Here is a 72,089-nt window from a genome sequence, read left to right on the forward strand (position 1 = left end):
GTTTTTATAGGTTTATAACCTGAAATAGCTGCCTTATAAACCGATCTGGGATCTTGACTTCTGGAACCTCTTGAGGGCGCAGTTATAATCCGATTTGGCTGAAATTTTGTACAACGACTTTTCTCATGACCTTTAACATACGTGTCAATTATGGTCTGTATCGGTCTATAGCCTGAAACAGCGCAGCAGCGCGTCGTTTTTCTATCGATCAGCTAAAAATGATTGCAATCTTAACGTTAAGGTTTGCAACTCCTCCTATCACGCCGAACGTCATAATTTTGGGGGTATGGCGGCCTAAATTTATTTGTGTCCCCACACATTAATTAAATCACACAGTGTTCATTATGATTGATCTACTGTTTTGGGTGAGGTGGTCCGCTAAATAAATGAGCAGAATAAAGATATCAGATTCGCAGTCCACAAACTTAAACCTTTAATTTAACCCCATATTGCCATGATTGGTGTATACACCCGTTTGGTGGAGGGCGTCTTTATGAGGGTGTTCGCCACACCCCATCTGCCACTTGAGCACAAATTTGAATGACGCACTCTACTCAAAAATATCTATCACTTGGTCCTCAATTGATTTAATCGGACAAATTACCTATTAGATTTTAGGACATAAAGTTTATTGTTATGTTCGTAATCTGCTCTCAATGAGCTATAATTTGAGTGTCATCTAGCTATGGTCGAATAATATTCCCATTATGGGGGGGCTTTTTGTGGGTGGGGCGACCCCTAATTACTTGGACCTCATTTTTTATGTCATATCCCTAGTCTACTCCCGAATATCTTTTATTTGAGTTCCCTGTTGATTTGAACGTCCAATACGTCTGTATGGGAGAATTATTGGGGTTGGGCGACCGCTTGGATACTTGATCCTAATTTTATAATAGCATATTCGTATTCTACTCTCCCGAACCTTTCATTTGATACCCATTTTGTCTCCATCGGTCCCTTTTTGATTTTAAGTGGTGTTTTTGGAGTATCTTCCAATATCAACAATTTATAAAGCCTATCTCTCTTTCCTAACCATATTCGTAATCTACTCTCGAATACCTTTTATTTGAGTCCCATATTGTCATAATCGTCCAAAAAGCATATTTTAGGGTGTTTTGGGGTTGGGGCGACCTCCAGTCACTTGGACCCAATTTTTATACCCTCCACCATTGGATGGGGGTATACTTATTTCGTCATTCTGTTTGCAACACCTCGAAATATGCGTCTAAGACCCCATAAAGTATATATATTCTTGATCGTCATGTAATTTGAAGTCGATCTAGCCATGTCCGTCCGTCCGTCTTTCTGTCGAAAGCACGCTAACTTTCGAAGGAGTAAACCTACTCGCTAGAATTTTGCACAAATACTTTTTATTAGTGTAGGTCGGTTGGTATTGTAAATGGGCCAAATCGGTCCATGTTTTGTTATAGCTGCCATATAAACCGATCTTGGGTCTTGACTTCTTGAGCCTCTAGAAGGCGCAATTCTTATCCGATTTTATTGAAATTTTGCAATAACCAATAACCAATTTTCCAATAACCACGCTTAGTATGGTTTACATCGGTTCATGTTTTGATATAGCTGCCATATAAACAGATCTTGGGTCTTGACTTCTTGAGCCTATAGAGGGCGCAATTCTCTTAGGATTTTATTGAACGTAGTGTTTAGGTAGCACGTCCAGCAACTACGCTATGTATGGTTTAAATCGGTCTATGTTTTGATATAGCTGCCATATAAACCGATCTTGGATCTTGACATCTTGAGCCAATAGAGCGCGCAATTCTAATCCGATTTGACTGAAATTTTGCATGAGGTGTTTTGTTATGACTTCCAATAACTGTGCTTAGTATGGCGTAAATCGGTATAGAACCTGATGTAGCTGCCATATAAACCGATCTGGAATCTTGACTTCTTGAACCTCTAGAGGGCGCAATTCTCATCCGATTTCGCTGAAATTTTGTACAACGGCTTCTCTCATGACCTTCAACATACGTGTCTAATATAGTCTGAATCGGTCAATAGCTTGATACAGCTCCCATATAAACGTATCTCCCGATTTTGCTTCCTGAGCCCCTACAAGGCGCAACTCTTATCCGAATGAACTGAAAAGTTACAAACAAACACAAATTCATGTTTATACCCGCCACCGAAGGATGGCTGTATATTCATTTTGTCATTCTGTTTGCAACAAATCGAAATATTCATTTCCCACCCTATGAAGTATATACATTCTTGATCAGCGTAAAAATCTAATAAGGTCTAGCCATGTCCGTCCGTCTGTTGAAATCACGCTACAGTCTTTTAAAATAGGGATACTGAGCTGAAACTTTGGACAGATTCTTTTTTTGTGCATAAGCAGGTTAAGTCCGAAGATTGGCTATATCAGACTGTATCTTGATATAGCCCCCATATAGACCGATATGCTGATTTTAGGTCTTAGGCCCATAAAACCCACATTTATTAACTGATTTTACTGAAATTTGTCTCAGATCGGTCCAGATTTGGATATAGCTGCCATATAGACCGAGCTCTCGATTTAAAGTTTTGGGCCCATAAAAGGCGCATTTATTGTCGACTGTCGCCGAAATTTGGAAAAGTGAGTTATGTTAAGCACCTTGACATACTTCTGCAATATGGCACAGATGGGTCCAAATTTGGATATAGCTGCCATATAGACCGATCTTTCGATTTAAGGTTTTGGACCCATAAAAGGCGCGTTTATTGTCCGATGTCGCCGAAATTTGGGACAGTGAGTTGTGTTGAGCTCCTCGACATTTTTCGGCAACTTGGCCCAAGTCGGTCCAGATTTGGATATAGCTGCCATATGGACCGATATCACTGTTTAAAGTCTTGGCCCCATACAAGACGAATTTACAATCCAATTTCACTGAAATTTGACATCCGTGAACATCCGAGTCGTTTATGGTTCAGATCGGTTTATTTTTAGATATAGCTACTAAAAAGATCAATATTTTGTTATACACAATTGAACAATGACTTGTACTTACTAGTATTTGGTCCAAATCGGACATATTTCGATGTAGCTGCTTTGGGAAATAAGGTATGCATGTTTCACCGGATTTCGACGAAAGGTGCTTTACATATATACCTGAGGTGGTGGGTATCCAAAGTTCGGCCCGGCCGAACTTAACGCCTTTTTACTTGTTGTATATATAGATTCAAAACTTCATGTTAATAAACTTATTAATTATGTTATTTTACAAGATGATAATGAATACAGCGTAAAATGTTTTTACCATGCACTTTGTAAGTGAGAAAAATATTTTGATTCCTTGAAGACACACTCACAATACTAAAATAGTACTATTTATTGCTATTAGTTTGGCTCAGCCGATGTTTTTTCCTGAGATCGATGGCTGAATTTAAACTCAATTATAAACAGCTGATTAAATGTGCGTTACGTTTGTACAAAAACGCAAATGCTACGCAAGATACTAATTAAATTGATTAAATTTAACAGGTATTTAGCATTCAAAATATAATTAAGAAATTCACAAATTTTACCAATTTTATATATTAAAGTTTCCCTTATGGCTTCAACTGCCACAACAAATACGAATCAAACAATAACTACAAAATACATAGCGGTCTAAAGAAGAGGCATAAGCAATTGGTTGACCTCCGTGCACATCAGCAACCAGGAAAAAAACCAAATATATATATGTCCTTTATATACAATTGGGGTATGTTAAATATGTTACAATAAAATATGAACAGTAGAAATTGCAATCTCTCAATTACCAAACTCTCAGAATTTTACCGCGCCCACGCACTCTCCCGCTCACTTTTGCTGGCAAATAAAGTACGCGAACGACTTGCAGTACATATATATATATATATATATATATACAGGGTGGCTGATGAATATTGCTACAATGATGAATATTGCTACATTTTTTTTTCGGTGTATGGAATACATTTTTCTTTTATTCATGTTAAATTAAATTATTAAATTAATTATTAAATTATTATTAATTAAATTAATTAATTAATTAATTAAATTAATTATTAAATTATTATTATTAAATAGAAAAAAAGTTATTACATTTTTTTTTGGTAGCGGCTTTCATCAGCCACCCTGTATATATATATATATATATATATATATATATATATATATATATATATATATATATATATATATATATATATAGCGATATATATATATAAAGGGTGATTTTTTTGAGGTTAGGATTTTCATGCATTAGTATTTGACAGATCACGTGGGATTTCAGACATGGTGTCAAAGAGAAAGATGCTCAGTATGCTTTGACATTTCATCATGAATAGACTTACTAACGAGCAACGCTTGCAAATCATTGAATTTTATTACCAAAATCAGTGTTCGGTTCGAAATGTGTTCATTCACCGGTCCAATGATTCCACCAGCGTACAAACCACACCAAACAGTGCATTTTTCGGGATGCATGGGCAGTTCTTGAACGGCTTCTGGTTGCTCTTCACTCCAAATGCGGCAATTTTGCTTATTTACGTAGCCATTCAACCAGAAATGAGCCTCATCGCTGAACAAAATTTGTCAAAATTTGAACACATTTCGAACCGAACACTGATTTTGGTAATAAAATTCAATGATTTGCAAGCGTTGCTCGTTAGTAAGTCTATTCATGATGAAATGTCAAAGCATACTGAGCATCTTTCTCTTTGACACCATGTCTGAAATCCCACGTGATCTGTCAAATACTAATGCATGAAAATCCTAACTTCCAAAAAATCGCCCTTTATAAATATATATATATATATATATATATATATATATATATATATATATATATATATATATATATATATATATATATATATATATATATATATATATATATATATATATATATATATATATATATATAGCGACAACAGTAGACCAAAGTAAATCGTTTTAAACAAGATGCGAGTTTTTTCTAGAACTCAAATTTTATCCTAGGGTTTCTTCTATAAATTTCTTAAATAACATTTACATACCATGCTTATATAAAAGCAATATTTCATTGATTTCTTGAATGTAATCAGCAAACTGAAATACTTCGCCCGAATAACGAAAGACATCAACATGAAAGTGCCAAACTGCTTTTGAAAACTTTTTAATAAATTCGATTCCCTTGGTGAATAGGATACCATGCATAAAACCCAATTTCATTAAATGCAACTAAATACCATAAAGAATCTTAAAGAACTTTTAAAGAAAAACTTAAATAAACTTCAATACTTCGTTACAGATATGGTAAGCATGTCAGCGTGTGTTTTTGCGCAACGCAATCACATACAATCGTACTAAATCCAGGCAGATATACAAAACGTGAGATCCGTTACGAATATCCTTGTCCCATTAGGGGTCTGCGGGAGAAAGTGGGAAGTCATGTGGGAGGGTGAGGTTGTGTATTTGTATAAATGAATGTTAAGGACATTTCATTACGCACTTAAGTTGTTACAAAACAGTCATGTGCGCACACCCACACTCACGTTTTCGTATTATTTTTCTACCCAGGAGAAAAGATGTCAAGTTTTTCCATCAAATATCAACTTGCATTGCATGCAAAGTCTTTAAAAAGAAAGTTGCAGCTTTGAAAAAGGGAAGACAAGAGCAACCAATGGGCTTTGGCTATGCGCGGAGCTGCAGCATAAACTTTCTTTCGAATACAATTTGTGACCAAACACATATTACAACTTTTCTCAACAACTTTTAGAAAACTTTAACGAAAACTTAAAAGTTTACTAAAGGTATAGTTCTCAATCCGTCTTTTGATTGCTAGAAGTAGAACTGCACAGTGGTTTATAGGAAGGTAATAGAAAGTTTTGTTTATTGTATATTGAAGCAAATAAAAACGCTTCATAGCCTCACGTTTTTATCATATAAATTTAATTTATGGATATATTTCGCCTGTTTGACTTCTGGATCCACTACAAGTACATTTATTCACCAATCTTCCCACAATTTTGCACAACGCTGTTCTCGAATACTATCTCGCTATCTAAAGAGTTTGGTTGAAATCAGTTTAGATTTAGATATAGCCCCCATATGCATGTTCATCCGACTTTGAATAATTTGCAATAATATGGTCATTTGTCAACCGATTGATACGAAAAGTTACATGTAATTCTTTGGGATGGGTAGCGGGTATATGCAAAGAATACGAAATCATCAAAAATTATTTGAAAAATATTTTTATGACCAAGACATTGGCTAAATTATAAATACCCTAAATAATACCCAAAAAAATTTATTTATTGGGTATTTACCCAATAAATGCCCAAGCGTTGGGTATTTACTCGGTAGAAACCCATCTCTACTCATTCGAAAACCTCCACAACATTCTATAAATTCAGTTCAGAATAAGATATATTTCTCAATTTCCACTAGAGTAGGTGACGGTTATTATACAGTCAGCACTGCCCGACTTTTGACTTTCCTTACTTGTCTTCATATATATAGATTGGTAATTTTCTCCCGATTACTTTTTATTTAACTCCCTTATTGTTGTGATCGTCCAATATGTCTACTTGTGGTGTTTTGGTTTCGGGACGGACCCATGGGTAACTGGACCCAGCTTTTAACACCAAATTCGCACTCTTCTCCCGAATACCTTTCATTTAAATCCTACATCGTACCGATCGGTCCACATTTTTTTTTATACCCTCCACCATAGGATGGGGGTATACTAATTTCGTCATTCTGTTTGTAACTACTCGAAATATTCGTCTGAGACCCCATTATGTATATATATTCTTTGTCGTCACGACATTTTATGTCGATCTAGCCATGTCCGTCCGTCCGTCTGTCTGTCGAAAGCACGCAAACTTCCGAAGGAGTAAAGCTAGCCGCTTGAAATTTTGCACAAATACTTCTTATTAGTGTAGGTCGGTTGGTATTGTAAATGGGCCATATCGGTCCATGTTTTGATATAGCTGAGATATAAACCGCTCTTGGGTCTTGACTTCTTGAGCCTCGAGAGGGCGCAATTCTTATCTGATTTGAATGAATTTTTGAACGAAGTATTTTGTTATGATATCCAACAACTGTGCCAAGTATGGTTCAAATCGATCCATAACCTTATATAGGTGTCATATAAACCGATCTTGGGTCTTGATTTCTTGAGCCTCTAGAGTACGCAATTCTTATCCGATTTAAATGAAATTTTGCACGAGGTATTTTATTATGATATCCACTAAATGTGCCAAGTATGGTTCAAATAGGTTCATAACCTGATATAACTGTCATTTAAACAGATCTGGGGACTTGACTTCTTAGGCTTCTAGAGCGCGCAATTTTAATCCGATTTGGCCGAAATTTTTCATGACGTATTTTATTTTTACTTTCAACCACTGTGTCAAATAAGGTCAAATCGGTTCATAACTTGATATAGCTGCCATATAAACCGATCTGGGATCTTGACTTCTTGAGCCTCTAGAGTGCGCAATTCTTATCCGATTGGAATGAATTTTGGCACGACAAGTTTTGTTATGATATCCAACAACTGTGCCAAGTATGGTTCAAATCGGTCCGTAACCTGACATAGCTGTCATATAAACCGATCTTGGGTGTTGACTTCTTGAGCCTCTAGAGGGCGCAATTCTTATCCGATTGGAATGAATTTTGGCACGACGAGTTTTGTTATGATATCCAACAACTGTGCCAAGTATGGTTCCTATGGTGGAGGGTATAAAAATCAGAAATAAGAAGAGATTTTCACGTTATTGTAGTTGTAAACTTTTTTCTTTCTTTGCTCACTAATTTTTTCTCGCTATATGAAATAAGTAAATAATTGAAGGCAAATGACCTCGCGACATCCGTAAGTGTAATATAAAACTTGTTCTCATAGATAAAAGTCTGCTGACTAATATTATTTTAACACATTTTCTTTATTAAGGTGGCTAATAAGTTTTTTTTTTTTCATTGTAAAAAGATTTTATTTTGAAGAAAACCCATAATCCAAAAAGTAAATTTTAAAATCAAAAGAAAAAAAATTTTCATTGTGTCCAACGCTTCGGTCAAAGCCTACAGAACTAATAAATTTCTACTAAAATTATCGCTACTTTCTATTGACTGATAGATTTTGATCCTAATACACTGTGAGCTCATTTGCTTTGAATACTGTATTATGAATTATGAAATTGCAAGAAAAAAATGAAATGGTATTATTTGAAATAATTATTTGAGAATGTAAATTATTCTGGATGATTCGGTCTTTAAAGAAAATGTAAATATTTAATGGGTTAAAATACGAATGGGTAGAACAAGAATGGAGCTAGGAGAGAGGTATGCTAATGAAATTTAGAAGTGGACGACTAAAAACAAATTTTCCCGTGATTTAGGTCATGTTTTGGGAGAAATTGACTTGTCGAAAGTCGTAAATTTTTTGATTCCAAAAGTATGCAACAAAAATTTTCCCTAAAATTTCAAAGAAGTGAAATTCCCGGAAACAAATTCAGTGTCTTGCTGCATTTGATGGTTTCTATATTAAAACAAGTTATAGTCTGTTTCGGAACCATAAATAAATTGAATGCTGAACATTGTAGAAGTCATTGTGTAAAATATCAGTTCATTCAAATAAGAATTGTGCCTTGTAGGGGCTCAAGAAGCATAATCGGAAGACCGGTTTATATGTGAGCTGTATCAACTTATAGATCGATTCAGACAATATTGGATACGAATGTTGAAAGTCATGGGAGAAGCCGTTGAACAAAATGGCTGCCAAAACAGATGAGAATTGCGCTCTCTAGAGGCTCAAGAAGTCAAGATCCCAGATCGGTTTATATGGCAGCTATATCAGGTTATATACCGATTTGCGCCATACTTGGCATAGATATTGGAAGTCATAACAAATCACCTTATGCAAAATTTCAGCCAAATTGGAAGAGAATTGCGCCCTCCAGCGGCTCAAGAAATCAAGATCCAAGATCGGTTTATATGGCAGCTATACCAGGTTATGATCCAATTTGAATGGTACTAAGCGCAATTGTTGGAAGTGATACCAAAACATCACGTGCAAAATTACAGGCAAATCGGATAATAATTGCGCCCTCTAAAAGTTGAAGAAATCAAGATCCCAGATCGGTTTATATGGCAGCTATATCAGGTTATGAACCGATTTGAACCATACATGGCACAGTTGTTAGAAGTGATACCAAAACACCACGCGCAAAATTTCAGTCAAATCCGAATCGCGCCTTCTTGTGGCTCAAGAAGTCAAGACCCAAGATCGGCTTTATGTAAACATGGACCGATTAGGCCCATTTACAATCCAAACCGACGCTAATGCTTTCGACAGGCAGACGGACGGATGGAGAAACGGACGGTTATGGCTAGATCGACTTGACGATCAAGAATCTATATACTTTATGGGTCTTAGACGCTTATATCGTTCGCAACACCAAAATGACGAAATACGTATACCCCCATCCTATGGTGGAGGGTATAAAAATAAATTTATGGCGATAAGCCAGCAGGTGCTATTTAAGTCAATGTAATTAACTCCACCATAAAAAATGGGGTTTTTATTGTAAATATATTAAGGCTTAGGAAATAAAAAGACATTTTTTTCCAAAAATGATTAAATTTTTTTCTTAATTTGTTATTAAAATTTTTGTTAAAAAAAAAATTAAAAACAATTAGTTCGTTAATATTAATGCTCTAAATTATGAATATATGAAATTTCATCCAAATTGGACAATTGAATCAAGAGTAATGGGACTGTAGAAATTTTTTTGGAAAATGTTTTCGGTTTTAAAGATGGTATTAAAATTAACCGAAATATTTCTTTTAGAAAAAATATTTTCGAGGATGCCCGGGCCTGAGCAACATTTTGCCTTAAGACAATATTCCAATGAAATTTTGACTTAAAAAAAAGTCTTTCATGTTATATCTTTATATAGCAAAAAATTCATTGTGTATATAATTTTGTGATTTTTATACCCACCACCATAAGACGGGGGCATACAAATTTCGTCATTCTGTTTGTAACTACTCGAAATATTCGTCTGAGACCCCATAAAGTATATATATTCTTTATCGTCGCGACATTTTATGTCGATCTAGCCATGTCCGTCCCTCTGTCCGTCCGTCTGTCTGTCAAAAGCACGCTAACTTCCGAAGGAGTAAAGCTAGCGGCTTGAAATTTTGCACAAAAAAATCTTATTAGTGTAGGTCGGTTGGTATTGTAAATGGGCCATATCGGTCCATGTTTTGATATAGCTGCCATATAAACCGATCTTGGGTCTTGACTTCTTGAGCCTCTAGAGTGTGCAATTCTTATCCGATAGAGATGAATTTTTGAACGAAGTATTTTGTTATGATATCCAACAACTGTACCAAGTAACCTGATATAGCGGTCCATAACCTGATATAGCTGCCATATAAACCGATCTTGGGTCTTGACTTCTTGAGCCTCTAGAGTGCGCAAATCTTATCCGATTGGAATGAAATTTTGCACGACGTGTTTTTTATAATATCCAACAACTGTGCTGAGTATGGTTCAAATTGGTCCATAACCTGATATAGCTGTCATATAAACCGATCTTGGGTCTTGACTTCTTGAGCCTCTAGAGGGCGCAATTCTTATCCGATTTGAATGAATTTTTGCATGACGTATTTTATTTTTACTTTCAACAACTGTGTCAAATAAGGTTCAAATCGGTTCATAACCTGATATAGCTGCCATATAAACCGATCTGGGATCTTGACTTCTTGAGCCTCTAGAGGTCGAAATTATTTTCCGATTTGCCTGAAATTTTGTAAGACGGATCCTCTCATGATCTTCAACATACGTGTTTAATATGGTCTGAATCGGTCTATAGCCCGATACAGCTCCCATAAGGCGCAATTCTTATTCGAATTGGCTGACATTTTACACAGGTCTCCAGCTTATAATTTAATTGTGGTCCAAACAGGACGATATCTTGATATCGCTCTAATAGCAGAGAAAATCTTTTCTTAAATCCTTTTTTGCCTAAGAAGAGATGCCGGGAAAAGAACTCGAGAAATGCGATCCATGGTGGAGGGTATTTAAGATTCGGCTCGGCCGAACTTAGCACCCTTTTGTTCATTTTGTTTTTGTTTCTATTTGAGACAGAAAAGCAGTATAAAAAACTTTTAGCATGTTGAGGCAAAATATTGTATCGCCAAATGCATTGAGCAATTACAAACATTTTTTTTTTGTAATTTTGGCTTTATTTATAAGGTGGTCCTGGTCTGATCAAAACGTTGTCTCTGTCGAATGTTATAAATATGAAATAATGTCATTTTAAAAAGTTTTACTGAAATGACCCTAATCCACAGCCAAATTCATGCCTCGTATTGTGGCAACTTTAGCATAGTTCGTCACCATTTGGTGTTGTAGTTACGCCGTTCCCAGTCCATCACACTTCCTGTAAAGCGGTAATATCTGCCTTACACTTCTCTAATATATTAGCCAGCGCGTATACTGCACCTTCTCTATAAAGAGTGCGGATGTTCCAGGTGTAGATCCGCAAATCATGGTCCTTTTTTAGTTTGCGTGGGTCGTCAACGTTGGGGGGGGGGGGGGTCCGTTTTACTATTACTTTGTTTCTCATAGGTTTCCGGGGGCGGGTTATTGGCCCAGCGCCCCAACCGCATTGGTTTTGTTGGATGGCACATGTATCCCTCGTTATGGCGAGCCGCTTGCCCCCAGATCCGACGCTCGCCTCCAGCCGCCCCTAACCTGGTTATTTGAAGGCGACAATAACTCGATTTGTCATCTCGAGTACCATTGGCACACAGTATTTTAAGGTGGCACTGGCCACCTGACTCCTCACTGAGACTCTCCTCGCGAAAATCGCTGACTGCCCGCGGCCGCATTTGCAGCTACTCCGCATAAAAACGGAGCTTTCCACCATCCGTCCCCCAAACACTTGGTCCGCCGTTTTTGAGTCGATAAGGAACACACAAACATAATGGATCCATAGTGGAGGGTTTATAAAATTCAGCCCAGCGGAACTAAAAACGCTATTACTTGTTATTTCATCAATGCGGATTTAAGTTTTTTGTGACGCCACTGTACTTGAGTAGTAGGCAACATCGCCACTATCGAAAGACAAAGAAATTCATCTTAACAATTGTAAACTCTCCATGCTGGCAGTATGACACTCCAAACAAACACACCCACATGAAACACATTGTGTGGCACGTGAAGTTCATCATAGTGGAAATTAGAGAAGACTGTGGCCGCTTCCTACGTCTTCGGATGGGGAAATGTAACCATCGGCAGCAATGTCAAACAATGGCTTTTGACTCTTTCGTGAAAAGCGAGTGCCAATCATTTAAAATGCCAAAATGATTTCGTTAAAAAGTTTTTAATTTGCTAAGATTTTAATTGGAATATTTGCAGATTTCTTTTGTCTACGCTCCGTGTTAGGTGTATCTGAAAAACTTGGATGATTAGATGAGCCTGATGAGTAAGGCGTAATGTTTACTTATAAATTTTACATGCACTGTTTCTGCAGAAATGCCTAAAATGAATGATTTCGATGTGGATATTTTAACGTGATGGTAAGAGAGGGTGAGTACAGCATTTCAAGTCAATCAAACAAAACTCAAATCAGAGGAACGGCTAATATTGGGACCATATCCTGTTTATATAAAGTTTTGCAATAGGGACTTGACAAACTTTGAATTTAATTTGTGAACGCTACCTTACACCAACAATCGAACTGTTACTGCCAATTTATTCAGTAAACCCAACATTTTCATCATGGTAAAGTATACGAACGATCAACTTCTGCAAATCATAAAAATTTACAACTTAATTCGGAGTCGGTACTATAAGAACGTAAACATCAATTTTTTGTCGTTATTCTCGCCCCATTAGAAGGCAAAAACAAGTAAGAGCGTGCTAAGTTCGGCCAGGCCGAATCTTATATACCCTCCACCATTGATCGCATTTGTCGAGTTCTATGCGCGGTATCACTTTTTAGACAAGCATAGAATATTTAATTAGAACTGTTATCCTATTGGAGCTATATCAAGTAATAGTCCGATTCGGACCATAAATGAATGCTGATTGGCATTGTAGAAGTTATTGTGTACTATTTCAGTTCATTCGTATAAGAATTGCGCCTTGTAGGGGCTCAAGAAGCAAAATCGGGAGATAGTATTATATGGGAGCTGTATCAAGCTATTGATCGATTTAGACCATACTAGACACGTATGTTGAAGGTCATGAGAGAAGTGGTTGTACAAAATTTCTGCCAAATCGGATTAGAATTGCGCCCTCTAGAGGTTCAAGAAGTCAAGATCCCCGATCGGTTTATATGGCAGCTATATCAGGTTCTATATCGATTTACGCCATACTTAGCACAGTTATTGAAAGTCAAAACAAAACAGCTCATGCAAAATTTTAGCCAAATCGAATGAGAATTGCGCGCTCAATTGGCTCAAGAAGTCAAAATCCAAGATCGGTTTATATGACAGCTATACCAGATAATGAACCGATTTAAACCATTCTTAGCAAAGTTGTTGGATATCATAACAAAATACTTCGTGCAAAATTTCATTCAAATCGGATAAGAATTGCGCCCTCTAGAGGCTCAAGAAGTCAAGACCCAAGATCGGTTTATATGACAGCTATATCAGGTTATGGACCAATTTGAACAATACTTGGCACAGTTCTTGGATATCATAACAAAACACGTCGTGCAAACTTTCATTCCAATCGGATAAGAATTGCACACTCTAGAGTCTCAAGAAGTCAAGTACCATGATTGGTTTATATGGCAGCTATATCAGGTTAAGAATTGCGCACTCTAGAGTCTCAAGAAGTCAGGAACCAAGACTGGTTTATATGGCAGCTAAATCAAAACATGGACCGATATGGCCCATTTACAATACCAACCGACCACACTATTAAGAAGTATTTGTGCAAAATTTCAATTTCGGAAGTTAGCGTGCTTTCGACAGACAGACGGACGGACGGACGGACAGACGGACGGACATGGCTGGATCGACATAAAATGTTGCGACGATCAAGAATATATATACTTTATGGGGTCTCAGACGAATATTTCGAGTAGTTACAAACAGAATGACGAAATTAGTATACCCCCCATCCTTTGGTGGAGGGTATAACAAGCTAAGTGCAAAAATTAGAGTCCCCGATAAAAAAAATTGATATGGTAGAACAGAAATATACCTGAGACAACATAAAGTTAGATCTAATAAGATCTAAATAAGATAATTATATTTTGGGCCATATATATATTTTTATCTTGCGCTACAAATAACTGTATTGTGTTCATTCAGTGTGTAAAAGTAGAAATGCTTACTTTTTTTAAATTATGTAGCAAATAATATATTTACATTAGTAATCCTAAAGTGTAAGGCATTTTACTAACAAATTTTCCAATTCTCAAAACGTGATATATTTTGTATTTTTTATACCCTCCACCATAAGATGGGGGGTATACTAATTTCGTCATTCTGTTTGTAACTACTCGAAATATTCGTCTGAGACCCCATAAAGTATATATATTCTTGATCGTCGCGACATTTTATGTCGATCTAGCCATGTCCGTCCGTCCGTCCGTCCGTCCGTCCGTCTGTCTGTCTAAAGCACGCTAACTTCCGAAGGAGTAAAGCTAGCCACTTGAAATTTTGCACAAATACTTCTTATTAGTGTAGGTCGGTTGGTATTGTAAATGGGTCATATCGGTCCATGTTTTGATATAGCTGCCATATAAACCGATCTTGGGTCTTGACTTCTTGAGCCTCTAGAGTGCGCAATTCTTATCCGATTGGAATGAAATTTTGCACGACGTATTTTGTTGTGATATCCAACAACTGTGCCAAGTATAGTTCACATCGGTCCATAACCTGATATAGCTGCCATATAAACCGATCTTGGGTCTTGACTTCTTTAGCCTCTAGCGTGCGCAATTCTTATCCGATTGCAATGAAATGTTGCACGACGTGTTTTGTTATGATATTTAACAACTGTGCCAAGTATGGTTCAAATCGGTTTATAACCTGATATAGCTGCCATATAAACCGATCTTGGGTCTTGACTTCTTGAGCCTCTAGAGTGCGCAATTCTTATCCGATTAGAATGAAATTTCGCACGAAGTGTTTTGTTATGATATCCAACAACTGTGCCAAGTATGGTTTAAATCGGTCCATAACCTCATATAGCTGCCATATAAACCGATCTTGGGTCTTGACTTCTTGAGCGTCTAGAGGGCACAATTCTTATATGATTTGAATGAATTTTTACACGAAGTATTTCGTTATGATATCCAACAACTGTGCCAAGTATGGTTGAAATCGGTCCATAACCTGATATAGCTGTCATATAAACAGATCTGGGGATTTGATTTCTTGAGCTTCTAGAGGGCGCAATTCCTATCCGATTTAGCTAAAATTTTGCATGACGTATTTTATTTTTACTTTCAACAACTGTGTCAAATAAGGTTCAAATCGGTTCATAACCTGATATAGCTGCCATATACACCGATCTGGGATCTTGACTTCTTGACCCCTAGAGGTCGCAATTATTATCCGATATGCCTGAAATTTTGTACGATGGATTCTCTCATGAATATCAACAAACGTGTTTATTATGGTCTGAATCGGTCTATAGCCCGATAGAGATCCCATATAAATCGTTCTCTCTATTTTACTTCGTGAGACCCAATGGGCGCAATTCTTATACGAATTGGCTGAAATTTTACACAGGTCTCCAACATATAATTTAATTGTGGTCCGAACCGGACCATATCTTGATATCGTTTTAATAGCAGAGCAACTCTTTTCTTATATCCTTTTTAGCCTAAGAATAGATGCCGGGAAAGGAACTCGACAAATGCGATCCATGGTGGAGGGTATATAAGATTCGGCCCGGCCGAACTTAGCACGCTTTTACTTGTTACTTGTTATACCCTCCACCATAGTATGGGGGGTATACTAATTTCGTCATTCTGTTTGTAACTACTCGAAATATTCGTCTGAGACTCCACAAAGTATATATATTCTTGATCGTCGCGTCATTTTGTGTCGATCTAGCCATGTCTGTCCGTCCTTCCGTCCGTCTGTCTGTCGAAAGCACGCTAATTTCCGAAGAAGTAAAGCTGGCCGCTTGAAATTTTGCACAAATACTTCTTATTGGTGTAAATGGGCCATATCGATCCATTGTTTGATATAGCTGCCATATAGACCGATCTGGGATTTTGACTTCTTGAGCCTCTAGAGATCGCAATTATTATCCGATTTGCCTGAAATTTTTTACGACGGATCCTCTCATGACCATTAACATACGTGTTTAATATGGTCTGAATCGGTCTACAGCCCGTTACAGCTCCCATATAAATAGATCCTCTATTTAACTTCTTGAGCCCCCAAAGGGCGCAATTCTTATACGAATTGGCTGACATTTTACAAAGGTCTCCAACATATAATTTAATTGTGGTCCAAACCGGACCATATCTTGATAGCGCTCTAATAGCAGAGCAAATCTTTTCTTATATCCTTTCTTGCCTTAGAAGAGATGCCGTGAAAAGAACTCGATAAATGCGATCCATGGTGGAGGGTATATAAGATTCGGCCCGGCCGAACTTAGCACGCTTTTACTTGTTTTTTTTTTTTTAAATTTGATCAATTTGTGATTGTTGGTGGAAACAATTGGTAATATTTGATATATGGGAGTTTTTTTCTAAATGTACAATAATATGGTTACAGAATATAAAATATTAAAAATATTTTTAATATTTTAAATTACATCTACACATTCCGCCAATTTAAAGTTGTTCATTGTTTCCCGTCCATAGTTTTTCTTTTCTATGGGCGCTTTTTGCTGAAAATTCATTATGAGATTCGAAGGAACAGCAGATGTAGCCCATAAAGGACCCAAATGCCTGACGTTGCACTCACTGTTTCCTTTTATGGACTCAATACTCTATTTCGGCAGATCGGTCTATACGACAGCTATGTACAAATATGGTCCGATTTAGACCACATTTAACACAAAGGTATGGGGTTCTACAAAAAATTACTGTTATATGAAAGCTATACCAGATTATGAACCGATTTGAATCATACCTAACACAGTTGTTGGAAGTAATACCAAAACTCTACGTGCAAAATTTCAGTCAAATCGGATAAGAATTGCGCACTCTATAGGCTCAAGAAGTCAAAACCTATGATCGGTTTATATCGCAGCTATATCAAAACATGGACCGATAAGGCCCATTTACAATACCAACCGACCTACACTAACAAAAAGTATTCGTGCAAAATTTCAAGCGACAAGCTTCACTCCTTCGAAACTTAGCGTGCTTTCGACAGACAGACGGACGGACAGAGGGACGGACATTGCTAGATTGACATACAATTTGTCGACGATCAAGAATATATATACTTTATGGGGTCTCAGACGAATATTTCGAGTAGTTACAAACAGAATGACGAAATAAGTATACCCCCATCCTATGGTGGAGGGTATAAAAACAAATAAAGGCCCAATCTTTGGAAGCCATTACCATTGATTCTGCTAAAATTTATACAAACTAAGTTTAGTTGAAGGGCATAATATTATTCTACATACCAAACTCTGTCAAACCAGCAAAAATTATAACTTATAGGAATCGAATAATGATAATCGAGAGACCGGTTTATATGAGAGCTATATCATTCTGTAGACTGATTTGGACCGTACTTGGCACAGTTTTTGATGTCATAAAAGAACATTATGTGCAAAAACTCATCCAAATCGGATGAAATTTGTGGTTTCCAGGGTCTCAAGAAGTCAAATCGGGAGATTGGTTTATAAGGGAGCACTATCAGGTTATAGACCTATTTGATCCGTACTTGGAACAGTTTTTTAAAGTCACAACAGAAGACTTAATTCAAAATTTCAGCTAAATCGGACGAAATTTGTGGCTCAAGAAGTCAAATCTGTAGACCGCTTTATATGGGAGCTATATCAGGTTATAGACCAATATGGACCGTACATAGCGCAATTGTTAAGAGTAATAACAGAATACAACATTCAAATTTCAGACAAATCGGATGAAAATTACGGCTTCCAGAGGCTCCAGAAGTCAAATCGGGAGATCAGTTTATATGGGAGCTATATCCAAATCTGAATCGATATACCGTTTCATTGGAGTCCCCCATAGCGCAGATGTTTGCATGTCCGCCAATGACGCGGAGAGTCTCGGTCGAATCCTGGCGATAACATCAGAAACAAGTAAAAAGGTGTTAAGTTCGGCCCGGCCGACACTGATTTCGACACATACGACAATGATTTCGAAAAGCCTAACATAAGTCACTGTGTAAAATTTCGGTGAAATCGGATTATAAATGCTCTTTTATGGGGCCAAAACCTTATATCGAGATATGGGTCTATATGACAGTTATATCCAAATCTGAACCGATTTGGGCCAAGTTTCGGAAAAACGTCGAAGGGCCTATCTCGAAATCGGACAATAAATGCGCCTTTCATGGACCCATAACCTTATATCGAGAGATCGGTGTATTCGGCAGCTATATTCAAATCTTAACCGATCTATGCCATATTGCAGAATTATATCAAGGGGCTTGACTTAACTCACTTTCCCAATTTTCGGCGACATCGGATAATAAATGCGCCTTTTATGGGCCCAAAACCTGAAATCGAGAGATCGGTCTATATGGCAGCTATATCCAAAACTGGACCGATTTGCACCACATTAATAAGGGACATCAAAGGGCCTAACACAATCCACTGTCCCAAATTTCAGCAAAATCGGATAATAAATGTGACTTTAATGGGCCTAAGACCCTAAATCGGGGGATCGGTCTATATGGCAGCTATATCCAAATCTGCACCGATCTGAGCCAAATTTACGAAGGATGTCGAAGGGCTTAACGCAACTCACTGTCCCAAACTTCAGCAAAATCAGATAATAAATGTGGCTTTAATGGGCCTAATACCATAAATCGGTCTATATGGCAGCTATATCCAAATCTGAACCGATCTGAACTAAATTGACGAATAATGTCGAAGGGCCTAACACAACTCACTGTCCAAAATTTCAACAAAATCGGATAAGAAAAGTGGCATTTATGGGCCTAAGACCCTAAATCGGCGGATCGGTCTATGTGGGGGCTATATCAAGATATAGTCTGATATAGCACATCTTTGAACTTAACCTGCTTATGGACAAAAAAAGAATCTCTGCAAAATTTCAGCTCAATATCTCAATTTTTAAAGACTGTAGCGTAAACCACCTTTCGTCATAATCCGATAAAAATGCATAATTTATGCCCCCATAGCAGCTTTATTGAAATATTGTCCGATTTGGACGAAATTCGACACGGATATTGAAAGGTCTAATACGTGCAAGTCATTGTTTAATTTTGTAGAACAAAATATTGGTCTTTTTGGTAGCCATATCCAAATACAGACCGATCTTAACCATATACGTCACCATTTTATGTGGAGATAAAAATGCATACAAGTGGCGTGGCTTGACAAGAAAATACCAAGAAAATTGAAAGAATTTTTTTTTTAACTCTCCATAAAATATTATTTATCAAATTATAACTTCAAAGTAAAAGATAAAATTTATTGTGAAACAAGTAAAAAGGCGTTAAGTTCGGCCGGGCCGAATTTTGGATACCCACCACCTCGGGAATATATGTAAACCACCTTTCATCAAAATTCGGTGAAAATTTCATACCTTATGTCCCATATCAGTTATATCAAAATATGTTCCGATTTGGACCAAATACTAAAAGTACACTAGCTATATCTAAAAATAAACAGATCTGAACCATGTACGACACGGATGTCGAGAAGCCTAACATAAGTCACTGTGTCAAATTTCAGTGAAATCAGATTATAAATGAGCCTTTTATGGGGCCAAGACATTAAATAGCGATATCGGTCTATATGGCAGCTATATTCAAATCTGGACCGATCTGGGCAAAATGGAAGAAGGACTTCGAAGAGCCTAACCAAACTCACTGTCCCAAATTTCAGCGACATCGGACAATAAATGCGTCTTTTATGGCCCCAAAACCTAAAACCTAGATATCGGTCTATATGGCAGCTGTATCCAAATCTGAACCGATCTGTGCGATATTGCAGAAGTATATCAAGGGGTTTAACTTAACTCACTGTCCCAAATTTCGGCGACATCGGACAATAAATAAGCATTTTATGGGCCCAAAATCATAAATCAAGAAATCGGTCTATATGGCAGCTATATCCAAATCTGAACCGATCTGGGCCAAATTGGAGAAAGATGTCGAAGGGCCTAACACAACTCACTGTCCCAAATTTCAGAAAATCGGATAATAAATGTGGCTTTTATGGGCCTTAGACCCTAAATCGGAGGATCGGTCTATATGGCAGCTATATCCAAATCTGAACCGATCTGGGCCAAATTGACAAAGGATGTCGAAGGGCCTAACACAACTCACTGTCCCGAATTTCAGTGGAATCGGATAAAAGATGTGGCTTTTATGGCCCTTAGACCCTAAATCGGAGGATCGGTCTATATGGCAGCTATATCCAAATCTGAACCGATCTGGGCCAAATTGACGAAGGATGTCGAAGGGCCTAACAAAACTCACTGTCCCAAATTTCAGCAAAATCGGGTAATAAATGTGGCTTTTATGGGCCTAAGACCCCAAATCGGAGGATCGGTCTATATGGCAACATATATATATATATCTCCAATATATATATATATATATATATATATATATATATATATATATATATATATATATATTTCATACGATATGGAGTTTTAAGGCTGTAGAAGACACAATTTTAGTTCGATCTCAACAAGATTTAGCACGAGGTGTTTAATTCGACGTCTCAATACTTGTGCAAAATTTCATAAAATTTGGTTTAAATTTCGACATATTACTTTTGAAATATTGACATACCGAATAAAAAATATATCTAATTTTATGCGATATGTCAATATTTCAAAAGGTATGCAAATTAAAGTCTGACTAGATATGGAGATAAGTCTTATATATATTATAAGCAGTTCGTATACAAGGTGGTGTAGGGTATTATATAGTCGATCCCGCCCGACTTTTGCCTTTCCTTACTGGTTTTAATTGGACTTTATAAATAAATTAAAATTGCAAAATTGTTAATCAATAATACGAATTCCTTTACAGGACCAATTTCAACAAAATTTTAAATCGAATTGTATCGAATTAAATCGAATTACTTAAATAAACGTAGTTTTTAAATTTTTCTGACTAACAGATAAAAAGTGACTGTAAGAAAAAAGATAATTAGAATTCCAATACCAAAGTTTTGTGGACATTTCTACTACGCCTAATTGTTTTCTCAGAGAATCTGTAGCCCCCAGAATTTTCGTCAATACATATATATATTTATACCCACCACCAAACGATGAGGGTATACTAGTCTAGTAATTCGTTTGTAAAACCTCGAAATATTGAGCTAAGACCCCATAAAGTATACATGTTCCTGATCGTATCGACGATGTTCGTCCGTCCGACTGCCAAAATAACGAAGCGGTCGAACCCCTGAAATTTTGAGCAGGGGTTCGACGTTGGTATGTTGTATTTGAATCGTATTTAATTGCAACAAGTAAAAGCGTGCTAAGTTCGGCCGGGCCGAATCTTATATACCCTCCACCATGAATCGCATTCGTCGAGTTCTTTTCCCGTCATCTTTTCTTAGGCAAAAAAAGGATATAAGAAAAAATTTGCTCTGCTATTAGAGCGATATCAAGATGTGGTCCGATTTGGACCACAATTAAATTATATGTTGGAGACCTGTGTAAAATGTCAGCCAATTCAAATAAGAATTGCGCCCTTTGGGGGCCCAAGAAACAAAATAGAGAGATCGATTTATATGGGAGCTGCATCGGTCTATAGACCGATTCAGACCATAATAAACACGTATGTTGATGGTCATGAGAGGATCCGTAGTACAAAATTTCAAGCAAATCGGATAATAATTGCGACCTCTAGAGGCTCAAGAAGTCAAGATCCCAGATCGGTTTATATGTCAGCTATATCAGGTTATGAACCGATTTGAACTACACTTGGCACAGTTGTTGGATATCATAACAAAACTCGTCGTGAAAAATTTCATCGCAATCGGATAAGAATTGCGCACTCTAGAGGCTCAAGAAGTCAAGACCCAAGATCGGTTTATATGGTAGCTATATCAAAACGTGAACCGATATGGCCCATTTACAATACCAACCGACCTACTCTAATAAGAAGTATTTGTGCAAAATTTCAACCGGATAGCTTTACTCCTTCGGAAGTTAGCGTGTTTTCGACAGACAGACGGACGGACAGACGGACGGATATGGCTAGATTGACATAAAATTTCTCGACGATCAAGAATATATATACTTTATGGGGTCTCAGACGAATATTTCGAGTAGTTACAAACAGAATGACGAAATTAGTATACCCCCCCTTCCTATGGTGGAGGGTATAAAAACACATCTATGATACAATTACCACATTAACCAAACTCGACAACCCTGCTTATTAGCTGTGCTTTTTCCAATGCATTTATTGTATTTTTGTGTAATGGCAGACATTCTTTCTGTGGTATACACTTCTTCCGTATCACACATGATTTTGATCATCTGTTGGAAGTTGTATTGATGGCTTCGAACGCTGAGACAACGGCAATAGCTTACGCTGTTGCTCCGTGCGCCCAGGTTTGAATCCTGGCTGGGCTCTGCCGAATTTTTCATTTTTCAAGTTTTTTGCCTGTTGCCAATTTTTGTTTGTTTCTCTTTCGAGACAAGCTCAATGATCGGAGATGCAAATGAAAAAGGAAAGCCAACGATAGCAACACACACCAACCACTATGGGATCAAATTTATGTGTGATACGGAAGAAGTGTAATTTACCACAGACAGAATGTTTGCCATTACGCATCCCATAGTGGTTGGTGTGTGTTGCTATTTTCTTTCACTTCAACCAAATTTAAATAAATTTTTAGCAGAATCCATAGTGGTTGGTTCCCAAGATTCGGCGCTGCCGAACTTAGCACGCTTTTACTTCTTATATGCCTTTGTTATGACGTCGAAAGCAATAATGCTTACGTAGAAAAAATGTTTCTTTAATAAGAATTGTTTAAAACAAAATTAAGAAGATTTTTTTCTACTAAAAAATTCAAAAAGTATTGGCAAAACTTATGGTATATACGGCGCTTGATTGCTTTCGTGAAACCAACCAAGAAGTAAAAAAGTAGTATGTGGTGCCCAAGACATTACCTTTAATGTGACAAAGATCGATCAAATTGATTTAAGTTTTGGAACATAGGTATAGGAATTATTTCATTCTTACAAGAATTTTTATACCCTCCACCGTAAGATGGGGGGTATACTAATTTCGTAACTACTCGAAATATTCGTCTGAGACCCCATAAAGTATATATATTCTTGATCGTCCTGAAATTTTATGTCAATCTAGCCATGTCCGTCCGTCTGTCCGTCCGTCCGTCTGTCTGTCTGTCAAAAGCACGCTAACTTCCGAAGGAGTAAAGCTAGCCGCTTGAAATTTTGCACAAATACTTATTAGTCTAGGTCGGTTAGTATTGTAAATGGGCTATATCGGTCCATGTTTTGATATAGCTGCCATCTAAACCGATCTGGGGTCTTGACTTCTTGAGCCTCTAGAGTGCGCAATTCTTATCCGATTGGAATAAAATTTTGCACGACGAGTTTTGTTACGATATCCAAAAACTGTGCCAAATATGGTTCAAATCGGTTCATAATATAGCTGTCATATAAACCGATCTTGGATCTTGACTTCTTGAGCCTCTAGAGTGCGCAATTTTTATCCAATTTGAATGAATTTTGGCACATAGTATTTTGTTATGATATCCAACAACTGTGCCAAATATGGTTCATAACATGATATAGCTGTCATATAAACAGATCTGGGGACTTGCCTTCTTGAGCTTCTAGAGGGCTCAATTTCTATCCGATTTGGTTAAAATTTCGCAAGACGTTTTTATACCCTCCACCATAAGATGGGGGGTATACTAATTTCGTCATTCTGATTGTAACTACTCAAAATATTCGTCTGAGACCCCATAAAGTATATATATTCTTGATCGTCGTGAAATTTTATGTCGATCTAGCCATGTCCGTCCGTCTGTCCGTCCGTCCGTCCGTCTGTCTGTCGAAAGCACGCTAACTTCCGAAGGAGTAAAGCTAGCCGCTTGAAATTTTGCACAAATACTTCTTATTAGTGTAGGTCGGTTGGTATTGTAAATGGGCCATATTGGTTCATGTTTTGATATAGCTGCCATATAAACCGATCTTGGGTCTTGAATTCTTGAGCCTCTAGAGTGCGCAATTCTTATCCGATTAGAATGAAAGTTTGCACGACGTGTTTTGTTACGATATCCAACAACTGTGCCAAGAATGGTTCAAATCGGTTCATAACCTGATATAGCTGCCATATAAACCGATCTGGGGTCTTGACTTCTTGAGCCTCTAGAGTGCGCAATTCTTATCCGATTGGAATGAAATTTTGCACGACGTGTTTTGTTACGATATCCAACAACTGTGCCAAGTATGGTTAAAATCGGTCCATAACCTTATATATCTGTCATATAAACCGATCTTGGGTCTTGACTTCTTGAGCCTCTAGAGGGCGCAATTCTTATCCAATTTGAATGAATTTTGGCACGTAGTATTTTGTAATGATATCCAACAACTGTGCCAAGTATGGTTCAAATCGGTCCATAACCTGATATAGGTGTCATATAAACAGATCTGGGGACTTGACTTCTTGAGCTTCTAGAGGGCTCAATTTCTATCCGATTTGGCTGAAATTTCGCTAGACGTTTTTTATTGTTACTTTCAACAACTATGTCAAATAAAGTACAAGTCGGTTCATAACCTGATATAACTGCCATATAAACCGATCTGGGATCTTGACTTCTTGAGCCTCTAAAGGTCGCAATTATTATCCGATTTGCCTGAAATTTTGTACTTCGGATTCTCTCATGACCATTAACATACGTGTTTATTATGGTCTGAATCGGTCTATAGGCCGATACAGCTCCCATATAAATCGATCTCTCTATTTTACTTCTTGAGCCCACAAAAGGGGCAATTCTCATTCGAATTGGCTGACATTTTACACAGGTCTCCAACATATAATTTAATTGTGATCCAAACCGGACCATATCTTGTATCGCTCTAATAGCAGAGCAAATCTTTTATTATATCCTTTTTTTGCCTAAGAAGAGATGCCGGGCAACAGAACTCGACAAATGCGATTCATGGTGGAGGGTATATAAGATTCGGCCCGGCCGAACTTAGCACGCTTTTACTTGTTTCAATTATTTTGGTTGAGCCGTAGCCCCCTCCCAGTGAAAATGTCTAGCTACACCAATGTCCTCGCACTCTATCAACCTGCTTGTTCAGATTCTCATCTTGCGCACTCACAGTCCCCTCCACATTTCAATAAACAAAAATTTTGCAACAATATGTATCCATTGTTGCAAAATGGATACATTTCACAGTGGTAGAATCGGGGATAACATAACATAACATTGCACAATTCTTTGCAAGTAAAGGCGTGCTAAATTCGACCGGGCCGAATCTTGGGAACCCACAACTATGGATCCTGCCTAAATTTTTTACAAAATACGAGGGTTAACTTTTATATATCGGATTTGGACAACCCTTGTATTGTAATCTATTGTAAAGCTTGACATTTTTGAGGTAATACGTACTCAGAACGTTTTGACATACGAGCGCTTTTTGTGTTGTTTACAGTGTCTTTAAAGATTCATATCGCCCAAAAAATCTAATTAAATCGTGAACATTTTCGTGCGATTATTTTTTACAATTTTCGACGTGAATTAACTCAACAACAGTGCATAGATTAAGTTAATTCAATTTTTGGCGATGAAGCTCCCTCAAGAACCAGTGTTTATCGATGGTATGGTAAATTCAACCGAGGTCGTAGTTAACTTTTTCGTGAAGGTCGTCCAAAATCAGTGTTTGTTCTAAAAAGCATTGATGCTGATATTGCAAGATCGTCATGTGACCTATCGTGAGATTGAGACAACCTTAGATAATAGTTGTTCGCGTTGGATCCCACACAATTTGTCAATCGCTCAAAACAGGCTCGTGTCGAAAAAAATGCTCCAAAAATACGATCACGGTACTTCGAAACACATCTATGACTTCGTGACAGGTGATGAATAGTGGTAGTAGTTACGAGTATGAGCCCGAAAGTAAACAGCAGTCGACTGTATGGGTGTTTCAAGATGAGCCAAATCCTTCAAAAGTTGCTCGCGCACAAGGCACTTCCAAGCAAATGATCGCCTGTTTTTCGGAAAAACTGGACATATCGCAATCGTATCACTAGAACAACGCAGAACAGTCAATTCTGAGTGGTATACAACCATTTGTTTGCCAGTTGTCTTCCAAGAAATCAGGAAAAAAGTCAAACCGGAGATCGTTTTATATGGGAGCTGTATCTGATTCTTGACCGATTTAAACCATACTTGGGACAGTTATTGATAGTCATAACACAACACTATGTGCAAAATATCTGCCAAATCGGAAAATGTGGCTTTCAGGGGCTCAAGAAGTCAAAACCGGAGATCGGTTTATATGAAAGCAATATCCTATAGTCATATAGCCCATTTGCAATCCCCAACGATCTACATCAATATTAAGTATCTGTTTAAAATTTGGCTAAAATTTTGCACATAGTTTTCTGCTATGACTTCCAACAACTATGCCAAATCGGCCAAGAACCTAATATAGCTCCAATATAAACCGATCTTCCGATTTGAATTCTTGAGCCTCTGGAAGCCTCAATTTTCATCCGATTTGGCTGAAATTTGTACAACGTCTTGTGTTATGACTTTCACAGACTGTGAATAGTACAGTTTAAATCGATCAAGATCCTGATATAACTCCCATATACAGTACTGTTATGACTTCCAAGAGTACAGTTATGACTTCCAACAACTGTGTCAAATATGGTCAAAATCAGTTATAACGTGATATAGATCCCATATAAAGCTATCTTCCGACTTTATTTCTTGAACCCTTACAAGTCGCAATTTTTGTCTATTTTGGCTGAAATTTTGCATGCGGTGTTGAGTTACAACATCCAACAGCTGTGCCAAATAGGGTCCAAATTAGTCTATAACCAGATATTGCTCCCGTGTAAAGCGGTCTCTCGATCATCCTTGTTCGGTTCCTAGAAGCTTTAATTTTTGCTGCTTCGACAGACGGTTCAGGTTCAAAATGCCTTCATATTGTGGGAGATGTGTAAATAAGTGAGGTATATCACCTCCCATATTAATGCATCTCCCAATTCCACTTTTAGGGCCATTGCAAGCGCATTTTTCAACTGATCTTCTCAAAGTTCCGCAGTTATTTCCTCTATGACTCCCACAATATGAAGGAATTTTGTTCAAAATTCGTCTTTCCAATATGAAGCAAAATTAAATTTCGATGACTTAGCCTGTGTATCCAATGTGGTACGGGGTATGAAAAGGTCTTAAGTAGTTCAATGTGTAGTTTTTCCTAATTTTAATATCGTTCGTCTGTAGTCCATAAAAGAGTAACTTTCAAGTTTCCCATAATTGATCTCCATTTTGAATGTCCACTGTTGGCATTACCTCATACACACGCACACTTCGTGACTGTGAATGTACTTTCTTGCTTTAAAGCTACTACTAGGCTCTTTGTTGACGGTCTTTGCTATTGTTCCAGAACCTTGCGCAATAATATATGCCTGGTTGCAGCAACAACACATTCGGTCTTCTTGTGACAAACAACTTGAATTGTTCTACCTGGCGGGACTGTTGTCTTGTTTGTCTTTTCTTTGTCATCCTTGAATATATCTGTTGTTTCACCCTATTTCTAGTGTCTGCCGCTAAAGTATGTAGTTATGCTTACGAATACTTCAAAGCAAGAGGGTCGTGAGCAGTGTTGCCACCCAAGAAAATTATTTCCAGCCAAAATTTAGGAAAAAACTCACCCAAACTTAACCAAAACCTACCAAATGTTCTGCAAACTAAAAATTCAACACTCATACCAGTTACAATCAATTTCAATCGCATGGCTGCCGGTTGTACGTACCGGATTGACCCGATGAAGTCCTTCATCGGCAAGGGATGCCGCTCCAGTGTACAACACACTGCCACCACCTTGTAACAGTAATTGGCCCCTCGCATCCATGGTTTTATAATGCGCTATTAACAAATACACTGAAACGGCAAGAAGTGAAATAATTTAAGTTATCCCGGGCGATTTTTTAAGTAACTTGGCATTTTATGGAAAAACCTACCAGAAATTGAGGTCAGCCTACCAACCTACTAAGAGAATAAAAACCTACCAATTTTGGTAGGAACCTATCAAAAAACGGCAACACTGGTTATGGGTGGGTGTACGGCTATGCGAAGTTGTGTCTATTTCTTTAGAATATTTGAATTGCAGCTGTAGACACTTTTGTGTTTACTTCTCCTCCTTTAAGTTCCATTGTTTTAAAAATCTATTTCATAGCTGATATTTCAGAATAAACCATTATTCTGCCAAATGCATGTGACGTCTGTACGCTTGGGCAGTATGTCCTTGTGATGTTATATATTTCCTGGTAGTGAGCGTATAAAAATGTGGGTAATTCAGTATAGGGTTATGCAAAGTGTACATTAATTTCTTTTTTGATGAAAGTGGTCAAGTGGATTGCTTATTGGTATATCAATTCTCAGATAAGAGCAAATTTACACAATTTTTATGTAGAAGGGACAAACCAAATTGTATGTTGACAATTGAGTTACCCTACAACAAAATATTGACTTATTAGCCTTACTTGCTGAAAAGTTAGCCTGCTTTCTACAGAGGGACGGACAAGGATATATATGCACTAGCTGACCCGGGCCTCTGAGCCTTCTTTTACTTTATATGGAACAAAAGTTTCCTTGGAATATTTATTTTCAACAATTAAAGATCTTTTAGTGAAATATCATGCTACCACCCATATTGCCATTGACTTAAGAGGAGTTTACAATATGAGGCGTCCCCCAAACACATGGCCCAAAATAAGTTATCAAATTCGTTTTGTAATCTCAAATACCTTTCATTTGAGCCACATATTGGTATGGTTGAAAAATTTTTTCCCTTTGGGGGTGTTTTCGGAAAGGGGTGATGCCTTACTCTCTACTACCAAATACATTTATTTGAGCCCCATATTGCGATGGTCACTAAAAAATTGCTGTTTGTGGGGTATTTTGGGAAAGGGGTAGACCCCCAGAAAATTGGTCCCGAAAGTGGGTTTCAATTCTTGCTCTACACCCCAATACCTTTCATTTAAGCTCCACATTGACATGGTCAGTAAATGTGCCCTATTTAGGGGTGTTTTGGGGATTGGGGTGGTCCCCAAACACTAAGCCCGGAAAATATATCAGCAACGTGATCTATTCTCATATATCCATATATCATTACCTTGAACCCCATATTGCCATTGCCCTCAAAATTGGATATCAAATTCGTTTTCTAATCTCATTTAAACTCCTTATTGCAAAAGTCAGCAAATATATCCGGTTTGTGGTGTTGGCCCTAAAAACTATGAATATTTAGTTCCACTCTTTATAAGACTCAAATTGTCTTGGTTAGAACATACGTCCTATTTGGAGGTTGTTATGGTGGTGGGATGTCCGCTAGACAGTTGGCCCCTAATGTTGATATCAGATACGTTACTCCCACATAACTTTAATTTGAGCACCATATTTCCATAGTTGGCAAACATGACCGGCTAGGGGGGTGTTTTGGGGGATGGGCGGCCACTCAGTGAGTTGGACTTGAAAATATATATCGGATTCGTGTTCCACCTTAAAAACCCTCTTATTTGAGCCTCATATTGCAATAGTCCGAAAATACTTACTATTTTTGTTGTGTTGTGGGGGCGGCATAGCCCCATAGACACTTTTCCCGAATATTGATATCAAATTCGTGCTTTACTCCCAAAGACCTTTCATTTGAGCCCCATATTGCTATGGTCGTAAATTTGTCCACTTTGGGGGATGTTTTTGGTAAGAGGCGGCCCCCAAACACTTGGTCCCATATTTGGATATCAGATTCGTATTCTACATTCAAATACCTTTTATTTAAGCCCCATATTCCCATGGGCAGTAAATAAGTCCTGTTTGGGGGTGTTTTGGGAAAGCGGTGGATCCAAAGAAACGTGGTCCCACATTTGGATATCAGATTCGTATTCTACTCGGAAATACCTTTCATTTGAGTCCCATATTGCCATGGTCGGTAAATATGTCCGATTTAGGGGTGTTTTGGGGCTTGGGGTGGTCCCCCTAGTACTTGGTTCGACAATTGGATATCAGATACGTTTTCTTATCCTAAATACCTTTCATTTGAGTCCCATATTGTCGTGATTGTTCTAAATATATGTTTGGTAGATTTTAGGGTGGGGCAGCCCCCCTAGGTACCCCATCCGAAATTCGGATACCGTTGCCCCATAGATACTTTTCACGAATATTGATATCAAATTCGTGCTTTACTCCCAAAGACTTTTCATTTGAGCCCCATATTGCTATGGTCGTAAATTTGTCTCCTTTGGGGGATGTTTTTGGTGATATCCAACAACTGTTGTGCTCCCTAGCCGCTCTGGCGTATGTTATAGTTACATCATCTTGTTGCTATGTTTTTATACCCACCACCGAAGAATGGGGGTATATTCATTTTGTCATTCCGTTTGCAACACATCGAAATATCCATTTCCGACCCTATAATGATTATGTATTCTTGATCAGCGTAAAAATTTAAGACGATCTAGCCATGTCCGTTCGTATGTTTGCCTGTCTGTTGAAATCACGCTACAGTCTTTAACTAGTAACAAGTAAAAGCGTGCTAAGTTCGGCCGGGCCGAATCTTATATACCCTCCACCATGGATCGCAGCCAATTCAAATAAAAATTGCGGACTCAAGAAGTAAAATAGAGAGATCGATTTATATGGGAGCTGTATCGGGCTGTGGACCGATTCAGACCATAATAAACACGTTTGTTGATGGTCATGAGAGGATCCGTCGTACAAAATTTCAGGCATATCGGATAATAATTGCGACCTCTAGAGGCTCAAGAAGTCAAGATCCCAGATCGGTTTATATGGCAGCTATATCAGGTTATGAACCGATTTGAACCTTATTTAACAAAGTTGTTGAAAGTAAGAATAAAATACGTCATGCAAACTTTCAGCCAAATCGGATAGGAATTGGACCTCTAGAAGCTCAAAAAGTCAAATCCCTAGATCTGATTATATGACAGCTTATCAGGTTATGAATCGATTTGAACCATAATTGACACAGTTGTTGGATATCATAACGAAATACTTCGTGCAAAAATTCATTCAAATCGGATAAGAATTGTGCCCTCTAGATGCTCAAGAAGTCAAGACCCAAGATCGGTTTATATGACAGCTATATCAATTAATGGCCGAATTGAACCATGCTCGGCATATCAAAAGAATTGGATATCAAAAGAAAACACGTCGTGCAAAATTTCATTCCAATCGGATAAGAATTGCGCTCTCTAGAGGCTCAAGAAGTCAAGACCCAAGATCGGTTTATATCGCAGCTATTTCAGGTTATGTACAGAATTGAACAATACTTGGCACAGTTGTTGGATATCATAACAAAACACGTCGTGCAAAATTTCTTTTCAATCGGATAAGAATTGAACACTCTAGTAACTCAAGACATCTATATCAGGTTATGGACCGATTTGAACCATACTTAGCACAGTTGTTGGATATCATAACAAAACATGTCATGCAAAATTTCATTCCAATCGGATAAGAATTGCGCGCTCTAGAGGCTCAAGGAGTCAAGACCCAAGATCGGTTTTTATGGCAGCTATATCAAAACATGGACCGATATGGCCCATTTACAATACCAACTGATCTATACTAATAAGAATTAGTATAGATCAGTATCAGTGCAAAATTTCAAGCGGCTAGCTTTACTCTTTCGGAAGTTAGCGTGCTTTCGACAGACAGACGGACGGACATGGCTAGATCGACAAAAAATGTCGCGACGATCAAGAATGTATATACTTTATGGGGTCTCAGACGAATATTTCGAGTAGTTACAAACAGAATGACGAAATTAGCATACCCCCCATCCTATGGTGGAGGCTATAAAAAGGCATTAATTTCGGCCGGGCCGAACTTTGGATACCCACCACCTCGGATATATATATATTAGACCACTCAATGTCCGTGCCTAATTTGGGTCCTTAGGTTATCCAATTTTCACCGGATTGTGACGAAATGGGGTTTACAAATAAAAATAAATGGATTTGATGATTTTTTAGAAAATCCAAAAATGAAGCAAAAATTTTACTGGTAAAACAAATACATAGTTGCAAACATAATTATAAGTTTTTTTAAAGGAACTTGAGTTCTGGTACTGGACATGACAAAATAGATGATTTGGTCAATGCTGAAGCCATCGCTGACAAAAACATTTGAATTGGTGAAGGTTAAATGTGCCCTGGAGTCGCAATTGGGCGAAACGAAAGCACAAAACGAACAGTTACTAGATGATTTGCAGCTATGCAAGGATGCGAAATTGAAACTCGAAGTCAAAATGCAAGCAATGCGATATCAATTCGAACGAGAGCTCAAAGCTAAGGAGGAGCATGTTGAGGAGAAAAATCGAGCCTTTGTGAAGCAATTGAGAAATTTGGTAGCGGGCATGGATGTGGACCGTAATCAGCGAAATGCTCCTGTGACAGCCAAAAAGAAATTGGAAAGCGATCTTAAGGAGTTGAACCCCATCATGCAGATGCATAACATGGTAAAAAGGACGCCTTTAAATATTCCAAGCTGCAAGTATAAGTCAAGGATGCATTGCGTGAGGTCAAAGAAGCCAAAGCCGGCAAGGAAGAACTTAAGACATCCAGTAAGAAGATAGAACGTGAAGTCGAAGCTTTGGAGGCCGAAGTTAATCAGCTCACCGAAGAGTTAGCCGGCTGGGAGAGAGCACGAAGGGAGGATAACAACGAACTGAATGAAAAAACAAGTAAAAAGGCGTTAAGTTCGGCCGGGCCGAACTTTGGATACCCACCACCTCGGGTATATATGTAAACCACCTTTCATCAAAATTCGGTGAAAATTTCATACCTTATGACCCATATCAGTTATTTCAAAACATGTTCCGATTTGGACCAAATACTAATAAGTACAGTAGCTATAACTAAAAATTAACCGATCTGAACCATATACGACACGGATGTTGAAAAGCCTAACATAAGTTACTATGTAAAATTTCAGTGAAATCGGATTATAAATGCGCTTTTTATGGGGCAAAGACTTTAAATCGAGAGATCGGTCTACATGGCAGCTATATTCAAATCTGGATCGATCTGGGCAAAATTGAAGAAGGACGTCGAAGAGCCTAACTAAACTCACTGTCCCAAATTTCAGCGACATCGGACAATAAATGCGTCTTTTATGGGCCCAAAACCTTAAATCAAGAAATCGGTCTATATAGCAGCTATATCCAAATCTGAACCGATCTTGGGCAAATTGAAAAAAGATATCAAGGGGCCTAACGCATCTCATTGTCCCAAATTTCAGCAAAATCGGGTAATAAATGTGGCTTTTATGGGCCTAACACCATAAATCGAAGGATCGGTCTATATGGCAGCTATATCCAAATCTGAACCGATCTGGGCCAAATTGACAAAGGAAGTCGGAGGGCTCAACACAACTCACTGTCCCGAATTTGAGCGGAATCGGATAAAAAATGTGGCTTTTATGGCCCTTAGACGCTAAATCGGAGGGTCGGTCTATATGGCAGCTATATCCAAATCTGAACCGATCTGAGCCAAATTGACGAAGGATGTCGAAGGGCCTAACACAACTCACTGTCCCGAATTTCAGCGGAATCGGATACAAAATGTGGCTTTTATGGCCCTTAGACCCTAAATCGGAGGGTCGGTCTATATGGCAGCTATATCCAAATCTGAACCGATCTGACCCAAATTGACGAAGGATGTCGAAGGGTCTAACACAACTCACTGTCCCGAATTTCAGCGGAATTGGATAGAAAATGTGGCTTTTATGGCCCTTAGACCCTAAATCGGAGGGTCGGTCTATATGGCAGCTATATCTAAATCTGGACCGATCTGAGCCAAATTAATGAAGAATGTCGAAGGGCCTCCCAAAACTCACTTTTTCAAATTTTAGCTAAATCGGATATTAAATGTGGCTTTTATGGGCCTAAGACCCTAAATCGGCGGATCGGTCTATATGGGGGCTATATGAAGATATAGTCCGATATAGCCCATCTTCGAACTTAAGCTGCTTATGGACAAAAAAATAATCTGTGCAAAATTTCAGCTCAATATCTCAATTTTTAAAGACTGTAGCGTGATTTCAACAGACAGACGGACAGACGGACGGACATGCCTAGATCGTCTTAGATTTTTACGCTGATCAAAAATATATATACTTTATAGGGTCGGAAATGGATATCTCGATGTGTTGCAAACGGAATGACAAAATGAATATACCCCCATCCTTCGGTGGTGGGTATAATAGCGGTCAATGTTAGTAACGACACTCTGCCATATAAAGATAGACACCGTTTGGAAGTCCGAAGTCCGAGGAAAGAGCAAACGAAGTTATCGAAACGATCACTTACCAAAGGGGATAGAAGCAATAAAGCCATAGAAGTCGGTGAAGCAAAGTTGGAAGCCACTATTTACCACTTGAAGTCTTGTATCGAGAGGACATCCTGAACACAGGCCACATCAGTATAAAGTATCTGTTCAAAATTTCAAGCGACTAGCTCTACGCGTTCGACCTCCATCGTGATTTCAACAGACGGACGGACGGACATGGCTAGTTCGAATCAGAATCAGAGACGATCAAGAATATATATCCTAGATCAGTATTTCGAGGTGTTACAAACGGAATGACTAGATTAGTATACCCCAATGGTGATGGGTATAATTAAATCTAATTCTCATAGGCCATGTCCAGTTTACGAATAAGTACCAGGACATGGTTCCTTTAAAAAACTGGGCCATATCGTTTCAGATTTTGATATAGCTCCCATATAAACCGATCGCCCGATTTGACTTCTTGAGCCCTTACAAGCTGCAATTTTTGTCCGATTTATCTGAAACTTTTCACATAGCGTTCTGTAGTGACTCCTAACATCTGTGCCAAGTACGGTCTAAATCGGTCAAGAACCTGATATAGCTCCCATATAAACCGATCTCCCGATTTGGCTTAGTATTCTTTTAGACTCCTTATAGCTATGCCAAGTACAGTCTAAATCGGTCTATAATCGGATATAGCTCCCATATAAACCGACCGCCCGATTTGACTTCTTGAGCCTTTCAAGCTGCAATTTTATTCGATTTATCTGAAATTTTGCAGGTCGTGTTTTGTCATGACTTCCAACAACAGTGGCAAGTACAGCCAAAATCAGTCTATAACCTGATATAGCTCCAATATAAACCGGTCTCTGGATCATCCCTTTTCGGTTCCCAGAAGCTTTAATTTTTGTTGGTTTGACTGAAGTTTGGTATTTAGTATAAAATTATGCCCTACAACTTTATTTATTTTGTATACAGTTTTAGCAGAATCCATGGTGGTGGTTTCCCAAGATTCGGCATTCATTAAGGTTAGAAGAGCGAGCCGAGGTATCACGATCCAGGTCGTTGGCCGCGGTTATTTATTTATTTATTTCAGTCTATGGATATACAATTCCTTACAGACTATTTCTTAATAATAAACTGATTTTAAAATACGTTTAAACCCATTAATACAAGCTAAGAAATCCTGATTTCTTAATTTAGATATGTTGTTAAACCGGAGGTACTCCGCTGGAGAGCGCTGATGTGGTTCCGGAACAACCGCAATCCCTGGTTACCATGGAAGACATTCCGGCAAAATTCTTTCTTCCCTCGATTTCAAGACAAACTAGAGCACGAAATTACCCAGCGTAGACAGAGGCTGCGGGAGTTGTTTAAAGACAACATGCAGTAATGCAGGATCAGGTGTGTCATAGCAGCTACTCCGACAAATGGAAGGTTTAAAGAATCTTCAAAAATGCCTGTGGTCCATACGTCGGAAGCATTTTAGTGACCAAACCCTGCTCCTAGAGATGGCTGAGGACTTGGAGGGAATACCAGCCTCGCCCAAATAGAGATATTACCATCGACGATCGGAGTCCCGAGTTGTCGAAAAGACCGTTAAGGCAGCAATGAACCCGGACACCGCTTGTCGTAGATCAGGAGGGTCACTTTGCTGCAGGATGTCGCAACCCGCAGAATCAATTTTTCTGGGAACGCTAGCGAGAAACATCCAATGCTGACCAATACAATCGGGAGACGAGCAGCGGAACCTGGGAGTGCGGGGCCCAAGACGCCCTATTCTATACAGGCCAAAACTCTCTGTACTTCGCAGACTCATGCCTAATAGCTACCATCTAGTTTCAAGACCGGCTATGATCAGCCACAGTGGACATGGGGGCAACGAAAATATTGTTGGCGAGTCCTTTGCGAAGTCGGTTGACCCCGGTGTTTTGAAACCGTCCACATAGCCATCTGGCTGGCAGACGATTCACAGCAGCAAGTTCAACACACCTTAGCCACGGATATAGTATTTAGCCAGAGCCGTAATGGAGTTACTAGTAATGCCAGACGAAACGAGGACGTGCTCTTTGCTTTGACTTGAATTTCTTCGATGCTGCCAGACAAAAAACGTGTGCTTATCACTGAGCTGCGTTTAACCTAAGCTGGAAGAAGGTTCTATTGGACAGGAGGAGTCAATAAAACATCACCATCCGACCGTAACTAAATGGCAACACCTGGCAGAAGAAAATCCCAGTAATCACGACATGACCCCACACACACCACAAAAGGCGGAGGACGCCACGGTAAGTGTGCTTACCGCTGAAAATCAGGCAAGAGTCAAAACATATATGAACAAAGAGTTGCAACAATTCAAAAATTTACACGTGCGCTCCACAGTTGTATAACTCACCGATCACTCTGGCAGGAAAAAAGATCGGTTACAATCAATGGTGTGCCATGCCATTGGATTTACATTCGGCTGCAGCTACTTTCCAACGTGTACTGGATCGGTAATCGGAGTAGATATGGGACCCTTCGCCTACCTCATCAACATTGGAAGAACGTTGGACTAGCATGAGGTATTCTGTCGGCTGCGAATGGTCAACTTAAGAATGAATCCGGAAAAGTGTGATTTCTTCAAGAGGTTATATAGTTTGCGCGCAGTGTATTCATACGGATCCTGACAAAGTGGCCGCCATCCGAGATATATCTGCACTTTCCTCCCTCAAAGGAATTCCGACGATTTTTAAGAGTCATCTCATCGTATTACCGATTCTTCTCGTGGCTAACCCTCTCACTTCCCTGTTGTAAAAGGGCAAGTGATGTCGATAGGCGAAGGACCAGCAAACGGTGTTCAAGGTCTTGAACACGAGACGGACGGAAGCGCCTGTGGTCGCCTACCATGATTTATCGATACCCTTCGCCCTGCAGACCGACGCTAGCGACTATGGATTGGGCGTGGTTCTTATTCAGTTCTATGGAGGAGCTGAACGAGTCATTGCCTATGCTAGCAGAGTACTCAACGTTTGGGGCATCCGGAAGATGTGGCATTATCTCGAAGGCTACAAATTCAATGGGCTGAATACAATCGAAAACCCTAACGACCGGCTAACACTTGGGCTCTGGAGCTCCAGCAGTATACGTTCTCAATCCATTTAAAAAGGCACGAAATTATGTATTGCCAACGCCCTGTCCCAACAACCTCTTGAATATTTCCAATGAATTACCACTGAGGCAGAAGAATGTCCACTGAGGCAGAAAAATGGAAGACATGAAAGTGGCTCCAAAGAAATTCTCCGATTTTTCCATCGTTAATCAGGAGCATTTAAGACATATTGGTGTTAACACACACGATGAGGACTGTACTCCGTGGAAGTTGTGTGTACCCACATCGAAGCGAGGCAGAGTGTTACTCGAGAATCATAGTCTAGCCACGAATCAATTGGGGAAACGCAAAACTATGCAACAGATACATAACCAAATTATTACGTTGTTGCGAATCCTGTCAGCGATACATGCCACATCAAGTTGCACAGGCTAGGTGACAAAAGCTTTCCTATACCTCTTAAAAAATCTCTCTGTATATGCTCAAACAATGAAACGTAAGTAAAGTGTGATTTTTTAAGATTGAAGTAAAGTGTGATTTTTTCCAAATAAACACATAAAATTCAGAAAAATGCATGAAATCTTTATTTGAATCGACAGTACGGTCCATATAATTTAATGTTTGATGATATTTTCATTAATATGTTGACCGTGACTGCGCCTCAAATGCTTCATCCGCTTAGTCCAATTTTGGTATACTATTTCCAACAATTCGACCGGCATCTCACGAAAAAGTACTTCAATGTTGTCTTCCAATGCGTCAATTAAAGCAGGCTTGTCTGTATAGACATGAGCTATGACATAGCCCCACAAAAAAATAGTCTAAATGCCTTAGATCGCACGATTCGCGTGGTATGTTGTATGTCTTGTTGAAACCACATGCATTTTGGTCATAAAAAAGTTGAATATCATCTTAGGAGAAGTACGGTCCAATGATGCCACCAGCCCATAAATCGCACAAACTTTGACTTTTTCTGGATGCATTGGTAGCTCTTGCAATACTTCCGGCTGATCTTTGCTTCCGTGCGTATGCTGTTTAAACCAGTGCTGTCAAAAAGATAATTCCTAAAAAATCAACCTTTATTTAAGTCAGCAAACGAAAATTTCAGATGTCCGTTGCTCTGGTTAGATTTTAGTTCTTTACAACCAGAAACCAATGCCACGAGGAAGCGTTCGTACATTCAAATGCAGACCCTTAGTTTCGTCCACAGACTCCACTACTTTTCTTCCCATATTTCTTGCAGCATAACCAGTCCATTGCGGTTATCATATTGTATGCCAGCTTGTTTAAAGAGTCTATCCATGCCTATTGGGCTATACCGCAGCTGTTTTGTTATGGTATGTGTTATGGGTCTAATATCTGGGAACAAGGTGGTTAAAAGTGATTACGTCTCCTGTCTGTTTTTGGTCTTGCGGCTGCATGATTTCACATGTATGTATATGTGGCATTTAGTTGCATGTATGCTTAGGTTTAAGGAACACTTTTACACAAAAAGCAAAACTCACAAATTGAAAGAGACTGGAGAACAATTGCCATCATTTTAAATTACATTCAAATGATAGATTAAATTCATTGTGCATTTAAAACCGTACTTGGTGTTCCAAATAACAGGCCGCCAACGAAAAATTTGTACTTTAATAATGTTAACAAATAGACAATAAATAATTTACAATAATTTTGCCTTAATTTCAAAATGTTTGAACTGGTCGAAAAGGTATATTTCGATGTGTTGCAAACGCTATTACAACATGAATGAATAACAAATTGGACAAAAATTGACGATTCTCTAGTATCAAGAGTCTCTAATGGCACTTTTTATATACCCGCTGACATAGGATGGGGTCTTCCGTTTTTAACACCTCGAAATATTCGTCTAAGAGGCCATAAAGTATATATGCATATTCTTGATCGCCTCGACGTTCTGAGTCGAGCTAGCCATGTCATCTGTTGAAATCGAGATTGCGGTCGAACGCGTAAAGCAAGCGTCTTCAAAATTTGCATAGATACTTAGTATTGATGTAGGTCGTTGGGGATTGCAAATGGCCCCTATCAGTTCAGATTTGGATTTAGCTCCCATATAATCCGATCTCCCGATTTGGCTTTTTGAGCCCCTGGAAACCTAAATTTTGGCTGAAATTTTGCACACTATGTTATGTTATGACTTTCAACAACTGTGCCAAGTACGGTCCAAATCGGTAAAGAACCTGATAGAGCTTCCATATAAACCGATCTGCATATTTGACTTCTTGAGCCCCTAGAAGCCTCAATTTGGCTGAAATTTTGGATGTAGTGTTCTGTTATGACTTTCAACAACTGTGCAAAGTACTGTCCAAATCGGTCTATAACTACTTATAGCTTAGCACTCTTTTACTTGTTTATTGTACCCAAAACCGAAGGTTGGGGGTATATTCATTTTGTTTTTCCAGTTGCAACACAGCGAAATATCCATTACCGATCCTATAAAGTATATATACTCTTGATTGTCGTAAAAATCTAAGACGATCTACCGATTTAGGGTCTTAGGCCTATAAAATCCACACTTATTATCCGATTTTGCTGAAATTTTAGACAGTGAGTTGTGCTGGGTCAGTCGGCATCCTTCTTTAATTTGGCCCCGATCGGTCCAAATTTGGATATAGCTGCCATATAGACCTATCTCTCGATTTAAGGTCTTGGGCCAAAACAACGCGCAGTTATTGTCCGATTTTGCCAAAATTTAGGACAGTGAATTGTGTTTTGTGAACTGTGGCCTTCGACATCCGAGTAGTATATGGTTCAGAACGGTGTATTTGGATATAGCTACCAAAAAGACCAATATTTTTTCTACAAAATTGAATAAGGACTTGTACTCATTAGACCACTCAATTTTCGTGCCGAATTTGGTCCAAATCGTACCATATTTCAATATAGCTGCTATGGGGGCATAAATTATTCATTTGTCACCGAGTTATGACGAAAGGTGTTTACATATATACCCGAGGTGGTGGATATCTATCCACTACCTAGAAGTTTAACGACCGGTAAAATACTTGAGTTAGATCAACATACACATTTTGTCTAAAGCAACATAGATATTACACAATTAGATCTCACTAAAGGTACCCTAAGAGGTATGGAATGCAGCGTGTTTCGAAGATGAATATTAAAATCTAATTCGACAGTTAAGAATAGGAATCAATTTGACCACGAAATAATTTTACAATAAGTATTGTTCTAAGCATCAAGCGTCTTCTTTCGAGCGTCGGCAAATTAATAAGGTTCTCATAAGAAGAAAATCGTACCTTAACTGATTGAATCCTGAATATCACTTGTAGAATAGGTTGCAAATCACATAAGCGTAACCGGATTTAGCTTGTAAACAAATAATATGGTTTGACCACGAAAGCTTATCGTTATATTCAACACCACGATTAGATGCAGTGCTCACATACTCAATTATACCTCACATTTTTTCAAAATCAAAAATTGCCAAAATTCTTTTGTTAATGTGAAATTGGTAAAGATTCCTCAAACTTTTTTTTGAAAATTGTGATCTCTACTTGGTGCAGGAACTGGTACATCGGTGGTGACATTTGGTTAAACTCAGAGCTGCATTTTGAACTGCTGGCCAACACACTATTTATAGACCGATCCTAATCTTCCAAAGCCTTCAGTTTTAGTATTTTGAATGAAAGATGGGGGTATATTCATTATGTCATTCCGTTTGCAACACATCGAAATATCCATTTCCGACCCTATAAAGTATATATATTCTTGATCAGCGTAAAAATCTAAGAAGATCTAGACATGTCCGTCCGTCTATCCGTCTGTCTGTTGAAATCACGCTAAAGTCTTTAAAAATAGAGATATTGAGCTGAAACTTTGCACATATTCTATTTTTGACCATAAGCAGGTTAAGTTCGAAGATGGGCTATATCGGAGTATATCTTGATATAGCCCCCATATAGACCGATCGGCCGATTTAGGGTAGCATGGTATTTCACTAGCATGGTATTTCACTAATTGTCGAAAATAAATATTCCAAAGAAACTTTTGTTCCATATAAAGTAAAAGAAGGCGCACCGGAGCAGGCCTGGGTCAGTTAGTACGAAATAAAACAAACCGAGTCCCACATATCTGTTATTGGCTAATATGCCCATTTTGGGCGTTTTTGTGGGGGTGGGGTGACCCCCTATACTTCGACTTGAATTTGTATACCAGATTCGTTATCTACTCCCGCATACTATTCATTTGATACCCATATTGTCCATATCGGTCCACTTTTGAGTTTGGGTGGTTTTTTTTTGGGATAATGGAGAAGGGTCCGCCCCCTTTCGTTATCAATAAATTGTAGAGCCCATTCCTACTTCCTGATCATATTCGTAATCTACTCCCGAATACCTTTCATTTGAGTCCCATATTGTCATTATCGTCCTAGGTACTTGGACCCAACTTTTATTATGAAATTCGTTCTCTACTCTTAAATACCTTTCATTTAAATCCCATATTGTGCCGATCGGTCCACTTTCATTTTTGGGTGGTACTTTTGTGGTAAGGGAGAGGGTCCAATCCCCTCCTGATATCAAAAAATTATTTAGCCTATGTTTCATTCCAGACCAACCTACACAATCTGTGAAAATTTCAAGGTAATGGGGTCAGCCGTTTTTGAGTCCATACGGAACAAACAAAACAAACCGACAAACAAACATACAAACAAACAAACACAAATTCAATTTTATATAAAAGATGATTAATATGGCATCAAAAAATTTATCAGCTGCTTACGTGGATTTGTACACACAAATGTGAGTGTTTGGGTCGTACTGAAATTCATGTATGTTATTGCAATTTCAACCAAAACCCACCCCTTCGAAATAATGAAACACAAAACATAAATGAATTCTGAACATTGTAGAAGTCGTTGTGTAATATTTCAGTTCATTCGGATAATTGCGCCTTGTAGGTGCTCAAGAAGCCAAATCGGTTTATATGGGAGCTGTATCAAGCAATTGATCGTTTCAGACCATATAAGACACATGTGTTGAAGGTCATAAGAGAAGCCGCTGAACAAAATTTCTGTCAAATCGGATGAGAATTACGCCCTCTAGAGGCTCAAGAAGTCAAAATCCCCGATTGGTTCTTATGGCAGCTTTATCAGGTTATGTACCGATTTGCGCCATACTGAGCACAGTTATTGGAAGTCATAACAAAACACCTCATGCAAATCATCCGATTTGGCTGAAGAAGTCAAGACCCCAGATCGTTTTATATCGCAGCTATACCAGGTTATGAACCGATTTGAACTATTCATAGCACAGTTGTTGGAAGTCATAACAAAACACGTCGTGTAAAATTTCAGCCAAATCGGATAAGAATTGCGCACTCTAGAGGCTCAAGAAGTCAAGATCCCCGATCGGTTCTTACGGCAGCTTTATCAGGTTATGTACCGATTTGCGCCATACTAAGCACAGTTATTGGATGTCATAACAAAACACCTCATGCAAATCATCCGATTTGGCTGAAGAAGTCAAGAACCAAGATCGGTTTATATGGCAGCTATACCTGATTACGAACCGATTTAAATCGTACTTAGCACAATTGTTGGAAGTGATACGAAGACACCACGTGCAAAATTACAGCCAAATCGGATAAGAATTACGCCCTCTAAAAGCTGAAGATGTTAAAATGGCAGCATAAGTATATATGTCATAAAAAGTATTTGTGCAAAATTTCAAGCGGCTAGCTTAATTCCTTTGAAAGTTTGCATGCTTTTGACAGACAGACGGATGGACTGAAAGACGGACAGACATGGCTTCATCGACTTAATATATATATATATATATATATATATATATATATATATATATATATATATATATATATATATATATATATATATATATATATATATATATATATATATATATATATATATATATATATATATATATATATATATATATATATGAACCGATTTAAATAAATCTTGCAGAAACGTTAAGATCAGTAACAAAACAATCCGTGCCAAATTTTGTGCAGATAGGTTGAACATTGTAGTTACTACGGCAATTTAAGTGCAAATCGGGCGATACATATATATGGGAGCTATATCTAAATCCAAATCTAAATCTAAACCAGTAAATCTAAATCTGAACCGATTCTAATTAAATTTTGCGTATTTATTAAGATCAGCAAGAAATCAATCCGTGCCAAAGTTTGTGCAGATCGGTTGAAAATTATAGTTACTACGGCCATTTAAGTGCAAATCGGGTGATACATATATATGGGAGCTATATCTAAATCTGAGCCGATTTTTGCCAAAATCAATAGCGTTCGTACTAGGGCCACAAAAGTGATATGATCAAAATTTCGTGATGATTGCACAACAAATACGACTTGCACTTTGATTACAAGAATTCATAGACTCACAGACGGACAGACGGACATGGATAAATCGAATCAGAAAGTGATTCTGAGTTGATCGGTATACTTATCAATGGGTCTAGCTCTTCTCCTTCTTAGCGTTGCAAACAAATGCACAAACTTATAATACACTGTATCACAGTGGTGGTGTAGGGTATACATACTTTCATATTTATGGCTCCGCAAACACTTAATTTTTTCCACCCAGAATAAATACATGTGAGCAACATCACTAACACTAACAAACACTCAGTTACAACTAGAAGTTTGGCGATCGCGTTTATTTTGCGTATGAAAATTAATTGTTGCACAGCGACTGTGGTTGTGCTCTCAATGAGCGTCCCGAAATATAAATTTTCTTAGATGAAAAAACAAGTTATGACGAAACGAACACATTTCGGCAATATTTTTCGCTTGTTTTTTATATGGGGTTTTAACGCAAAAACCGAACGTATTACCGGCCTTTAGTCTGAAAAACTTTTGCAAAGAATAATTAAGTATTTTTTCATTTTGTTTCTCTTTCGAGACGAGCTCAATAATCGAAGATTTTTGCAATGGAAAATGAAAGCCAGAGATCACAACACACACGCATTTCGTCATTTGGTTAGAAAAACTCATCGGTCATATAAGGTGTGGAGGCTTCAAGTGTCATACATTGGTAGATCGTACTTATACCGAATATACCGCGAAAACGTGTCTATGATGAAAGCACGACGCTATCACAAGTCTGACACCTTTCACACTAGCTTTTCTTTTCCACCGCATGTATTTTCTTTGAAGTGATAGACTTTTTTTCTATGCGACACCTTAGCCTGCATATTATATTACATTAATGACTTCGAACGCTAGACATCGGCAACGGCTCTCTCTGCCAAGGTTCAAATCCCAGTCGGGCTCTGCCGCATTATTATTTTCATATTTTTTTCCTGTTAGGGCGCAGATCATTTAATTTAACAATTTTTCGTATTGTTTCTCTTTCGAGACGGTCAGTGCTGCCAACGTTAAAGTTTAAAGCATTTAGCGGGCAGAGCGTTTTATTATGCCTACCAACATAGGATGGGGGTATACTTATCTAGTCATTCCGTTTGCAACACATCGAAATGTCCGTCTGAGACCCCATAAAGTATATATATTTTTGATCGTCTCGGCGTTCTGAGGCGATCTAGTCATGTCCGTGTGTCGAAATCACGATAGCGGTCGAACGCGTAGAGCTAGCCGCTTGAAATTTTGCACAGATACTAAGTATTGATGAAGGTCATTGGGGATTGCAAATGGGCCATATCGGTTTGGAGTTAGATATAGCTGCCATATAAACCGATCACCAGATTTGACTTCTTGAGCCCCTGGAAACCGCTCCGGTTCGGCTGAAATTGAACATCTCGTGTTTTGTTAAGACTTCCAGCAACTGTATGTTCCATTTCGATCCATCCTGATATAGCTCGCATATAAACCGATCTCCCGATTTGACTTCTTGAGTCCTTACTAGCAGCAATTTTTGTCTGATTAGGCTGAAATTTTGCATGCGATGTTTTGGTACGACTTCCAACAAGTGCGGTAAAAATCAGTATATAACGCATGTAAGTCGGACCATAAACGTTATGGGTTTTGAGAAAAAAAGGTACAGAATTATATAAGGACATCGTTAATCCAACACGGGGTTGACATTTTACCCACATATAGGCATTTTACGCACACAGCGAAAACCAGCCTGCATTATCTTATGGACCATTCTTCAAAAAGGTTGCTGGAGAGTCTTACTGAAAATGAGGTTGCGACTTTTCCAAAAAAACATACATTGATCAGTAAATGGAGTTGCGATGGATCATCATGGCAAAGCATTTATAATCAAAGATATCTTCCGATGAAACAATATATGACGCAAATGTGTTAATGGCATCTTTTGATCCTTTGCGGCTAGTATCTGACGTTTCCCTTCACTGGAAAAATCCACGTCCTTTATCGGTGCGTTACTGCCGACTAAAAATGTTTCAATTTGCAAAGGAATCTGGAAAACTCATAAGTGCAATGTTGAAGGATATTGAACAACGAATAAGCAAGATTAAGCCCACAGTGTTGAACCTTGGAGAAGGGAAATATATTGAATGCAGTTTCATCTGAGCATGTAGAGTCGTAAATGAACAGGCATGAACCTCAAGGTTGTCATGTTCAATTTATAACAAGTAAAAGCGTGCTAAGTTCTGTCGGGCCGAATCTCCACCATGGATCGCATTTGTCGAGTTCTTTTCCCGTCATCTCTTCTTAGGAAAAAATGATATAAGAAAAGATTTGCTCTGATATTAGAGCGATATCAAGATATGGTCCGGTTATGACCACAATTATATTATATATTGAAGACCTGTGTAAAATGTCAGCCAATTCGAATAAGAATTGTGCCATTTGGGGGCTCAAGAAGTAAAATAGAGAGATCGATTTATATGGTAGCTGTATCGGGCTATAGACCGATTCAGACCATAATAAACACGTATGTTGAGGGTCATGAGAGGATCCGTCGTACAAAATTTCATTCAAATCGGATAACAATTGCGACCTCTAGAGGTTCAGAAGCCAAGTCCCCATATCTGTTAATAAGACAGCTATACCAGGTTATGGACCGATTTGAACCATACTTGGCACAGTTGTTGATATCATAACAAAATACTTCGTGCAAAAATTCATTCCATTCGGATAAGAATTGCGCACTCTAGAGGCTCAAGAAGTCAAGAACCAAGATCGGTTTATATGGCTGCTATATGAGGTTATGGACCGATTTGAACCATACTTGGCACAGTTGTTGGATATCATAATAAAACACGTCGTGCAAAATTTCATTTCAAATGAATAAGAATTGCGCACTCTAGAGGCTCAAGAAGTCAAGACCCTAGATCGGTTCATATGGCAGCTATATCAGGTTAAAGACCGATTTGAACCATACTCGGCACAGTTTTTGGATATCATATTAAAACACGTCGTGCAAAAGTTCATTCCAATCGGATAAGAATTGCGCACTCTAGAGGCTCAAGAAGTCAAGATCCCAGATCGGTTATTTTAACAGCTGTTTCAGGTTATGAACAGATTTGAACCATAGTTAGCACAGTTGTTGGATATCATATTAAAACACGTCGTGCAAAATTTCATTCCAATCGGATAAGAATTGCGCACTCTAGAGGCTAAAGAAGTCAAGACCCAAGATCGGTTTATATGGCAGCTATATCAAAACATGGACCGATATGACCCATTTACAATACCAACCGACCTACACTAATAAGAAGTATTTGTGCAAAATTTCAAGCGGCTAGCTTTACTCCTTCGGAAGTTAACGTGCTTTCGACAGACAGACGGACGGACAAATCGGTTCATAACCTGATGTAGCTGTCATATAAACCGATCTTGAGTCTTGAATTCTTGAGCTTCTAGAGGGCGCAATTCCTACCCGATATGGCTGAAATTTATAGCCCGATACAGCAAACCAATTCACTAAGTTATAATATCCTGTACCACAGTAGTGGTGTAGGGTATAAAAAAAATTATATATTTTTACCCTTTGAATATGTCTTGTTTGAACCGTTGAGTGAAGCGGACGTATTGTTATTTCACTCCCCAAGAATTTTCCTGTAACTCATAATAAGCCATTATTTTTGGAAGAAAAATTTAAGTCACTCAAGGATAGTTGCGATAGAGGTATCCATTAGGCGGTTGATGATCTGCGTCTGTTTCCAGTGGTGCGGCATTTCTAGAGCCCGGGAGAAGGCTAACAAAGGACTCCAAAGACCCAACAGCTGCGGTGGTGGTATCAGGACGTAGCATGTTGTCTGCCACTGAAACCTCGACTGGTGCGGCGGCAGCTCCTGGCTCCACCAGCCTACAGATGAATGGTAAGCAGGGGCTTTTGACGAAGACACCGGGTTCGAGTCCTAAGAACAAGAACGAACTTATTCCGTCTTCGCATGCCTTTAATTTTCCTAGGCTATCGGCCTTCTCCGGCAAATCAACACGCACTTGAAGGGATTGGAATTATAGAAGACCCATCGCTCTCAGCTTTATTGAGAGGCTTTGTGCGAATGACCCTAAGACTTTCGCTGCACCGCGGTCAGCCAAAAGGCTGCGGTCACCTGGAGGGCATCCCATGCCTAAAAGAACTAGGGCAAACAATAGTAAGATGGGTCCATGAACCTTTGTTAATGTCGCTATGTACAGTTTGGTGATGGCAGTTGTCGACAAGGGACAAGGGATACGACTGCATACACGACTGCATACCTAGGAATACTAGGAGTGGGATAGTCAATGCACTGTCATCAGTGTACTCCGACGTCCTTGCGGAATTTCCTGGGTCTCCTCCAGTTTGTGACGGTGCAGGCTATTATCGAGGCCGATACAAACTAATTGCCTTCGGCGATCAACGCTCAATTGAAATGTGTCGTTGAGCGCTAAAAAAGATTGGTGAGATCTGGCCAGGTGCAGCACTAGATTTAGTCTAGAAGGAAGATATTCCTTATCGACCAATAGCGCATGCTTCGATACGAAGGATTCCCTCAGATCCTGAAGGGAATGTTATCCCAATCTTTCAACCACCGACTGGAAGATTGGATGAGGCTGATGGTGAATGGAGACATGCTGTTTTCGTACTAAACTCCGGCCGTCTCGCAGACCTCAACAAGTCTGGTGGGGTTATATCCTACGGATTCAACAAGTTGAAACTGAAGGTCTATGGAAGCGGTGGGGCTGGGGAATCAAGAGGTTGGACTCAGAAGTTGTAGCTGAACACTTGCCTGAGGAACTATCGACCACATCGCTAAAGTCTGGCGGATTGCAGGAGACTGAAAATCCCCCTGCCACAATCGGGACAGGAGGGGATGACATCGAAACGGGATCCGACAAGCCCTGTGGGGGTGGGTCACAAAGTTGGACTGGGCTCAAGGTGCGCTCCAGCACGTAACTCAGAAAGTATCTCGACAGCAGCAGTTTGTGAAGAATCTAAGGAGAAATCGTCCACACTGCAAGTGCCCAGTGTCCTGAGGGTGGTTCCACAGCTTTCTCACCTGCCCCTGGTTGCGACGGAAGCTCATCATGACAAGTTCTAACGAATCTTGTGAGGATGAACTCCTGGTGGACTCAGAGTACGAGGCTAACACAACAGTGGTGGAAGTTCTGAATCCTGATTATGGTTCGGTTTCTACAGATACACTTCCACCATTGTTTGTAAGGCCGCTTTGGCGGCACTAAAGGTCATACTAATGGCAGGAGGATTTGACGTGGTTCTTATCCAGGAACCATGGGAGCGTGGAGAAATGGTTCTTGGACTAAGAATTCCGGGATTTAAACTTCTCAAGGGTACGGGAAATGGGAGACACATAGCCTGTATTCTTGCAAAGTGTAGTCTAAATGTTTTTCTTCTTCCGTCGCTAAGCACTGAAGATTTAGTAGTAGCCAGCCTTGAAATAAACAAGTCTTATTACTGGCTGGCTTCCCTAAATATGGCACACGATTCAGAGATGCCGCCTTCAAACCTTAAGAAGAAAAGGGAAACCTTAGGGAAGAAAAGCTTCATTGTAGAATGCGATGCTAATGCACATCACCAGATATGGGGAAGTTCGGATGTCAACGAAAGGGGTGAGCTGCTTATTGAATATATTATAAATTGCAATCTAGCGATTTGTAATAAAGCGGATAAACGGACCTTTATTACCAGGAACAGGCAGGAAGTACTATATATTACCTTTGTATCGGAAGGTATGCGACTGGCAAGTGTTGGATGAGCATAGCTTCTCTGATCATCGTTATATTAGTTTTAGCCTTGGAGAAAATACTGGAGTAGTGGTCCCTCGGCCAAACAGAAGAAATGCGGATTGGGACAAATTTCGGGGCAAATTCTGCACCACTATTCCTTCTAGACTAGAAAAGGAAGTGGAAACTACGGAGGATATACACATAGTGGTCAAGCCGATCACGAAGGCCCTGAATGATTCGCTTGTGTCAGCATTCCCTAGTGCCAAGCCAAGCAGCAAACAGCGGCCGCCATGGTGGACCCTAGAGCTGTTTGGTCAAAGGAAGGACTGCAGAAAACTTTTCAACAGAGCAAAAGCCACAAGAGCACCACACGAAAGGGACATCTATAAGGATGAGCCAAGAAAATATAAGGACGAGCTTAGAAAGGCTCAGAACAAATCCTGGGTAGAATTCTGCAGCTCCGTGGAGATATATCTGAGGCCTCTCGGCTATGGAAGATTCTGTCCTCGAGACCTATTACGGTGGGGTATATCCATGAGTCAGAGAATGTGTGGACAATGTCTACAGAGGAAACACTAGAACTAATTAGTTGATGCACATTTCCCGGGAAATTCTCCAACGGACAACGTGGTGCCAGAAGAGGTTGTCACTGATTTGCATTCGTCAGAGGGCAATAGGGAAATTGTGTCTGAGCCGAAAATCCTTTGGGCGATAAGAAGTTTCGATCCCTTTAAGTCGCCAGGCCCTGATGATGTATCACCGGTTGAATTACAAGCTGTGTCTGATAGACTGGTTCCTTGGCTTAGGAAGATATATTCTGCTTATATCAGAATGTCATATATACCTGTGGGATGTCGGGCGGTGCCGACATTACAATACCCTACACCTACCCTATAGGTACAAAGTGGGAGCTATGTCTAATTCCGAACCAATTTTGATAGACCTCGCCAGATATTTTCAGATGAATTATTAAACAATCTGTAGCGAATTTCCAGAAAATATGTTCAAACTGTAATAAATGTCGTTGAAAAATGACAACATTTGCAAATTACCCAAAATGTGATGAACATATATATGGGAGCTATATCTGAATCTGTACCGAGCTGTATCTAAATCTGACTTGATTTCGACCACGCTTAATAGATATTGTGAAAGTTATCGAGGAAAGCGCTGTACAAAATTTTGGAAAGATTGGTAAATAAATGCGCGTGCAGTGGCTCTAGGAGTGAAAATTGGGCGATATATATATGAGAGCTATATCAAAATCTGAACAGATTTTTAAGAAATTCACCAGTAATGTCGAGAGACAAGTTAAAATTGTTCCTGCTAAAAATCGGTTAACATATAACCATTTTATTGTATTATTACTGCAAATCGGATGAATATATATATAGGAGCTATATCCAATTCTGAACCGAATTTGCCTAATTCCTATTGGCTTCGCCTCTAGGCCGAAAAACATGCCTGTCTCAAATTTTAAGACGATCGAATGAAAATGGCAACCTTTATTTTTTACACAAATTAACATAGACAGACGGACAGACAGACAGACAGACAGACAGACAGACAGACGAACAGACGGACAGACGGACAGACAGACAGACAGACGGACAGACAGACAGAATCAGAAAGTGATTCTGAGTCTACCTCTCTTCCTTCTGGGTGTTACAAACAAATTCACTAAGTTATAATACCCTGTACCACAATAGTGGTGTAGGGTATAGAAATGAGAAACGATTGTTCATCATACGCACTGAAAGAAGGAATAATTCAGTTCAACTTTATTTAAAAACTGTTTGTTTTATGTCATTAATGGGATTACTTTTTTTAGTTCTTTAGAAAATAGACTGACACTCTAACCCAACCCTACCTAGATATTGTTTCCATATAAATCTCTAATATACTTCTAGGGTTGTGGAATCCACTAATTTCACCTGATTTTTTCAACTGATACTTTAATGCGATTAATAACTTTACCCGAATGGCCCCGAAACTTTTTGGTTAATTTCTGTTTTAATGATTTTTCTTGAATTATTTTTATACCGCTCCGTTTGTAACACCTCAAAATATTCGTCTAAGACCCCATAAAGTATATATATTTGTTATCGTCTAGACGTTCTATATCGATATAGCCATGTCTGTCCGTCCGTCAGCCAAAATCACATAGCGGTCGAACGCATACAGCTAGACGCTTTAAATTACAGATGCCTAATATTAATGTTTATTGGATTGAAAAAGCGCCATATCGGTTAAGATTTCGATATAGCTCCCAAATAAATCGATCTCCAGATTTGAGCCCCTGGAAGCCGCAATTGTTGTCCGATGTGGCTGAAATTTTGTGTGTGGTGTTCTGTTATGACTTTCAGCAATTGTACCTAGTACGGTCCAAATCGGTGAAGAACCTTATATAGCTCCCATATAAACCGATCTCCCGATATGACTTCTTGATCACCTGGAATCCGCAATCCACAATTTTTAGTCCGATTTTGCTAATATTTTGAAGATAGCAATCTGTTATGACTTTCAGCAATTGTGCCAATTACGGTCACCATCGGTCTATAACCAGATATAGCTCCCATATTTTAGCAGAATCCATGGTGTTTGGACATAAACTATTTCAAAAATTACAAACAAGCACTTCTCACCTGTAAAAAATGTGCAAAACCCTTGCAATTTATGGATAAAATTGTGTTAAAGCTCATCAAAATGCTCCGGTTGCTATATGACAACACCAGGGCGATCCGGGTTAATTCAGGATATCGGTGTATATGGCAGCTAAAACTTATTATGGTACGATTTGATGAAATCTGTTATATATACAAAGAATAAAAAATCATCAAAAATTCTTTTATTTTACCGTAAATACCTCTTGGGTTTTATTCATCGCCCATTTTTGCTGAAAACTAAAATTTGTTACATTTGGCATTGTTAAGGATTTCTCATTAAAATGGCGTAAAACCATCGCGTTTGGCATCACATCACACATTTTTCTACATAAGACTTTCGGATTGGAGTGATATTTGGTAAGAACCTTTTTTATTGCCCATCTAAATACTTAGACATAGATACTGCCCAAATAACCACTTATAGTGTAGGTGTAGGGCATGGCATTATATAGTCGGCACCCTCCGACTTTAACCTTCCCTTAATTAGGTGGAAAAAAAAAAAACAACAGTTCGAATTTCCTTCAGAATACTTTATATACAGGAACTAAAGTAGGTGATAAACTTTTATATAAACTGTATATATATGCGGTATTCTCTATGGTGACTGCTTGGATTATTCTTCAGCAATATTTTACAAAGCCACCTCTTCTCACCACACAAAGTCATCAGCCTAATGAAATCCATAACTTTTTCCCTTTTTATATGGGCAACGTCAATCAGCACTGAAGACTGAAAACTGCTGCTCACTGCTCAACTGCATAGCGACTAATAAGTCTCCAAGCATAAGTGGTAATGTTGATTATAATTATGGCAGTATGTCATTGTCATTAACATGACGCTCTATTCACAAGGGTCTGTCTCCTGAACACTTTTGTGGTGAGGTATGGCTAGGGCAGAGAAAGAGAAATGAACAAATTAATGTAGCAAAATCACTACTTACTGCAGTACTTACCGCCGTTGTTGGGCTTTGTGTTGTTGCCGCCGTAACTGCCCTGGTAGTTGCAGCGCAACACTTTAGGCATCCTCCTTGGCTTGAAGCTGCCAGCTGTGCGTCCATCTATCTACATAAACCTTCAAATCATCTATCTAATCATATTATCCTTTTTCGTGTTCAGCAAGTGAAAAACAGCTGCTACTGTCATTGCCACCAACACGAAACCGACACTCTGTTACATTAGAGCAAGGATCAGTACAAGGCGGACGTACGAGCATAAGGGCCTGCTTGAGAAGTGTATGCTTTGCACGTAACACAATGCCATTACATAACTCTTGACTTTAGAGGCAGCATCACCCAGCAGCTACATTTCCAACAATATCCTGATAACATTTTACAGGATATGGATGGATGCCTCGCCAAATGCTTTTGAAGTGAAGTGAGATGAGGTGTTGTGTTGTGTTCTAGTGTAATTTGGAGTACATTTAGTTTACGTGAAGAGCCTCGATGGGTGACGTCGCGCTTTCCACGACATGAGCTATAGCTGATCATTCTACCCCGGTAAAGTACGATGCTTAGGAGTGTGGCATTTAACTCGTGTTAAGTAATTACAAGTGGTTGCCAGTTGTGGTAATAAGAACGTGTTTTAATTATTCAAAGTGCTATTTGTACCATTTTGCCGTATTGGTTTAATGAATAAGTAAACATTCCAAGAAAGACGTCCTCTTTTTCATGTTTCAACGGAAAACAAACTGATTGCGCTTTGAATTTTAAACCATCTTGTTGTCCGACAGCATGTTATTTTTAACATGTTACATTCGAGCGAAGCATGTACATTTTTCTTATATTAATTGAAATAAATGTAATACTTGGCACAACAAACCCAGTACTACTCTCAATTTAAGCAGCTAAAAGTAATAAGGACTAAAAGCAAAAATGCATTTCATATCTAAATAAAACAGTATTGGTGCACGAATTAAATGAAACAACGAGAAAAAAGGGCTAAACCTTGGGTACCCACTAGAGATGTACACGAATTTTGAATGTTAACAATGTTTCCAACATCCGCCTCATTGCAAACCAGACAAATTTCCTCTCATATATGGAGATAAAAATGCAAAATGCTAATTTTGCCCATGAACATTCCACTAAGGAACAGGGGCAGGAGGTAGAGGTAGATACTATACGTATAAGTACTGCAAATGTGGTAGTACATTTTTTTAACGTTGCCTCAAAATCGAAACGCTTAATAATGTCAATAACAATTGGCAAAAAAATTATATGGACAATAATTATATGTAATAGATGACACACTCATAAAAAAGTTTGCAGATAATAGTCACAGACTCTTCGTAGTTGATTTTGCTGTTATTTCAGAGATTTTAAGACAGATCTTGTAGTAAAGACTGTAGAGCGAAAAGCTTGTTAAAACAGGGTTCAAGAGCTCGCTTACACAACACTACATGTCTGCTTTCCTATTTTTGGCAGTCAAAAAACGCTATGCTATTTTCTATAAAAATTTAGTTTGAGTGCATGTATCAGATTCATTATTCTACAATTCTCGACCTGACAATCCACTAAATTTTTCTTTTATTAAATTTTTGTATATCTTCTTATATATAAAAGTATATTTGTGTTTGTTTGTCAGTTTGTTTGTTTGTTTGTTTGTATGTTTGTGTGTTCCTTATAGACTCAAAAACGGCAGAACCGATTTTCTTGAAATTTTCACAGATGGTGCATAATGATCCCGTGGTGAAACTAGGGTACTACATTTTTTGATATCTGAAGGGTTGGCGGACCCTCCCCCTTACCCTAATTTTCAGAAACACAAGATCTCGGAGATGGAGATTTGTGTGCTCTCAAATAGTACCCTAAAAATAAAAATTTGGTATCCAAATTTCGGATGGGGTACCTAGGGGGGCCGCCCCACCCTAAAACCGACCAAATATATACTTAGACCAATCACGACAATATGGGACTCAAATGAAAGGATTTGAAAATTTATTTGATATCCAATTGTCGGATTAAGTGCTAGGGGGACCACCCCAAGCCCCAAAACACCCCTAAATCGGACATATATACCGACCATGGCAATATGGGACTCAAATGAAAGGTATTTGCTAGTAGAATACGAATTTGATATCCAAATATGGGACTAAGTGTTTGGGGGGCCACCTCTTTGCCGACTAAGGAAATGTGGGGCTTAAATTAAAGGTATGTGGGAGAAGACCACGTATCTGAGTAGAGTAGACCAACTGTCTAGCGGACGTCCCACCAGCATAACAACCACCAAATAGTACATATTTGCTCACACAGACAAATTAGCTCTTAAAGAGACTGGAACTATATATCCATAATTTTTAGGGCCAATACCCCAAACCGGACATATTTTCTGACTTTTGCAATAAGGAGTTTAATTGGGATTAGAAAACGAATTTGATTACGGACGGACATGGCTAGATCGACTTAAAATGACATGACGATAAACCACATAGTATGGGGTCTCAGACGCATATTTCGAGGTGTTACAAACAGAATGACGAAATTAGTATACCCCCATCCTATGGTGGAGGGTATAAGAATTTGGTCCAAGTAACTGGGGGCCGCCCCAACATCGAAACCCCCTAAAATAGGTATTTTGGACGATCATGACAATATGGGACTCAAATTAAATTAATTTGACTTTAGATTGCGCAAATGGTCAGCAAGGAGAAATAGGCTTAACAATTTGTTGATTTGAGATGGGGCGGACCCTCCCCCGTTACCCAAAAACACAACCCAAAATCAAAAGTGGACTAATCGGGACAATATGTGTATCAAATGAAAGGTATTAAAAATTAAATTCGAAAATTCCAAATTCCCCCAAACAAACATATTGGACGTTCATGTCAATATGGGTCTCATATGAAAGGTATTCGGAAGTAAATTATGAAATCAGTTCGAAGTATAGGGGGTCACCCTTCCTCCCAAAAATGGCTTAAATGGGTATATGACCCATTATGGCTATATGGGATCTGGTTTTTTCTTAGGGGACCGATGGCAGCTCCCTTCTCATTACCCTAATTTTTAAAAATACCAGAGCTCGGAGATTGGTCATGCGATTCGTTCTAAATTTTTTTGCACTTTTACTGTCACCAAGGAGTGTAAGAAGGAGATTAAAGATTAAAGGTGCCGAGCCATAACGAAGTAAGGGGGAATGAAAAGGCAGTGAAGGCCAGAGGACTGCCGTCGATAAACTTAATTAACCCGAAGCCGTTCGGGTCGACGCAGTCCGGTTAAAGCGCGTGGGCGACAAACTCGCATTTAACACTGTGAAACAGCGAAACGATCGGTAGGACGTGAAAATCTTATGAGGTGATCCGGATAGTGAGAGGACGAGGCTATTACTGAAAGGAAATAAGAAGGAAATCAGTATAGCTTTTGGTGTCATAACGGGACACATACGACTACGAGCTCACTTATGTAAACCAGTGCGGAAAGTGATAGCATGTATAGGAAGATGATGAGACGTTGGATCATTTCCTAAAAATGCTGTTACGTTTTAGTTTTTAGAGCGCACAACAAGCCGATTACTAACTTAGGTGTATGTCTATAGTGGCATGGGGCAGATTAATATATACACCTCCTTTTCAACCTAGCATAACCTACCGTCACTAAAAACAAAACATGGTTTCTATTGTTGTCGTCTGGTGTGTCGGGGCTGCCCAAAACCCGCCAAATGGATATATAGCCCAATCATTACATATCAGCGTCATAGGCGGACATATGCTACAATAGCACGAATTTGGCTAAATATAAGTTTTAGATATCGGTTAAGGGCAGACACTCCCCCTTACCCCAAAAACGCCACCTATATTCGAAAGTGGTCCGATGGCCACAATAAGGGTATCAAATGAAAGGCATTGTAGACAAGAAAACGAATATGGTATTAAAATTTGGGTCCAAGTACCCACGGGTTATTTGACCCATTATGACAATATGGGGCTCAAATGAATTTTATGCCCAATTTAGGAGCCAAGTGTTTTGGGGTACGCCCTAAACTGAATTTCATTTTCGTTGCAAAGTGCCGGTGGGCGCCCCAACCCCAAAACACCCTCCAAACGGTTCATATCTACCGGCCATGGCAATATGGGGCTCAAATTAAAAGTATTTGTAAGTACGGAACCAACTTAATATCCATATTTGAGTTGAAATGTCTGAGGTGCCATCCCTCCCTTAATGAGAACATTACCCTAAGGAAGAGCATTACCGCCAGGAATCGAGAAGGGGCAAATTCTCACACATTAATGAGAGCTTTCCGCTTCAAGTTTAAACTCAATGATAAGGGACTTTTTTATAGCCGAGACCGAACGGCGTCCCGCAGTGCAACATCTCTTTGGGGAAATTTTTTTAAATAGCAATGCATGGCATTTTATCTTGCAAATGTCGCCAACATTAAGAGGGGATAAACACCGCTTTGTCCGATGGTCTCGCCAGGATTCGAACGCGTTCAGCGGCATAGGCTACAATAGCAAGAATATACGCATTCAGGGCGAAGTATCCCTACTCTAAAAAGATATTAAAGAGTTAAAGAAGGCGCAGCGGAGCGGGCCCGGTTCAGCTAGTATTGTATAAAGACAAAATTTAGCTCAGGCTAAGGCCGCCTTAAAATTAAAGACAAAATGGTAATAAGGACAAACTTATTATAAAATTCTTACTAAAAATTAACTTTTACTGAAATCTTTCCTAAAAAAATGTTAACGATTTTTTTTTTTTCAATGTTACATACGATAAAACTTCAGGCAGGGCCTGAATCCTTGAAAATTATGTTTTTAAAGATAAAATTTCATTATAATTGTTGCTTGAGCAATCCGCCTCGCTAATGATTTCCACTGGATTTTGAATAAAGAAGCTATTGGTTTAAGAAAATAAATTCAATTTATTTATTATTTCTTATATTAAAATTCATTTTGTATGGAAACCACGAGATATTAATTTTAACAAGTAAAAAGGCGTTAAGTTTGGACGGGTCGAACTTTGGATACCCACCACCTCGGGTATATATGTAAAGCACCTTTCATCAAAATCCTTTGGAAATTGCATACCTTATGTCCCATAGCAGTTATATCGAAATATGTTCAGATTTGGACAAAATACTAATAAGTACAAGTCATTGTTCAATTGTATATAACAAAATATTGGGCTTTTTAGTTGCTATATCTAAAAATAAATCGATCTGAACCATATACGATACGGATGTCGAAAGCCTAACGTAAGTCACTGCTTCAAATTTCGGCGACATCGGACAATAAATGCGCATTTTATGGCACCAAAACCTTAAACCGAGTGATCGGTCTATATGGCAGCTATATCCAAATCTGGACCGATCTGTGCCATATTGCACAAGTATGTCATGGAGCTTAATTTAACTAACTGTCCCAAATTTCGGCGACATCGGACAATAAATGCGCATTTTATGGCCCCAAAACTTTAAATCGATAAATGGTCTATATGGCAGCTATATCCAAATCTACAGCGATCTGTGCCATATTGCACAAGTATGTCAAGGGGCTTAACTTAACTAACTGTCCCAAATTTCGGCGACATCGTACAATAAATGCGCCTTTTATGGCCCCAAAACTTTAAATCGATATATCGGTCTATATAGCAGCTATATCCAAATCTTCTGCGATCTCTGCAATATTGAACAAGTATGTCAAGGGACTTAACTTAACTAACTGTCCCAAATTTCGGCGACATCGTACAATAAATGCGCCTTTTATGGATCCAAAACCTTAAATCGAACGGTCTTTATGGCCGCTGTATCCAAATCTGAACCGATCAGGGCCAAATTATAGAAAGATGTCGAGGGGCCTAAGACAAATCACATTTCAGCAAAATCGGATAATAAATGTGGTTTTTATGGGCTTAGGACCCTAAATCTAATGATCGGTCTATATGACAGCTATATCCAAATCTGGACCGAACTGAGCCAAATTGACGAAGGATGTCGAAGGGCCTAACACAACTTACTGTCCTAAATTTCAGTTAAATCGGATAATAAATGTGGCTTTTATGGGCCTAAGACCCTAAATCAGACTATCGGTCTATAGAAGAATCTGTGCAAAATTTCAGCTCAATGTCTCTATTTTAAAAGACTGAAGCCTGATTTCAACAGGCAGACGGGCAGACGGATGGACATAGCTAGATGGTCTTAGATTTTTACACTGATCAAGAATATATGTACTTTCTAGGGTCGGAAAGGGATATTTCGATGTGTTGCAAACGGAATGACAAAGTTAATATACCCCATCCTTCGGTGGTGGGTATAAAAATGCATTTGGGAACACCACATTATGCCCAAACTTTTTTAGTATGTTTATTTTGATATTCTAAATAGAAGAAGTAACAAGTAAAAAGGCGTTATGTTCGGCCGGGTCGAACTTGGGATACCCACAACCTCGGGTATATATGTGAACCACATTTCGTCAAAATCCAGTGAAAAATGCATACCTTACGCCCCATAGCAGCTCTATAGATATTATCCTATTTAGACCAACTGCTTATAAGTACAAGTCATTGTTCAACCGAGAGATCGGTCTGAATGGCAGCTATATCCAAATCTGGACCAAATCTAACACAACCCATTGTCCCAAATTTCGCCGACATCGGACAATAAATGAGCTTTTTATGGGCCCAAAACCTTAAATCGAGAGATCGGTCTATATGGCAGCTATATCCAAATCTGAACCGATCAGGGCCAAATAGAAGAAAGATATCGAAGGGCCTAAGGCAACTCACTGTCCCAAATTTCAGCAAAATCGGATAATAAATGTGGCTTTTATGGGCCTAAGACCATAAATCGGAGGACCGGTCTATATGGCAGCTATTTCCAAATTTGGACCGATCTGGGCCAAATTGACGAAGGATGTCGAAGGGCCTAACGCAACTCACTGTCCCAAATTTCAGCAAACTCGGATAATAAATGTGGCTTTTATGGGCCTATATCAAGATATATGGGGGCTATATCAAGATATAGTCCGATATAGCCCATCTTCGAACTTAACCTGCTTATGGACAAAAAAAGAATTTGTGCAAAATTTCAGCTCAATTTTTAAAGACTGTACCGTGATTTCAACAGACACATAAACAGACGGACGGACATGTCTAGATCGTCTTAGATTTTTACGCTGATCAAGAATATATATACTTTATAGTGACAATCAAGTAAAAGCGTGCTAAGTTCGACGGGCCGAATCTTATATACCCTCCACCATGGATCGCATTTGTCGAGTTCTTTTCCCGGCATCTATTCTTAGGCAAAAAAGGATATAAGAAAAGATTTTCTCTGCTGTTAGAGTGATATTTAGATATGATCCGGTTTGGACCACAATTAAATTATATGTTGGAGACCTGTGTGAAATGTCAGCCAATTCGAAAAAGAATTGCTACCTTTGGAGGTTCAAGAAGTAAAACAGAGATATCGATTTATATGGGAGCTGTATCGGGCTATAGACCGATTCAGACCATAATAAACACGTATGTTGCTGGTCATGAGAGAATCCGTCGTACAAAAATTTAGGCAAATCGGCTAATAATTGCGACCTCTGGAGGCTCAAGAAATCAAAATCCAAGATCGGTTTATATGGCAGCTATATCAGATTCTAAACCGATTTGAACCTTATTTGACACAGTTGTTGATAAGAATTGAGCACTCTAGAGGCTCAAGAAGTCAAGACCCAAGATCGGTTTATATGGCAGCTATATCAGGTTATGGACCGATTTGAACCATACATGGCACAATTGTTGGATATGATAACAAAACACGTCGTGCAAAATTTCATACCAATCGGATAAGAAATGCGCCTTCTAGAGACCCAATAAGTCAAGACCCAAGATCGGTTTATATGGCAGCTATATCAGGTTATAAACCGATTTGAACCTTATTTAACACAGTTGTTGGGTATCATAACAAAACACGTCGTGCAAAATTTCATTCAAATGAGACTCAAGAAGTCAAGACCCAAGATCGGTTTATATGGCAGCTATATCAGGTTATGGACCGATTTGAACCATACTTGGCACAATTGTTGGATATCATAGCAAAACACGTTGTTCAAAATTTCATTCCAACCGGATAGGAATTGCGCACTGTAGAGGCTCAAGAAGTCAAGACCCAAGATCGGTTTATATGGTAGCTTTATCGAAACATGGACCGATATGGCCCATTTACAATACCAACCGACCTACACTAGTCAGAAGTATTTGTGCAAAATTTCAAGCGGCTAGCTTTACTCCTTCGGAAGTTAGCGTGCTTTCGACAGACAGACGGACGGACGGACGGACATGGCTAGATCGACATAAAATGTCGCGACGATCAAGAATATATATACTTTATGGGATCTCAGACGAATATTTCGAGTAGTTACAAACAGAAGGAAGAAATTAGTATACCCCCCATCCTATGGTGGAGGGTATAAAAAAGAATGACAAAATGAATATACCCCCATCCTTCGGTAGTGGGTATAAAAAGGCATTAAGTTCGGACAGGCCGAACTTTGCATACCCGCCACCTCGGATATGTATAAAAACCCCATTTTGTCACAATCCGGTGTAAATTGGATAACTTATGCACCCAAATTCGCCGTGGACATGGAGTGGTCTAATAAATATAAGTCTCTGTTGAATTTTGTATATCAAAATTTCAACAAAATTGGCGAAATTTGTAGTTGTAGGCCTACAACTACTTACTGTTTCAAATTTCAGCAAAAGCGGATAAAAATAAAGCTTTTATGGGCTTCAGACCCTTAATCGGCACATCGGTCTGTATGGCAGCTATATCTAAATATAGTCCGATGCAAACCATATTTGGGACAGATGTCGGGAGACCTAAAATTACCCACTGTTTCAGATTGTCAATGTCACGACGATCAAGAATATATACAATTCATGGGGTCTTAGTCCGACCTCAACCATATTAAACTCGGGAGGCTCAAATCAACACATTGTTTCATATTTCAGCGAAATCGGGTAATAAATAAAGCTTTTATTGACTTCAGACCTTTAATCGGCAGATCGGCAATATCTAAATATAGTCCGATCTGAACCATATTCGTGTCCTACATTGGGAGGCCTAAAACTACTCACCGTTTCAAATTTCAGCGAAATCTGTTAAAAAGTAAAGCTTTTATGGGCTTCGGACCCTTAATCGAGAGGTCGATCTATATGGCAGCTATATCTAAATATAGTCCGATCTGAACCATATTTGAAGCGATTTGAATCGTACTTAGCACAGTTGTCGGAAGTGATACCAAAACACTACGCGCAAAATTTCAGTCAAATCGGACAAGAATTGCACCCTCTAAAGGCTGCAGATATCAAGATTCCAGACCGGTTTATATGGCTGCTATATCAAAACATGGACGGATTTAGCCCATTTACAATCCCAACCGACCTACACTAATAAAAAGTGTTTGTGCAAAGTTTCAAGCGCCTTGCTTTACTCCTTCGAAAGGTAGCGTGCTTTCGTCATACAGACGGACGGACGGACATGGCTAGATCGACTTAAAATGACATGACGATCAAGAACTTATATTCTTTATGGCGTCTCAGACGAATATTTCGAGGCGTTACAAACAGAATGACGAAATTAGTACACCCCAATCCAAATTAGTTTCATTTTAATTGGCATGCGATATATTTTTCTGGAAATGCATATATCTAAAGCATTTGTGAAGCTTTAAGCATCAGAAATATTATGAATAAAGTTTACGGGCACATAAAATAGGTTTTACCATATTTATCCGAAGCATTATCCTCCTTTGCTGCCTCGTACCCCCAAACATACCAAAAAAATAAAAAATTAAAATTATAATGACAGCAAACCGTCTCTCTTTCTCAGCAGGATAATTAAACGTAAGATGTTGTTCGTTAAGAACATCAAAAATAATGGCAGTGGCAATACCGTTTCTTTTGTGCCCTTAGGTCATACACGGAGCATGGCTTTTGTAATGATGCAGAAAGAGGAGCATGGAAGAGAAACCACGGTCACCTTAACGTAATAAACATTTAAGTAATTATGTTGTTACCTTTAATTTTTATGACTTTTTACCGGAGTCAGGAGTTTTTTAAATTTTCTTTGCGTTCGCATAGATTTTAATTTCCGATCCGGGCATAAACAAAGCGGGTATATTAATATCAATGACAACTTTGTAACGCATTGGAATAGAAATGTGGATTAGAGAAACATTTTGAAACACACACACTAGAAATTAAAATCGATCGACATAAAATTCATAAAATATTTAATCGATCATTAAAATGGCCGATATCTGCACTACTCGATAGATCTCTCGACATTAATGAAAAATAGGTAAAAATTGTACTACTTATACACCGTGCGGACCGACAAACTGATTTAATCTTTAGCCCATTACCAGGTGGACCTGGTCCTTAGAGACTGGGTTAATCATATGCTAAGGAGCAGGTGGATGAATTGTGTATCCCATGACATAAATAGCAAGGAGAAAGTGGCACAGGCCACGCCACAGGTTGGAATTTTATCGCCACTCCTACGGTTGAGCACCATAAATAACCTATTACGGATGCTGACTGAGAAGGAATTTGAACCCGTCTGCTATGCAAAAGTTGTTATAATACTTCTTATCGGTAAGGATCCAAACCAGCCATGCAGAAGGGCTGATAGGATCGTGAGAAGACGAGGCTATTACTGAAAGGAAGTAAAAAAAAGGTCGGTATAGCTCTCGGTATCAAAATGGGGCACTTAGGACTATGAGCTCACTTATTTAAAATCGGTACGGCAAGTGAAAGCATGTGTAGGGCATGCGGGAAAGATGATGAGAGGTTGGAGCATTTCCTATGTCATTGTCCGGCTTTCGCATCTAACAGATACCGGCACTTAGGTGGGGACACAATACCAGACATGAACAAACTTGGCATGGAAAACAATGAAGGATTTTGTAAGTAGATTTTAGATTTTCTTTTTTGAGGTTTAGATTTTATTTTTTGAGGTTACTTTTTTCAGTATTAAGAGCGGACAACAAGCCGATTTCCGGCTTAGATGTATGTCCAAAGTGGCATGGGGCGGATTAATATCCGCACCCTCTTTTCAACTTGACCTAACCCAACCTATAGCCTTTGGAATTAGAAAATTGTGATCCTATTTTCAACAAAGAAAATGTTGAATATCCTCTTCGAAATGCATGAAACAGTCTATGTTATGTTAAGTGCAAAACAGACAAAATTGCAGCTGAAGAATTAAGACATGTCAACACATGCCCAATTATATTTAATAGATAATGGTAAAATGATCAAATTCAAACCATTGTATGTACTTTTTTTGCGGGGACTTTTGTTTTCTGTTTTTAGTTTTAAGTAATATTATTTAACAGCCAAAAGTTTTAGAAAGTGGTACATATAATAGCAGTATCGATTTTAATGAAATTTGCATCAATCAAAATATATTTTTTTTTTGTGTGAATGCAAAGCGTTGGTGTAAGTATTGGTGGTGAGAGTTCGAGGGGTGACTGGTATGTGCGCGAGAAAGAGTATGCACAAAGAGGTCATTATTGTGGTGCGGGTGTGCGGTGGTGTGATGCGAGTGGCCCTACTTGGTGTTTTTTATAATGAAGGTCAATGACGTTTGCAGTTTAATATGTTGGCAATGGTAAAGTAGAACTTTGGCAACGCACTTAATTAAACATTGAAGTAAACATCAAAAGGAGTCAATGTAACTAATTGTGAGGCCACACTATGCACTTAATAAATGAAATAGCTGAAGAAGAGTTAAAACAAGTAAAAGCGTGCTAAGTTCGGCCGGGCCGAATCTTATATACCCTCCACCATGGATCGCATTTGTCGAGTTGTTTTCCCGGCATCTCTTCTTAGGCTAAAAAGGATATAAGAAAAGAGTTGCTCTGCTATTAAAACGATATCAAGATATGGTCCGGTTCGGACCACAATTAAATTATATGTTGGAGACCTGTGTAAAATTTCAGCCAATTCGTATAAGAATTGCGAGAGAGAACGATTTATATGGGATCTGTATCGGGCTATAGACCGATTCAGAACATAATAAACACGTTTGTTGATGGTCATGAGAGGATCCGTCGTACAAAATTTCAGGCATATCGGATAATAATTGCGACCTCTAGGGGTCAAGAAGTCAAGATCCCAGATCGGTTTATATGGCAGCTATATCCGGTTATGAACCGATTTGAACCTTATTTGACACAGTTGTTGAAAGTAAAAGTAAATAAAATACGTCATGCAAAATTTCAGCCAAATCGGATAGGAATTGCGCCCTCTAGAAGCTCAAGAAGTCAAATTCCCATATCTGTTTATATGACAGCTATATCAGGTTATGGACCGATTTCAACCATACTTGGCACAGTTGTTGGATATCATGACGAAATACTTCGTGCAAAAACTTATTCAAATCGGATAAGAATTGTGCCCTCTAGAGGCTCAAGAAGTCAAGACCCAAGATCGGTTTATATGGCAGCTATATCAGGTTATGGACCGATTTCAACCATACTTGGCACAGTTGTTGGATATACTAACAAAACACGTCGTGCAAAATTTCATTCCAATCGGATTAGAATTGCGCACTGTAGAGGCTCAAGAAGTCAAGACCCAAGATCGGTTTATATGGCAGCTATATCAAAACATGGACCGATATGGCCCATTTACAATACCAACCGACCTACACTAATAAGAAGTATTTGTGCAAAATTTCAAGCGGCTAGCTTTACTCCTTCGGAAGTTAGCGTGCTTTCGACAGACAGACGGACGGACGGACGGACGGACGGACGGACGGACGGACAGACGGACGGACATGGATAGATCGACATAAAATGTCGCGACGATCAAGAATATATATACTTTATGGGGTCTCAGACGAATATTTCGGGTAGTTACAAACAGAATGACGAAATTAGTATACCCTCCATCTTATGGTGGAGGGTATAACAAGTAAAGGAAGTGGGAGCAGTATTTTTCATTCCATTATGTGATGGGCCCACTACGTTTTAAAGAAAACAAGTAAGAGCGTGCTAAGTTCGGCCGGGCCGAATCTTTTATACCCTCCACCATGGATCGCATTTGTCGAGTTCTTTGAGCGTTATCTCTTTTTATATTGAATATGAACTATAATGCTATTGGAGCTATATCAGTTATAGTCCGATTCGGACCATAAATGAATTGATTGCTGAACATCGTAGATGTCATTGCGTTTTGTCAATTTCAGTGCGCCTTGCAGGGACTCTTTAAGCAAAATCGGGAGATTGGTTTATATGGGAGCTGTATCAAGCTATAGATCGATTCATATCATACTAGACACGAATGTTGAAGGTCATGAGAGAAGAGAGAAGAATTGCGCCCTCTAGATGCTCAAGAAGTCAAGATCCCAGATCGGTTTATATGGCAACTACATCAGGTTAAGTAGTGATTTGCACAGTTATTGGAAGTCATAGCAAAACACCACGTGCAAAATTTCAGTCAAATCGGATAAAAATTGTGCCTCTAGAGGCTAAAGAAGTCAGGACCCAAGATCGGTTTATATGGCAACTATATCAAAACATGGACCAATTTGGCCCATTTACAATCCCAACCGACCCACACTAATAAAACGTATTTGTGCAAAATTTCATGCGCCTAGCTTTACTCGTTCGAAAGTAAGTGTGCTTTCGACAGACAGACAGACGGACGGACAGACATGGCTAGATCGACTTAAAATGACATGACGATCAAGAATATATATACTTTATGGGCATATTTCGAGGTGTTACAAACAGAATGACGAAATTAGTATACCCCCATCCTATGGTGAAGGGTATAAAAACAATATCTTTTTGTATGTTTCTATGTTTGTGTAGGCATAGATTTACTTGCAATATTCAGATAGTTTATAATGATCATGTGATAGAAAAAGTGCACTTTATATTTCAATATCAGAAGAAGGTTGTGTGAGAAATTGGCCTGCCACTGAATTACCTAAAGCGGCATGTAGCGCTATCTGGTAATATGGATTCTCGAATGGAAGGCAGAACGAACCTGTCATAAAAATATGACGTCAAGGTTTTGGAGTCATCCTCTTTTCTTAAAGCACCTATCATGACAATGAGGGTTTTACAAGTAAAGTACGAACCTTACTTTGAAATACGAATTCAACTTTCAAAGAGTTTTACCAACGGACATATAGCCTTACTATCACAATGTGGGGCTCAAATTCAAGGTATCTGAGAATGGAGTAAGAATTTTGAGACAACAATCGCAAAGGACATGTTGGCGAATAAACAAAATCTGGGTCTAAGTGAAAGGGTTTTGGGAGTAGAGTACGAACGTAACATTTAAATATTTAACATCTAGCTGAGAATCCGCCTTATACCTAAGTTGACATGTATCTCAATAATGGCAATATGATATTCAAATGAAGGGTATGTCGAAGTAGGATAAAACTTTGTTCCGTCCACATATAATCGCTCGAAATAGGATGTTTGGTTAGCATATGAAATGGCTATATATGATCAAGTGACTATCGCTTCCCCATCCATCAACTCTAACCAAACGAGCGTATATCCAGATAATAACAATATGTGATATAAATTAAAGAAGAAGGGTACGAATCCTACATATAATAAATGAGAATGAAAGAACAAAACATTTAGGGCTTAGTGCATGTGCGGCAGCACGTTTTGAAATATGCATCGTATTCAACCAAAAGGTATTGGCAATTTGTGTATACCAACAACGTGAAGTATATTTGAAGTCAAGATAAAACCAATGAGACCTAGATGGTTAGACTATAAATATAAGTAAATTTTTATTCAGTGTATTGTATAAGGCACAGCGGAGCGGGCTATTTTTAGCTTGGGTGGGCTATTTTTAATTAAAAGGTCATAAATGAAATATCTTTAAACTAAAAAAGTTAATTAACTTTGTTGTATATTTGATTTTTAATATTCGTAAGAAGTGCAAGAAGTGAAACCTCCAATCCGTTTTGCTTCCCACTGTGGCTCTCATATAAAATGGTCCTCCGATTTAACGTCTACATCCTCTAGATGCAACAATTGTAGCCCGATATGGTTGAAATGTTGCAAGTAATGTTCTGTTATGACTTTGGGTGCTCCTCTTGAATAATTGACCCCTATGTTTTATTCCAATTTCGTGTTTTTGGATTACTATTAGGGTGCACACAAAATTTCGCTTAAATCAGTGAACCATTTTCCTTGATACATATACAGTTGTTGAAAAAAAAAAAAAAAATAATTTACAAAGAAATAAGTGCCCTATTTTCACCGGGGGCCAAATTCTACAATCTTCAAAATGTCAGGAAAATCGGTTTAGCCACACAAACAAACAAAGCGCAACACTTTTACTTCTTAATAATAGATTGTCATTATATATAACTTAACTGATATTATGTTATGTACGTAGTAACAGATGTCCAATTTACTAGTCATTGATAAACGGCTCCAACAGACTTGTTATCGCTTAAACATTGATCAGCGGCGATTATACCTCAAACAAAATAGACGTCTTTTTCTGAACATTGCTGTTGTTAATCTTTGTAAGGATATCTTTAATTTTGCTTTCAGTACAACTGCAATGCATACAAAACCAACTTATAAACGGAGTCTAGTTCTTCTAGTTTTGTCGATAACATCTATCAGGTGTACACGGAAAAATTCATGAACTATTTTCAAAATGATTTTTTTGGCAAGGTACTTCCAATTCGTCTTGACCAGTCTCTTTGTTTTTCTTTGGCTTAAATTTTGCTGCTTTATTGTTTCAAGTGTAACAAAATATTATAATTATGATTATGTTGATGTACCTCAGATGTACGGCTATAAAAGTACATAAGCTGAGGAGATAAGCATATCTTTGCTCTTTTTTCGCCGAAACAGAGAAATTATGAAAAGTGGAACTTTGTCCATTCATTCGCTCGTTTGTACGTTTATATATGTACTTTCCTTGTCTCTTCTTTGGGGGGAAATCTTAAAGATAACATAAAAAAGTTTTTGGGGGGATTTAAAATTAAAACCACATCATATTAAAAGAAAAGGTAAAGTGTACTACACTTGCTTCAAGGTATGCAAAGTTGGCTAAACAACACAAAACGGTCAAACAAACAAACATTTCGAAGTTTAGGTAATAAAAATTTAAATAATGACTACTTTAAAGTTTTCTAGAAAATCATAAAAATATACTTTTCTTCTATATAAACGTACTGCTTTCATTTCTACAAAACAGCTTAAGACTAAAGTCATGGGTATAAAATTAGACGATTAACCAGATGATGGGGGTGATTCGGGGAAATAGATAAATGGCCATAAGGCAATTAAAATATTGCAACAACTGCTGTAATAAAGAAGTTTTTGGGGAATTAACAAATTACGAGTTTTGCCTATACATCTAAATATGATGAAAGATGCATTTATAACAAAATATTTCATCTAACAGCTCTTACAGTCGTTCAGTTCGACTCAGAGAAACACTAATAATTGATTCACATCTGTGGCTGTCCCAAATCAAACTGGTAAACTTTAAATGTTGAATTCAAAAGGTATATTTGAGTTCCTCAACCATTGGTAATGTTATGTTAATTAGGAGTGGCACAAATCTAAAGTCTACGTTACCCATAAACTTCTCTGAAAACTGCCCTCCCATGAGATTTAATTAAAACAGAAATTTAGCTTACAATGCGGTTCAGTGCCAGAAGTTCGATCGAATATGCTGCGTTTATTTTCGTACTGCACTGCAAAAAACAAACGTTTGGGATATTTTGGCGACAAACAAATCTATTTTATTGTGGAAGTATAATTATACCCTACACCACTAGTGTGGTACAGGGTATTATAACTTAGTGAATTTGTTTGTAACACCCAAAAGGAAGAGAGGTAGACCCATTGATAAATATAACGATCGACTCAGAATCACTTTCTGATTCGATTTAGCTGTGTCCGTCTGTCTGTCTTCAAATTTGGTACAGGCATGTTTTTTGGCCTAGAGACGAAGCCTATTGAAATTGGAAAAAAATTGGTTCAGATCTGGATATAGCTAATTATATATGTTCGTCCGATTTTCAGTAATAATGCCATAAGATGGTCATTTGTTAACTGATTTTCTCGAAATTTGGCAGGAAGGATTCTTTTACAACTGTCGACATTACTAGTGTATTTAATGGAAATTGGTTCAGATTTAGATATAGCTCTCATATGTATATATCGCCCGATTTTCACTCCTAAAGCCACTGCTTTTTTTGTTTTTGTTTATTTAAGTATATAAATAATAAATACCATTCCAGACTAATAACAATATATTTCAAATGTATAAACCTAAGAATTTAAAAATAATATAATTATACCCTCCACCATAAGATGGGGGGTATACTAATTTCGTCATTCTGTTTGTAACTACTCGAAATATTCGTCTGAGACCCCATAAAGTATATATATTCTTGATCGTCGTGAAATTTTATGTCGATCTAGCCATGTCCGTCCGTCTGTCCGTCCGTCCGTCCGTCTGTCTGTCGAAAGCACGCTAACTTCCAAAGGAGTAAAGCTAGCCGCTTGAAATTTTGCACAAATACTTCTTATTAGTGTAGGTCGGTTGGTATTATAAATGGGCCATATCGTGTAATGCCCGTTTCACCTTTTTCTTATAATTTTATTTTGTTAAGCGAGAATTAATTTTTTCTACATACAATTTTGCACGTCACTGTAGCCATAACGTACTTGGTGCAGACAAAAATCCGCAGTTAAAAGTATTGCAGACATTGAAGCATAAAATTGGATTAGATGGCAAATTTGAAAAAAAAACGAAAGAGGAAAGGAATAAATCATCCATCTGATTAGAACTATTGTTGTAGAGTTTCATCGATTCTTTTGTTCTTCTGCTTATGTTACGGCACTCACTCTCTTCATTTTCTAATCTTGATTTGAACCATTCCAGGGTAAATAGATAAGAGCTTTTAATCTCTGCCTCTTTTTAATAGCATTCTAAGACAGAGATATCATGGACTCTCTCTTTCATAAGCCTCTCTTTTGTCTCTTATTCCTTTTTACACACCTTATGATGAGCTTGGAAGAGTATCTTGATTGATTCTTAAGACACGCCCCCTCCTTCAATGGTAAATGGAACTTCTCAATTTCTGATATTTCAAATGATTTCTTTTATCTAAAGCAAATATCAAATGATTATCTTTGTGAGACAAGGCTTTTATATTTATATCGTACAAAGAATACAAAAAGTATTCAAAGTACACCAGTGAGCTAGTTTTTGTTTATTTTGCAAATTTTGTTTAAATGCCGATTTGTTTGTTTTAATTTATCGGTTTCCACAGACGGTGGGTGGCAACGCATATCATCAGTTTGACATTTTTTTCCCTTCTTTGTGCTTCTATTTGACAAAGGCATGGAACACGTTTCCTTCCAAGTTAGGGATCAATTTGTCTTTCTTTTCCTGTGATCTCTCGATGTGATAAGAAGTATTCTTACACAGAATCTACGACTTAAAACGAAAAATAAAGGAAACTTTAACTTCGGTGAATTTTTTTTTCATAAAAATCATAACTTTTTGCGTCACTTGACTAAGTTTTGCTGAAGGTAAATTTTTTTG

The 72,089-nt window shown here is 38.4% G+C and overlaps 1 protein-coding gene across 1 annotated transcript; it reads left to right on the top strand.

Annotated features, from left to right (window-relative positions):
• Window positions 1–32,472: 32,472 nt before the first annotated feature.
• On the top strand, window positions 32,473–36,740 carry LOC131996144 (myosin heavy chain, non-muscle-like). The gene is made up of 3 exons (XM_059365596.1): window positions 32,473–32,844; window positions 32,892–33,069; window positions 36,607–36,740. Exons 1-3 carry the CDS (start codon window positions 32,473–32,475, stop codon window positions 36,738–36,740), a joined length of 684 nt encoding a protein of 227 aa, XP_059221579.1.
• The last annotated feature ends 35,349 nt before the right edge of the window (window positions 36,741–72,089 follow it).

This window comes from Stomoxys calcitrans, chromosome 3, assembly GCF_963082655.1.
Source record: "Stomoxys calcitrans chromosome 3, idStoCalc2.1, whole genome shotgun sequence".
In the NCBI taxonomy this organism is placed as follows: domain Eukaryota; kingdom Metazoa; phylum Arthropoda; class Insecta; order Diptera; family Muscidae; genus Stomoxys; species Stomoxys calcitrans.

Coding starts and splice junctions, on each gene's coding strand:
- LOC131996144 (XM_059365596.1), top strand. CDS start 32,473: ATGATTTGGTCAATGCTGAAGCCATCGCTGACAAAAACATTTGAATTG. Junction 32,845..32,891: donor TCATGCAGATGCATAACATG/GTAAAAAGGACG, acceptor GTATAAGTCAAG/GATGCATTGCGTGAGGTCAA. Junction 33,070..36,606: donor CGAACTGAATGAAAAAACAA/GTAAAAAGGCGT, acceptor CCGTCCACATAG/CCATCTGGCTGGCAGACGAT.